This window comes from Zingiber officinale, chromosome 6B (genome assembly GCF_018446385.1).
Source record: "Zingiber officinale cultivar Zhangliang chromosome 6B, Zo_v1.1, whole genome shotgun sequence".
Taxonomy (NCBI): domain Eukaryota; kingdom Viridiplantae; phylum Streptophyta; class Magnoliopsida; order Zingiberales; family Zingiberaceae; genus Zingiber; species Zingiber officinale.
The window spans coordinates 131,474,727-131,535,952 of record NC_055996.1 but is presented as its reverse complement, the minus strand read 5'-3'; the positions used below and the strand labels follow the sequence as shown (position 1 = coordinate 131,535,952).

Genomic DNA, 61,226 nt, shown 5'->3' with positions numbered 1-61,226 from the left:
TAAATTTACGCTACATGTACCTTACGGATGACCTGTAACGAAAAGAACATCAACCGTAGCGACGTTGTCGAACCTTGACTCTATTTGTATCCATGCCGAGCTACTCAAAACAACTCCTTGAGTACAATCTCTTTCGGAAGTTACTAGCCACGAGTGAAGAAGAGGGATCAAGAGAAAGAGGAAAAGGAAGAAAAGCACACAAGAAAGGGATTTCTTTCTTATGGTGATCACGGCAACAAGGGGAAGGGCTTCTTCTTGTTGGCAGCGACAAAGAGAGAGGGGAGAGGGAAAGGAAAAGAGAAATTGGGTTAAAGTTTTCTAAAAATCACTACAAGAAAAAAACTAATAGACAACGCTTTAAAAGCGTTGCCTATGTAGCTGAAAAAACGTTATTAAAAATCTGCTCAAAGACAACGCTTTAAAAGCATTGTCGTTTGTAGCAAAGACAATGCTTTTGCAATGCTCTAAAAGCGTTGTCATTTTTTGCAAAGACAACGCTTAAAAAACATTGTCTTTTTTAAGGACAACACATAAAGTGCGTTGTCTTTTTTAAGGACAACGCATAAAAAAACATTGTCTTTTTTTAGCAAAGATAACATTTTCACAACGCATAAAAAGCATTGTCTTTTTTAGTAAAGATAAGAGGTTTTAAACTATTGTCTTTTAATACTAAAGACAAATAAAAGATAAATGAAAACGAATCTATTTCAATCAACAACATATAATTAAATAAACAACCAAGATAAATATACAAATTATCATCCTTACACTTCTATAACAAACATAATTTCTTGCTTAAAAAAGGAATTTAAATTAGGACACTCAAAACTACTCCTCTCGACTACATCTTATTGCATGAATTTAAATGATCTAAATAGATGGTACTTATCATCTTGACTTGAATGCTCTTTACTCATTGGCTTTAACCATCTTCTCGCTTAAATCCTAAAGCCTTCTTAATAGTTCTTTATCGAAGTACTTCCCAGTCACACCTTTAGGGTTCAGATGCAGTGTCACATAGCATGTAGTTGCTGCTCTTGTAATCATCCATACCTGGGCTATTTAACTGGAGTTTCTGAATACCTCCATTCACTTTCAAAATATCTGAAAAAATTTGGAAGGCCCATAAACTATTAGTCTGTTCCAAGCAATCACTATTAATCATTCTTCCTCTTCAGCTTCCTCTGCAAAAATTGTAAGGTCGTTAAAACATTTATAGAAAGTAAATTTGTTAAATGCAGACAGGAGTTTGAAAAGATTGCAGGATAGACCTTCGATTATATCCATTAAAATGCAGTGTACAATTTAATTCAAGAGAAGGTTGCTTCAACATGGAACCAGCTTACCATCTAATTTGATCTATAACAACAAATTTATTGCTTTCTTTCTTTATCACTCTCATTCATTTCATCTAAATGCTAACAAAGTATGCTACAAAAACTATGCTTTAATTCTGTTATAGTTCTTAATCCCATGATCAGTCTTCTGTGAGTTATTTAACATATATTGCTTATATCAGACTAGCTGTTTAGTTTCCGTCATACAGCTAAAAATTAAAAGGCATAGCTTTGCTTGAGTTCCCATCTACCCTATATTTTTTTTTCAGGTCATGTCGCAGCAGATGTTTCAAAGGAAATCAAATTCTCCTACTAACTACTCAATCATATCTGCACCAGGGCCTACAATTACAGGGGAATGTGTTTTGTTTTAGAATGACAGTAGGAGAATAGCATAATATGCACCCACCTGCATGATCTAGGGACAATGGGGTGCCCTATCAAAACAAATCAACCACCATTCTTCTTTAGGCTATGAATAGGCTCAACTTTTACCTAAATGCAAGCAGTTGATTTCTTGCATATGCTCTCAGGCAGCATAATGGAGGAGACAAATTCACCAAAAGGGACTTTTGGAACATTTTGCTAAAGAAAAATTGTTAGCATCATTATATGGGTCTCAGATGTACGATCAAAGAATGAAAGTTACATGAATGGTCTTCTTGTGATGCATTGTCTTCTTACAGATATATAAAGTTGCCTAGTTTATCACCTTAGCAAGTCGATAGTATGATAATTCACTTATCACGGTATGCAAGCAGTATCAGCTAAAGAAAGGAGCTCAGAAGCAATGAACAAGTGTAGAGGTAGGGATAACAGAGAAAACAATCTTACCAAAATTGTGCCATTTCACTTGAGGGAATTTGTTTCGACAGAGATTCATAGAATATCCTCAATGGTTCCTAACATCAAAGGAACTATTCAGCCAATTGCAAGTAGCAACAAAGGAGAATTGTATGTTTGGAAATCACAAACCTCTTCAGGAGGATCATGCTTCTGGCCGGGTAAAGAATACACTTTCTTCACGGTTTATACCAAGGCATCGACATATTGAAAAGAGGAAGTGCATCCAAGATTTAAATTATCTTTGAAAGAATATAGGACTGAACTCAATTTTCCCAAGTACTATTACTTTCTCTAAGTACTAATTACATAATAGCATTGTTAAACTAAAAAGATGAAAGCATATGTTCAACTTAACAAAACTTCCTAACTGACAATTGCTTACCACAACATTTGTAGTTTCAAACATATTATAACTTGAAATTTGGCTATGGCATGTTCTACAAATTATTGAAATGCTAAAAGCCATTGTTGATGTCGCAGTACGCTTATAAAGCATAAAAGTTCAATGCATCAACTCATATAATTTTTTCCTTCCATTGAAAAAAATGCAAAATCAGCAATAGATAAAAGTTGATAACAACAACCAAAATAGACATATTATCATATATTTTAGGAAAAAGCAAACATAATAAAGAAAGTAAAAAATGAATGAGAACCTATTGGAATTGGGAAAATAGAACACTTCTACATCTAATACAAGCAACAATATTCAAAGACATACAAGTACATTTACAACAGAATAGAAGGGAAAAAAAGAAATCACACACCATTAAATTCAATATTGATATGGGAATAGAATGAGGAAGAGACGTGTGACTCACTAGTCGCACGAGAAGAGCCTTTTCCAACGGCGTCGGTTGTCCTAAACACCTCAAGTCGCTGAAGAGTGGCAGAGGCTAGGTCACGGGACGTGTGGTGCTTTGGCGGAGATGTAGGTTTTTGTGGGGGCTAGGTTTTGGGAGGAGATGGAGGTTTCCGGGAGAAAGAGGCTAGGTTTTGGTGGAGGCTTGGTTTTGGCGGACAGAGGAGATGACCAGAGGTTTTGACGGAGAGATGGGGGCAAGCAAGGTTTTGGCAGAGCAGAGGTTTTCGCTAAGAAGAGCTTTTGGTGGAGAGATGGGGGTGAGCGAGGTTTTGGCCGAGCAGAGGGTTTCGCCGAGAAGGTTTTCGCCTAGGAGGTTTTCGTCCAGAGGAGAGATCGATGGGGGCGAAAAGGTTTTCGTATGTGAGGAGATCTTGTGGAGGAATTAAGCTAAGTTTTAATTTAATAAAGTTGTGGGCACCGTATTTAGTATTGTAGATAAACAAGTTTTATAGACAACGCTTTTTTATAAAAGTGTTGTCTTTCATTAAAAAAAAAAAAAATTATTAGACAACACTTATTTAAAAAAATGTTAGCTTTAATAAAAATTAAAAATTATAAACAACGTTTTTAATAAAAAGTATTATAAAATTAAAAAAAAAGACAACACTTTTTTAAAAAAACATTGTCTTTTAAGTATTGTGTAATCCAGATTTTCTTGTAGTGTTTGGGCGTCCGGGAGATATCCGGTCGCCCTGAGGCGGAATTTTATCCCCAACATCGTTGTGTCACGTGGAGTTCACTGGTTGGCTCGCCTACGTCATGGTCGAGGTGCCCTGAAAGTTCCAGGGGCCCCGAATCTCCTATATTAGGAGGGTCAAGGCTGAAGCTCCAACAACAACTCAGAACTCAAGATCTGCTCTTCTGTGCTCCTGTGACGCTGCGAAAGCTCTCCGACGAGGCACTTTTCCTTTCAGTTCTTGTATTTCGTCGGTATATTTTTCGTTTATTAGCACTCATGTACTTAGTTTATAATACTTATCGAATTGCTAGTAAATTGTCCATCGAAAGTACTCTTATGTGCGGGCCTTGGAGTAGGAGTCGCCAAAGGCTCCAAACCAAGTAAATCGACGTGTTTTCTTTGGCTTGCTTTTTATTTTCCGCTGTGTGTACTGTTGGTGCAACCTTACATCAAGGTTGACCTGGTTGACCTGACTCGAGTTGTATTTTGATGTTTGACGAGAACATAATGGGAGATTGTTGGTGCAACCTTAAGTCAAGGTTGACCTGGTTGACCAGACTCGAGTTGACTTGATTCGAGTTGTATTTTGATGTTTGACGAGAACAAGCTTGGGAGATTGTGGGTGCAACCCGTGGTCAAGGTTGACCTGGTTGACCCGAGGTGAGTTGACCTGACTCGGAAAAGTCCAAGCAGGGAGCTTGGCACGGGAAAAGTCCAAGTATGGAGACTTGGCACGGAGAAGTCCAAGTATGGAAGCTTGGCACATGGGAAGTCGGAGAGGGCTCGGTAGCTCGTTCTCCGGATTGTGGTCAGAGAGGGCTCGGGAGCTCGTTCTCTGGATCGGACGGTGAAAGTCCTGGTGAGTGAAGCCAGGCATACAGTGAAAGTCCTGGTGAGTGAAGCCAGGCAGTGGGAAAGTCCTGGTGAGTGAAGCCAGGCAGTTGGAAAGTCCTGGTGAGTGAAGCCAGGCAGTGGGAAAGTCCTGGTGAGTGAAGCCAGGCAGTTGGAAAGTCCTGGTGAGTGAAGCCGGGCAGATTGGAAATCCTGGTGAGTGAAGCCAGGTGAAAACCCTAGTGAGTGAAGCTAGGTGAAAGTCCTGGTGAGTGAAGCCGGGCAAGGGAAAATCCAGATGGATCAAGGGTGATCGGACATCTGATGTTGAGAAGGTCAAGTAGGTCAAGGGAGTGACCGGATACTTGACACGAAGAGAAAAGTCCAAGTGGTTCAAGGGATTGACCGAACACTTGGTGGGGAGTCTTAGCAGGTCAAGGGAGTGACCGGATGCTAAGCATGATGTACCAACAGGTCAAGGTTGACCGGATGTTGGTTTGGAAGGTTTGGGACTTGGTTTGGGCAAAAACCAAGCTCTGGATCGATCAGTGGATCGATCCAGTGATACACTGGGTATCTGGATCGGTCTGGTGACCGATCAGTAACCAAACAGTAGCCTACTGAGTGTTATCTGATCGGTCTGCAGACCGATCAGGAAACAACGATCAGAAGGCAAGAAGCAAGAAGTTCGGGAGAAAAGCATGCTGATCGGTCCCAGAACCGATCAGAGGAAGCTCTGATCGGTCCCCAGGACCGATCAGGGTCTTCCTGGACCGATCAGGAGATGTTCTGATCGGTCCAGCCCTAGCCGTTGACTCACAACGGCTAGTCTTCTGTCTTCTGTTCTTCGTAGATGAGTGCAGGTTATAAAAGGAGTTCAAGGGCTATAGTGGCAGTTCTCTCTTCTTCTTCCTGGTTCCTTCTGTACTTACTGAGCTTTGTTGAGCTCCTTGTTCTTGAAGCTTCGCGTGAGCTTCCCTGCTGGTTTTCTAGCTGAGCTTGGATCCGAGAAGTTGTTGCTTCATCAGGATTCCAGTCGACAACGAGAAGGCAAGCAAAGGGTTTTACATTTCGATTGTTCTTGTTTGCTTTCTCTTCTGTTGTACTCCTTATTGCTGTTGCAAAGATATTGTGGCGAGGTTTCTCCACCCACAAGGAGTATTTATTAGCCGGTTCTCCGGGGACTCATCCACCGACGGATTGATAGGGCTCGTCCACCTTACGGACACGCCGAGGAGTAGGAGTATCATCTCCGAACCTCGTTACATCTTCGTGTTGAGGTTTGCTTCTCCTTTTTCGTTTCTATTTAGTTATTTTCGCTGCGCTAACCCTAATCGTAGGAAGAAAACGAAAGAATTTGGGGCGGCTATTCACACCCCCCCTCTCTAGCCGCGATCATCGGTCCTAACAAGTGGTATCAGAGCCAGGTCGCTCTTCGCCGGATTAACACCCGAGGGAGCACAAGCTAGAGATGGATCAACTCGGAGAAGACATCACGATTCCACCCTTCTACGATCGCGACGACTTCGCGTTTTGGAAGGTAAGAATGAAGTACTTTCTTATGACTAACCTTGAAAATTGGAGTTGTGTTCAATTAGGGTTCAAGCCTCCGATGGACAAGAAAGGAGAAACCCTAGAAAAGAAGAAGTGGACCAAGGAACAAGTCCACCAATCCCTAGTCAACGATGAGGTATTGAAAATTTTTGAATTTTCTTTACCTAATGATGTTTTGTGTAGGATAGGTGGATATAACGATGCCAAGGAGTTGTGGAACAACTTGGCTAAGTTCCATGAGGGGAACTCCACTTCAAGCCATGAGGAGGAGTCAAGTGAGCCAAGTAGCTCACATCATGGAGGAGAGGAATTAGAAGTTGAGGGCTACTCAACATCTAAGGAAGAAGAGGAGGAGAGTTCTTCTTCAAGAATGGAGCAAGAGGAAGAAGCGTCTACCTCCGGAAGGGATGAAGAAGAAAGTCTTCATCCATCCTCAACCCTAGGTAACTCAAGCATTTCAATTTCAAATAAATTACACATAATGTGCTTTGAGTGTAGGGAGTATGGACATTACAAGAGTAAGTGTCCAAAGAGGGTTAGAAAGACTCCACCGGCGCCAAAGGTCAAGGAAGCCGGAGTCCCAACACGCTAGGGCAAGGAGCACGTGGTGTGCTTCCAATGCAAGCGAAGGGGACACTATAGGAGTCAATGTCCGAGGGGGAGGCAACCTCACAAGGACAAGAAGACGAGCACATCGATAGGGGGAGCCAAGGCAAACCCTAAGGTAATCTCTAAGGCACATTATTGCAATAATAATAAGACACATGCTAGTAGCCTTATTGCTATTGTTAATAATGGTAAGCATGATAACATTAGAAATCGATACACATGCTTAGGTGCCAAACATGTGAGCCTAGATAAGGATAACACTAGGAAAGCCAACACTAGAATTAACCCATCTAAGGTTAAGGAAAACCTAGGTAGGAATCCCAAATCAACTAGACACATGCCTAGGAATACCTCAAAGAAAAATGAAAAATTAAAAATGGAGGTATTAGAGAAGGAGAATCAAGTCTTGAGGTCAAGACTTGATACTTTGGAAAAAGGCTCTTAAGAACTTGGAGAAGTCATCTCTAGGGTTTAAGGGTCAAAAACCAATGTCCAAGGACAAGAAAGGTTTGGGTCACAAACCTAAGTCCCAAGTGATCAAGCCCACTTATCACAATGTTCCATTTGATTATGGAACAAAACCTAGGGCTAGAAAGACCATCACCAAGGTCACAAGGGGAGTCACCCCTAGAGTTGATCTTGTTGAGTCCCGAATGACCAAGGCTTTAAAGCCTAGGAGGGTCATTAGGAGGGTTGCTAGGGAAGTCATCCCTAGTGAATACTTAGTGAACCCAATGAGCTCAAATAGGTATTGGGTTCCTAGGAGCGTGATTCCATCACACTAGATGGTTTAGGGTGTGCCAACCTTACTTGAGTAGGTAGTTAACCTAATCATGGCAAAAGGTGGCACTTGAAGAATTTTCAAGGTCTAATCAAGCCTTGAAAATGAAATTAAGAATTATTCCTAAGGTGATTAGAATGTGCCAATCATATTTGAGGAATTTTCTAGAGTCAATCTAGTTGGCACATAGTGATCTAAAAATCTTTTGTATTTGATTTTAGGTCTATTACACTTAGGAATATAGAATTTATGGCAAAATGATCAAAATTATCAAAAATGGCAACTAAGGCTAGAATTAGGTATTTTCTATACCTTTATATGCTATTTGCCATGTATTGTTTGACATATGTCATGTCATGACATCATATTTATTTTATGATAATTTAAAATGTCATGATAATGCTTAGGTTAGTTAAATGTCATGCTTTATTTAAGTTTCATACTTTATGCCATGACATCATGACATTGGCACATATTTCCATTTATGATACAATTATATGTCATGTCATCATTTTGTGCATTAATGATCAATTAACTTAATTTAAGGATAAGAAACACAATTTGATATGGAGATCAAATTGTTGTTTAGAAAAATGCATGAGAACTTAGAATAAGCTAACCTAAACCCATATCTCACATCAAAATTGACTTGGATGTGTTTGATACACCTTAGATGTGTGTGAGATATTAGGATCATGAGTTAGGAACAAGGTGCATAGTTCTTGTACCTAGATGAGCCTAATTCAAAATTGGGGATCATAGGAAAAGCTTATGTACAAGTCATGTACATTTAGTCCAAAGATTGTGGTCCTAAACTAAATGGTTTAAAATCATTTCAAAATTAATTTGAAAAACCTTTATGAAGCTTTTCTAGTGATAGCATTCATCATTGAGCAAAGTGATACAAAGATGAGTTAACTTTGAGCTATTTCAAAGACTTTTGAACTTTGTATCAAGATTGAAAAATGAAAGTTATTTTCATAGAAAACTATTTTTCCTTGATAGTATATGTTATGAGGAATGTATCCTCAAAATTTCATAATTTTTGGAAATTTCTATAATTTTCTAGAGGTTTCCGAATTTCGGGAGAAGAAAAATTCAGAAATCAGAAATCAGAGTTGTGGACCGATCAGAGGGGATTCTGATCGGTCCAGGGGTGCCTGGATCGGTCACCGTGACCGATCCAGGGAATCCCTGATCGGTCTGGTGACCGATCAGGGCGTGCCAAGTTGCTGAATTTCGACTGTTTGTCTGAAATTGCGGCTATGGAAGTGGTGTTTTGGATTTCTAAAGGGTTGAAACTCTCCAAGACATTGTTGGTGCAATGGTCAAGGGGGAGTTAACCTTTAGGGGGAGTTGACTTTTAAGGGGAGTTTTTACTGCTAAAGACTTTAGTGATATGGGATTATCACTAAGTTAATTGTTGACCGTAGTATCAAGGGGGAAATTAAGAGTTTCAATGAAAGGTATGAGACTTTCATTAGAAAGAAACTCTTGACCTTGATTCACTCTTTTTGATGTGTGTCAAAAAGGGGGAGAGTGTAGGTTTGAGGAGAATAGAGAATGTTCAGGGAAGAACATTGGAAAACCTAAGTTAGGTTATCGGGTTAACCTAACTTGATTATGAGTTTGATTATGGGTTTTGTCAAACATCAAAAAGGGGGAGATTGTTGGTGCAACCTTAGGTCAAGGTTGACCTGGTTGACCTGACTCGAGTTGTATTTTGATGTTTGACGAGAACATGATGGGAGATTGTTGGTGCAACCTTAGGTCAAGGTTGACCTGGTTGACCAGACTCGAGTTGACTTGACTCGAGTTGTATTTTGATGTTTGACGAGAACAAGCTTGGGAGATTGTGGGTGCAACCCGTGGTCAAGGTTGACCTGGTTGACCCGAGGTGAGTTGACCTGACTCGGAAAAGTCCAAGCAGGGAGCTTGGCACGGGAAAAGTCCAAGCAGGGAGTTTGGCGTGGTGAAAAGTCCAAGCAGGGAGCTTGGCACGGGAAAAGTCCAAGTATGGTGACTTGGCACGGAGAAGTCCATGTATGAAAGCTTGGCACATGGGAAGTCGGAGAGGGCTCGGTAGTTCGTTCTCCGGATTGTGGTCAGAGAGGGCTCGGGAGCTCGTTCTCTGGACCGGACGGTGAAAGTCCTGGTGAGTGAAGCCAGGCAGACGGTGAAAGTCCTGGTGAGTGAAGCCAGGCAGTGGGAAAGTCCTGGTGAGTGAAGCCAGGCAGTTGGAAAGTCCTGGTGAGTGAAGCCAGGCAGTTGGAAAGTCCTGGTGAGTGAAGCCGGGCAAGGGAAAATCCAGATGGATCAAGGGTGATCGGACATCTGATGTTGAGAAGGTCAAGTAGGTCAAGGGAGTGACCGGATACTTGACACGAAGAGAAAAGTCCAAGTGGTTCAAGGGATTGACCAAACACTTGGTGGGGAGTCTTAGCAGGTCAAGGGAGTGACCGGATGCTAAGCATGATGTACCAACAGGTCAAGGTTGACCGGATGTTGGTTTGGAAGGTTTGAGACTTGGTTTGGGCAAAAACCAAGCTCTTGATCGATCAGTGGATCGATCCAGTGATACACTGGGCATCTGGATCGGTCTGGTGACCGATCAGTAACCAAACAGTAGCCTACTGAGTGTTATCTGATCGGTCTGCAGACCGATCAGGAAACAACGATCAGAAGGCAAGAAGCAAGAAGTTCGGGAGAAAAGCATGCTGATCGGTCCCTGGACCGATCAGAGGAAGCTCTGATCGGTCCCCAGGACCGATCAGGGTCTTTCTGGACCGATCAGGAGATGTTCTGATCGGTCCAGCCCTAGCCGTTGACTCACAACGGCTAGTCTTCTGTCTTCTGTTCTTCGCAGATGAGTGCAGGTTATAAAAGGAGTTCAAGGGCTACAGTGGCAGTTCTCTCTTCTTCTTCCTGGTTCCTTCTGTACTTACTGAGCTTTGTTGAGCTCCTTGTTCTTGAAGCTTCGCGTGAGCTTCCCTGCTGGTTTTCTAGCTAAGCTTGGATCCGAGAAGTTGCTGCTTCATCAGGATTCCAGTCGACAACGAGAAGGCAAGCAAAGGGTTTTACATTTCGATTGTTCTTGTTTGCTTTCTCTTCTGTTGTACTCCTTATTGCTGTTGCAAAGATATTGTGGCGAGGTTTCTCCACCCACAAGGAGTATTTATTAGCCAGTTCTCCGGGGACTCATCCACCGACGGATTGATAGGGCTCGTCCACCTTATGGACACGCCGAGGAGTAGGAGTATCATCTCCGAACCTCGTTACATCTTCGTGTTGAGGTTTGCTTCTCCTTTTTCGTTTCTATTTAGTTATTTCCGCTGCGCTAACCCTAATCGTAGGAAGAAAACGAAAGAATTTGGGGCGGCTATTCACACCCGCCTCTCTAGCCGCGATCATCGGTCCTAACACGTACTAGCTTTCGATTTTTTATTCGCTATTCACCCCCTCTAGCGAAACTAACGATCCAACACCATCCACGTACACCCTCCATGAGGACTCAGGTTCCGGATTTTGTACTTCCGCAACAAAGTCTGCCAAGGCATGTGCTTTTATGGCAGACCGAGGTTGATACTAGATGTCAAATTTACTGAGCTCAGTGGTCCATTTGATTAGCCGGTCGGAGGCTTCGGGGTTGAGCAGAACTCAGCCCAAGGCGCTGTTGGTCATCACAATTATGGTGTGGGCCAGGAAATAAGGTCGGAGCCTTCGAGCGACTAGGATCAACGCATAAGCGAGCTTTTCGAGACTAGTGTAGCGAGATTCAGCATCTTTCAATATGTGGCTCAAAAAATACACCGGTTGCTGTTCTCCCCCTTCTTGCTTGACTAACGCCGATCCAATCGCATACTCGGTGGATGATAGATAAATCCAAAGCGGCTCCCCGACAGTTGGTTTGGCCAGAATGGACAGGGACCTGAGATATTGTTTGAGCTCCTCGAAGGCCTGATCACACTCATTGTCCCATTGGAACTTGGTCGCTCGTCGTAATATCTTAAAGAATGACAGACTTCGGTCGGACAATCGGGAGATGAACTTTGATAGGGTCGTGATTCTTTCAGTCAGCCTATGTACTTCTTTCAGATTGCAGGGCAGTGGCATGTCCTGGATTGCCTTTACTTTGTCGGGGTTCGCCGCAATTCCTCGCTCGGTGACAATGTAGCCCAAAAAATGCCCGCTCTTAACACTACGTTGGCGAGCCAGGTCGGAAATTGAATCTCCCTGATGTGTCCGGCCACTAGCAGCTTGTCAACTTCGGCGCGGATGATCAAATCCTGCTCGGCGCTGAAGTCGCGCTTCCTTAATTTGCTTGACTGGTCAAGCGTCTGGCCGAACGTGCAGATCATGCAATGCCACGCTCGGGTCGACTCCAGGCAGCTCGTGCGTCGACCAAGCGAATACGTCGTGGTTCCATCGCAAGCAGTCGATCAGCTCCTCCTTTTGCTGATATGGCAGATTGGAGGCTATGAAAGTAATAGCTTCTGATCGACTCCGGTGTATCTGTATTTCCTCCTTGTCGTCGTACACCAGCGTGGGAGGCTTTTCCCCGATGACGTTCACTTCCATCCGTGGGCATTTCTTGGCGACTCTAGCTTCTTCCTTGACCATTTGAACGTAGCAACGCCGGGCCGCCACCTGGTCCCCTCGGACCTCGCCCCATCAGCTTCCCGACAGGGAATTTAATTTTTTGACAGTAGGTTGACACTACCGCCTGAAACTCATTGAGGGTCGATCGACCTAATATCACGTTGTATGCTGAGGGCGCATCTACCACAATGAAATTCGTGGTGTGCGTCCTAACCAGTGGCTCTTCTCCGAGCGAGATGGCTAGCCTTGCTTATCCGATTGACAAGACTTCGTTGCCAGTGAAATCGTATAGCGGAGTCACCATGGGCAAGAGTTTGGCCTGATCAATTTGTAACAAATCAAATGCTTGCTTAAAAATAATATTTACCGAACTTCCTGTGTTGACGAAAGTCCGACGGATGGTGTAGTTGACGATTACTGCCTTGATGATCAGCGCATCATCATGAGAGACCTCCACTCCCTCCAAGTCCTTGAGGCCGAAACTGATTTCTGGCTCTTCTGTCTTCTCCTTGCTGCAGCCCACCGCATATATTGATAATTGTCGTGTGTGACTCTTCCGAGCTCGATTGGAGTCTCCTCCGGTCGAGCCACCTGAGATCATTTCGATTTCTTCACGGGAGGTGTTTCTCCTATTTTCCTCCTCCCGTGTAGGGTGCTTATCCCAATCAGTGGAAATGTGAGTAGGGCTACGGTCTCGCCGATGATGCCCTTGTTGGTCGCACGCCTTCCGACCATCGGTCGTTTGCTTGGTTCTACGTTCGGGATGTTGCTCTGGGGTGGGCGACCGGTGTCGGTATTCCCTCCGCTTTGGTCGGTGCACATTAGGATCACCACGACACTCCCAGGTGTTGTGCGTTCCTGACTGGTGGAATTTACAAAACATTAAGGTCCATTTTTTGCTCTTCTTCTGCAGATTGGCCTCCACATGTACTGCATGCGTCCTAGGCTCGGGATACTGTTGTACTCCCGTGGCCCGGGGTCCACGCGGGGATTGGTGGTTGCTGGGCACCCTTCGTTCGGACGATGCGTGGGGCTCGACGGGTGCTTCTTTTCTGCGGGTCGCCTGTGCTTCTTCTATGTTGATATATTCCGTGACCTTCTTCTGCAAATGGTTGAAATCTCATGGTGGTCTGCGGATGAGTGACCAAAAGAATTCGCCTTCTATGAGTCCCTGGGTGAAAGCGTTCACTAATACCTCCAGGGAGACTGTTGGTATATCCATCGCCACCTGGTTAAAGCACTGGATATAGGTCCTGAGCATTTCTCGAGGACCTTGCTTCAGCGAGAACAAGTTGACGCTCGTCTTCTGATGTCGGCGGTTGCTCGTAAAATGGTGCAGGAAGGCAGCCCGAAAATCCTTGAAGCTACGGATGGACCCGATCGGCAGCCTGGTGAACCATCGCTGAGCAAGCCCCGATAAGGTTGTCAAGAAGACCCTGCACTTCACCCCATCGGTGTATTGGTGCAATGTGGTGGCGTTGTCAAACTTGGCCAAGTGGTCGTCCAGGTCAGCACTCCCATTGTACTCCCCGATCGCCAATGGGGTGTAATGGCGAGGTAAGGTATCCTCCATAATTCCTCGCGAGAATTGATTGATAACCCATTCGGGCGAATCGTCATCTCGTGGGGCTTTCCCCTTCCTGACATCCCTTTCGGGTGCCTCATCTGACGAGGAGCCCCAATCTCGATGGGCTCGGCCTCCTTCCTCCGAGGGTGTCTGGAACAATGCTCGGTGAAAGGGGATCGACGCGTTGGGCGCTGGTCCGAACGTGTCAGACTTTTTGCCGATTTCCTGGTCGGCCATGGGTTCAGTTTCGAGACCCTATTCTCCAGGTTGGCCAGATCCTGAGATGGTTGGCTCTTGTTCCGGTCGTTCGGCCAAAACTCGTTGCTGCTGCTCCATCGCCCTCGCCACCCCGACATGGATAAACTTTTCTAATTCTTCTGTCGTCAGCATCACGATCGTAGGTTGTCCGGTTTCTTCCATCTTCTTCTCCCAGGTTCAGGTTGAATTTCCCACATACGACGCCAATTTGATCCTGCCCCGAAGTCAAGAAGATGGCAATCGGGAACTAACGCTGAGGTGGCTCTTCGTCTACACCGATGATCCTATATCTTGCAACCATAAGTCGTTAGTACCAAGCCGGGAGGGGGTTCCCGACGACGGGCCTCCGATGCTCAAGTCACACACCGGCAAGCAAAGAAAGGAAGTGATGAATAGTGGCTTCAAGAGACGTTTTTTGCGTACCTCCGCGGAAGGCGATCTCCCTTCTTATATAGAGCCTCGACGGGTGGATTGCACACTTCCCGAGTGAACGCGCTTCCCCAAACTTTCCCCAAAAGCTAGCATCAAGAAGGTGTCCCTGACACCTTACCATAACGAGGCGAGCATATCTCTGCATAGGCGGCGGAAGGTTCTCCCGTACGATTCTCTATCTTGCCGGTCGATTTTCTGTCCATCTATACGTCGCTCGTCGGCAGTACTAACTCCCAAAAGGATGTAGGCACGCGCCCCTACTGTTCCTGTTTGTTGGCTACTAGTCTGACCGGGCTCTCTTCGATTAGTTCGGTTGGTGTACCGAGGCTGATCGGCTAGAGTATCATTTGCCTTTGTGTGCTGCAAGCTCGATCGTCTCTCACCGAACCCTATCAGTCGATCGGCGATGGGGAGCTTTCTGATCGGCTGGTCAATGAGTTGACCCCCCTGACCTTGACGCCTACCGAAGCCCTGAGCTTCCTCGGAGGGGGGTTCCCAGTGACGACCCTCCGACGCTCAAGTCACACACCGGCAAACAAAGAAAGGAAGTGATGAATAGTGGCTTCAAGAGACATTTTCTGCGTACCTCCGCGGAAGGCGATCTCCCTTCTTATATAGAGCCTCGACGGGTGGATTGCACACTTCCCGAGTGGACACGCTTCCCCAAACTTTCCCCAAAAGCTAGCAGCGAGAAGGTGTCCCTGACACCTTACCATAACGGGGCGAGCATATCTCTGCATAGGCGGCGGAAGCTTCTCCCGTACAATTCTCTATCTTGCCGGTCGATTTTCTGTCCATCTACGTCGCTCATCGGCAGTACTAACTCCCAAAAGGATGTAGGCACGCACCCCTACTGTTCCTGTTTGTCGGCTACTAGTCTAACCGGGCTCTCCTCGATTGGTTCGGTTGGTGTGCCGAGGCTGATCAGCTAGAGTATCATTTGCCTTTGTGCGCTGCAAGCTCGACCGTCTCTCACCGAACCCTATCGGCTGATCGACGATGGGGAACTTTCCGGTCGGCTGGTCAATGAGTTGACCCCCTTGACCTTGACGCCTACCGAAGCCCCGAGCTTCCTCGGAGATGGGCCCTCCTGAGTCCTTCCTTGGTCATCCCCGGATCATTAATATTTAAATTTTTCTTTCAATTTTAATTTTATTAAGTTAAGATTTTTAATATTTAAGTTTTTATTAGTTTTTAAATTTGAATTCTTTAAAAGTTTATCTCTTAATTTTTTATTAACTGTTAATTTCAAATTTTCTTTAATATTTAATTTTAAATTTTCTTTAATGTTTAATTTTGAATTTATTAAATTCAGTTTTGGTTTTATTTTATTAACTATTAATTTTAAATTTTCTTTAATATTTAATTTTGAATTTTCTTTAGTGTTTAATTTTGAATTTATTAAATTCGATTTTAGTTTTATTGAAATATTTGAATTTATCCTTTTCTTTGTCTTTTAAGTTTATATTATTAGTTAAATTTATTAGATTAGTTTTATCTTTAAAATTTAATCTTTTGTTAATTAAATTATCTTGGTTTTGGATAGAATTTTCTAGATTGATATTGTCTAGGTTATTAAATACTTTATTAAGGTATTTATTGATTTTATCTAAATCTATTTTCTCATTTTTAATTTAAATTCGAATTTATTTTAATGGTTGAATTAATTATTTTTGAATTTTTACTTAATTTTAGATTTTTTGAATTATTTGAATTGATTTGGTCATTGTTCTATTTGACTAAGTGAAGGTTGATGCTGATTTGATCAAGGTCTTGATTGACTTGATCAGAATCTTGCTTATTTTGTGGTTTTGAATTTGAATCATGTAAATTTAGATTATCATGTACCATACTTGAGATAATTTCATACTTATCTAGATTAGCATGTAGATGATCTAAACTACTACTCATAAGGGTGTTTTTGTAAATTATACTAACCTCAAGCGCATCTCCTAATTCGGTAGGCTCTTCCGTTGGATTTGACTCGAGTTTGGATTCGATTTTGACTTGATCGTCTAACTCCAATGGCTCATCGTGAAGGTTGGTCAGGCAGGTCCAAAACTTGTGGGCATCCTTGACCTTTCCTATCCTGCAAGTAACTTTGTCAGGTAATAAATCTGAAACTAACTTTATTACCTTTTGGTTTGCTTCCGAGTTTTGTGTTGATCTTCTCGGTGCCATGCCACCATCGAAGTCGTTCATGAGGATAAAAGTTTCCATCTGCATCTTCCACAGAATGAATTCATGTCTCTTGTACATCTCATATGGAGGTGGTTCGTGAATGCTTCATCCTTCGACTTGAGCCATTTAAGCACTAATGATAGAAAATTAAAAAGAGGTGTCAAAACTTGGTCTTGGATTAGCAGTGCTGGAGAAAAAATATAGTATTTCACTAATTTCAAAAAAAATATTAATAAAAAATATTATTTCAAATTTGGGTAAATGCGATATTTTGCTAATACTAACCAACGGTTAAAAGATAACAATAAATTTTTGAAAAGTAATTTTGGAGGGAAAAAACAAAAGGGATACCTGCTCTGAAAAGTAAACACAAACGATATTTATTTTTCTTTTAAAAAGAACCTCCCTTGCTCGATTGGTGATTGTACTAATTCAGAGCGATACCTGCTCTGATATCACTTGTTGGATTGTATAGTTCGCTAGAGGGGGGGTGAATAGCGATCGTTAAAAAAAATCGTTATTAAACCGAGTACGCAGCGAAAAAATAAAAGGCACAACGCTAACACAAATCAATTTTACTTGGTTTGGATCCTTCGTCGAGTCTACGCTAAGGTCTGCACTCGTCGAGTGTTTTTTTTTGGGCAATCACTAATAATTCGTAAGATATTACAAACTTAAGTACAAGAATAATTAAAACAATACCAACAATACAGAAAAAGAAGTTGAATCGCAGGTTGTCGGAGGAGCCTCGCAGCGTCGCAGGAGCAGAGCGCAATAGAGCAGTCGTAGAAGAAGTTGTTGTGAGTAGCTCTGGAGGAAGGCTCCTTTTACAGGAGTGCTCTAGGCGCCCCGATCCCTTCCGGGTGCTCGGACTGTGACATCGACTGGTCAATCAGCACGCTCCACGTTTGCGATGAGATAGACTTTTGCCTTCCGGGCGCCCGGATCCCTTCCAAGCCCCCGGACCACCATTTTCCATACACTTGTTTTCCTACAAGAAAATGTTAGTCCAAGGCAAAATAAATAATACTACCCTGCAAAACCAAGTGTTAGCACAATTATAGTCAATTAGAGTAGTAATTAGATTCCGTCTCACCGAAACCGGAATCTAGTCACGATCTCAACTTAGATTCCCGAAATGGTTCTAAGTTGGATCGACACCTACTGTTCTCTCGAATGGGGAACGCGTCCTCACCAATTCACTCCCCTCCAGTGATTTACCTTAACTTACCCGCTAGACATCCGGTCAGCCCGTCGACCTGTCTGGATTTTGTGTCAGTTATCCGGTCATCCCGTCAACCTAGATGAACTTCCTTGCAACATTGAGTTAGCACAATAGATAAAATGGTAAGGTAAAATAGTGTTAACAGAATTCAAGTATAACCTAGGATTTATCTCCCCCTAGGGTTACCTAGCTTCACTCACTAGGACTTCCATTACTTAGCTTCACTCACCAGGACTTCCTCCACCTAGCTTTACTCGCTAGGGCCTGGCTTCACTCACCAGAACTTCCTCGATCTAGCTTCATTCGCTAGGGCCCGGCTTCACTCGCTAGGGCCCGACTTCACTCACTAGGATTTCCACCACCTAGCTTCACTCACTAGGGTCTGATTTCATTCACCAGGACTTTCACTACCTAGCTTCACTCACTAAGGCCTGGCTTGACTCACCAGGACTTCCATTTTGCCTAACATCCAGCTAGGACTTCTCTTTGCTAGTTATCTAGCCCTGACTAGACTTCTCTCTTCCAAATATCAAGTCCTGTTTGAATCAACCCTTGGTCAAACTGACCAGACTTAGGTATATTGTCAAACATCGAAACCCTAGAGGTCGATTGTACCAACATGAGTTATCCAACTTTAGGCGCCTGAACCACCCGGATCCCTGGACCGTTGACGTGGTTGCAACTGGGTAAAACTATATCCGATATACTCTATCCATTCCCGAGCACCTGGACCAGCCCCATGCTGGTGTGTGCTTGCCAATCGAAGCATACCAACTCAACTGCATGCGTGGTTGGGTTTGGCTCAACCCACGCTCTTGGACCCACTAGAGGCGCCCACGCCTCTGGGCGCCTGGACCTTTCTGGGGTGCCCAAATCTCCTTTTTCCAATCAACTTTAAGCTTTGATTTCTTTCACCACAGGGTTATGAAAACTGACAATAACATGATAAATAAATGTTTTCATATTCTCAGGACTGCCCAGTCATGACTTTAGATTTCTTTAAAATTCTAGGTCGAACTGAAGCTTATTGTTCCCTTAACCGAAAACGCGTCCTTACTGAATCTCTCCTCAGATTTTTACCTTACTTAACATTGCAGACTTACTCAACCTTGATCTCCTGACTCACTAGGTCTTTCTGTCAGATGCCCCATTTGAACTTCAGCCAATTATCAAGTCCCGCAGACCCAACTATACTTTCTGCTAGATACCAACTTATCTGATCTTCCTGCCAACCTAACTGGACTTTGGCTAGGTGTCAAGTCCCATCAAGTCTTCTAGTTTTGCTCACTTGGTAAACAAGTTAGAAAATATAATCTCTAACTTTAAAATATTTATCATTAATCAAAACTTGAATTTGACTATCAATGCTAATTGCACCAACATCATAATTTATTGTTGTGTGTTTGCATATAATTTTGTAAATATGATGTGAGAGTCTATTTGCTATTGCGGTTTTGCATGTAGTTTTGTAAATATGAGTCATAAGGATGAATTGTGATTTATCATTGCGGTTTAACATAAGATTTTGAGAAATATGATTTGGATCTTGTGTGGATTATAAAGATGACTTATTGAAAATGAATACTTATTAATCATATTTCATGTCATTTTTATACTACATATCCACATTTGATCTATATCGTTAATGATATTAATACTGTAATTACTGTTATGTCTTATTACAGTTATAGTAGTTATAACTTCTTTAGTCATATACTAATTAATTTAATAGACCAGATTGTTTAAAGAGATATTTAACCCATAAAATTTTGACATGTTGAGTTCAACTAAGAGGTTGTGTGGTGTATAAGAGATCAAGTATAGCCCAAATGGTAAATTGAAAGATTAAATCCACATAGGTGGACCCAATCCGATTAAGTCTACATGAGTGGGCTTAATTTCCATAAGATGAGCTTATACTTGATTAATACACATACACAACTAATTATCATTAAAAAACTAAACTCCAATTAAATGATCTAATACTTGTAGCATGAAGGGGGTTTGAATTATTGAATGTGGATTCAATGTATAGATCCGTTAATCTAATTTATTAATATTAATGAGTTGTTAATGATGTATAAACTTTATGTGGATAGTCCCTATAGGATGAACTTAGTATATAAGGTAAGAAGCTTTCCCAATTAAGACATCTTCTTGAATTAAGAGGGTTTGAACTTCTTCTTCCTTTTTCTTCTTGAATTTTATCTCACTAAGACCAAGATAAAATTGTCGTCCATTCCTATAGAAGATCATTTTGTGCTTATAAAAATTCTGACTTTAGACCATTCATTTGCCGTGATTTCACTTTCCCAATTAGGGCATCTTCTTGAATTAAGAGGGTCAATTTTTCTGCCTCTCATTGAATTGCAAGAGTGCTACTGTTCATCAATTCACGCGTTTGTGCTAGAATTCATGTGTACTCAGTCGGAATTATATCTAAACAAGGAAAGAAAAACAACTCACCAACAGATGACATATGGAAGTTCTTGATTTTGATTAATTCTATGGAGAATTTGAAAATTGAAATTTCAATTTTTTTTTAAAAAAAAATCTTATGAGTTCGAGTTGGCTCATGCCCGCGCATGACTTAGATTGGGAGATCGCTAATTTATACTTGAGCTGATACAGCTCGACCCTTTTCCAGTCAAATCAGACTGTACGGATATGGTTGACCTTTGCGTATTTGCCTAAGGCCATTGTTCACTCTTTAGTCTACCGGCTTGATGCTTCGAAGAAATATGGTTCCTTTTATGATGACCCATGACAACCAATCACGAGCCAGGTAAACAATTGAAGTATCGTTCCTCGTGAAGAACGCTCATCCATCCCCTCTTCTGCAGTGTCATTTCGGGATTTGGTTGCCTAATAGAGCGAGCACGAGCCGCTAAAGGAAACAAAAAAGAAAGGGGAGAAGAATTTGGGATCGCCGGATCGGCGGGTAGATCTTAATCTTATTCTCTCTCGCATAGTCTCTCTCTCTCTCTCCGTGAAAAACTGGGATTGTTTCCCGGGGCGAGGAGTAACTGAGGCCTCTGTGGTTTGGAAACATCAGGCGATTCATAGGTTTCTAAATCTGAATCTTTCGTGAAACAACTGGATGAGATTTCTTCGGGGTTTTTTCTTTTTATTTGGAAGAAAAATAACGATTTTGGAATGTTTCTGCTGCATCTGAATAGATTCCTCGTTGCTGTTCGCTGAAATTTTATGCCTTTATTATCGATTAGTTGATTTGCGCCTTAAAAAATTTCTATCTTGGCATTTATTATGTTTATGTGCGTTCTATGGTAAACATGGAAATGATACTTAATGCATATGGATACTGAGACTTTGGCGAACTTGGGGCGAGTTTGTAACATTGCCATAAGAACCAATCGATTGCGTTAGACTGCTAAATACAAATCGTATGTCAACAGGATGAATGTTGTTTTTCTTTTCTCAGTTGTATAAGGTAATTTAAGGCTATTTTACTCCTTCCATAAATGGGAATTTAGGGTTAAGGCACAAGAGAATAGTTGCTTTAACTGCAAATATGTTTGATGATCCAAGCTACTTGGCGCCTCTTGCTAATCAACCTTTAGAGCAAATCAAGATAGATGTTAATGCCATGATCTGGTTATAGTAGATAAGGCACATGAGTTAACAATTTCAATATATCCTTATTTGTTCAACAAAGTCAAAAAAAGTTTGAAATTTATGTACATAAGTAACTGTTGTGGAGTTGAGATGAAAAATAAAGAACTAGCTAATATGCTATTGTAAAAATGGAAATTGGAATTTCGTACTAGGAAAAACAAACTAAGATGGATAGATGAATTGTGAAATCAGAGATCCTTCACATATAGTAGTAGGAAATACATCTTTCCAAGAGTTTTCATCTTACAAATATCTGACGGGATGTTGCATTCTGAAATATTTGAAAACCATAATCTTCAATATTATGTTACATTTTTAGAAGGGGAGCGCAACGGTAAAGTTGTTGCCATGTGACCAAAATGGCACGAGTTCGAATCCTGGAAACAGCCTCTTGCAAAAAGCAGGGTAAGGCTGCGTACAATGGATCCTTCCTTGGGACCCCGTATGGTGGGAGCTTCGTGCACCGGGCTGCCCTTTATGTTGCATTCTGAAATATTTGAAAACCATAATCTTCAATATTTATTTTTAATAGTCCTCTTAGTTGATCTTTCTTTCCTTCTTTATTTAGATGTTTACAACATTAGTGAGCTAGAGATTTTTCCCTTACTAGCAACAGTGTCTTCTGGTGCCATGATTGCTGCTTGATGCTTTTATAAATTAGATGATTGGGGAATAACTCTTTAGTTAATGTATAACTAATCATACATGCTACACTATTTATATTTGTGGTTTATCATAAAAGGAAATACATATGTGTGAACATTCTAAATGGAAACACATTAATGCGAATGGGAAAAAAATATAAAAATGCATCGAGGATTATGAGATAATATCTTTCCTTTAATACCTATTAAACTGAAGGTACTACAACTATCTTTAGTTTGCACCCAACCAAAAGAACATTATCAGATGAGCAAATGTTTCATGATTATTGGTGTCAAATTGAATGGCACACCTAACTTAGGATTATCTGAACCAACTTCAGGACAATGGCATATTGACAATACGTCCATGAATTTTGGTTTACCTCATAACGCCAAATCAAGCAACCCACAAGGTTGACAAATCCATGTTTCTTACAATTGGAAAAATAATAAGATGATTGAAGCGTCCCATAGGATTCTTAAGCTTGAGAGATATGATGATGCAATTAACTTCAGGTTTGTGCTTTATTGTGACTGATCTAGTAAGTCACCTAGAGCTTATTAAGAAAATATGAAAACAAATCAGAGAAAAGTTTGTGGATTGGAGTGATCTGTGGAATTGAGTGTTGGTGAGAATCTTATTCACGAGTATCTTGACTTCAATGTAGTAGGGACTAGAAATGAAGACTCGGAGGATAACGAGGTAGGCAAGGCAACTTGATAAAGAGGTGAAAGCTAGGAGGGAAGAATAATAGGTACAAGAGGGAGGCGAGACCATGCTTGAAATCTTCCCTTGATGCCTACTCTCAAGAGGATTAGACAAGGATCAATGATGGCTCTGATACCGTGTAAAATAAGATGATTGAGGAATAACACTTTAGTCAATGTATAACTTATCATACACGCTACACTATTTTTATAGGGATTTCATCTTATCATGAAAGAAGATGAGTATGTATTAATATTCTAAATGAAAATATATCAATGCGAAAATATCAAAAGCATATTGAGGATTAATCTATGCATATAAGATAATCTTATTCCTTTAACAGTTTTTTTTTTTTTTTTTTTTTTCCTAATCTGTAATTGCTTAGGTACTTGGCTGTATTTTAGAACGTATGATATTTAATATATGTGGTAGGAATTGTGGGACTTATATAAATGTTGGGGATTGTGCAGTTGGCTGTTCCTATCTAACTTCTAACATCAAAAGTACTATGGCAATAGACAATACGTGTCAAGTTTCATCATGTAGTTTACCATGTTCAAATGAAGTACAAGTTTGGCACCAAAAAGGAGATAGAGTGTTTAAGATATGAGTAATTACTGCTTTTGATGTTGTTATATGTTATATGTGCATGTTAGTAAATCACGTTTAGCTCAACTGTTTTGAGTACAAGATCAAATATATCCAATCCTATTGATCAGTGTTCTTGTAAAGCAGGTTTTGAAGGTGTCAACTAATATGCAGTCACATCTAGAAGATACTTCCCTCAGACACAGATCCCCAGAGTTTTCAGACAGGGGTAAAAAAAGGTCACTTCATATGATTGATGGCGATCCAATGTATTCTGGCAATCCTTCTATTGAAGGTCATTCAAAAGAACTGGTTCTTTATGATCCTGGTACAAGTGGTATGAGTAATGACACTCCTGCAGTTACTAATCACATTGAGAATTATACTCCTACCTTTAGGAACTTCTTGGCACCAAATCCTTCCAATCGTACCTATTCAGCAATTGGAACATTCACTGTCCAATGCGCTTCATGTTTCAAATGGAGGATAATTCCAACAAAAGAAAAATATGAACAGATTCGTGAAAAAATATTGGAAGAGTATTTTGTATGCGAACATGCTCGAGAATGGCGCCCTACTATTCGATGTGAAGATCCTGAAGACATATCTCAGGATGGCAGTAGAGTCTGGGCAATTGATAAACCAAACATAGCTCAGCCCCCTTCAGGTTGGGAAAGATTGCTTAGAATCAGAGGCGAAGGGGGCACAAAATTTGCAGATGTGTATGTCTTTGGATTTTTCACTTCTTCCTCTCCTTTGTTTTCTCCAAATAATCCATCAAGGATAAAAAGGACTGGCTGTTCCTTAAACAATACATTTATTTTTCACATCTTGAAAATATCATAGTTGCAGATGGGGCCTTTCTTCTAATCAGTTTGTTATAGTTTTTCAGGCTTAGCTATTTTTTTTACCTTTTCCAAAAGACTTGTACGCAAAATTTTGATTTTAAGAAGTAAAACTGCTCCTGTAATCTTGATTGGTCTGAGATATAGTCATCCAAGTCATGTATTTTAACCAACTTCAAGGTGCCAAATGTTGATTTGCTTTATGGGCTTTCTTTCTGCAGGTATTATACTGCTCCATCTGGAAAAAAGTTGCGGTCCATGGTTGAAGTTCAAAGGTGCAATCTGTGTTCTATGTTCTTTACATGTTTTTCTGATTACTCTCTTTCTTTGTATATGTGCCTGTATGTTGGTTGGTCTATATCTGTGCATGCATCTTCGTTGCTCAAACAAAGAGCTAATAGAAGATTACTAACTAGTATGATTTGCAACTAACATTGATCTTGGTGATTCAGGACTGTTCAGTGTGACGTGCAGTGACAATAGAATTGGATGCCATTGTTTATTTTTGTGATATATGGTGACAGTAGAATTGATGTCATTGTTTATGTCATATGTTGCTTCTTCATGCTTGATTAATTTATTTAATTCTTGGAATTCATAATTCATGAACCTTGTAGGTATTTGCTTGAGCATCCAGAGTATGCTAGACAAGGGGTAACTCTCTCTCAGTTTTCATTTCAGGCCCCAAGGCCTCTCCAGGAGAACTATGTCAGGAAACGCCCTATACGTTTTATGAACCCTTCTGATGGCAGTGATCTTCTGCTTCAAAGGCCCCTTGAAGTTGAAGAAGGTGAGCGAATAGAATTTGTTGTAATCATTGGTGGATTAAGGACTTCTTTTAAGTGGGTACAAGATTGTTTATAAAAACAAGAAATTTTATCACTAGTGTTAGTGGAACATTTGAAAAAAAATAGAAAACTTACCATAAGAAAATTAATACAATATTGATATCCATTTTTAATTACCAAAACAAAAGTCCTTAAGGTTCAACTAAATAATTAATTTGCTCTATTGTATTTGGAAATAGGAGTAAAAATTGAGACTGTTTTCATTTTATTAAATAATACCAATTAAACCCTAACTAGAATATCATATCAAAAAATATAATTGGTTTAAATTTTAGTTTATTTAATCATGGTTTAAATTATCATTCTACATTAGACTATCAGTCCCTAGTGTTATAGATGAACAACTTATTCTTAAACAAGCTCTATATCCGGCTTGATGAGAGCTCATTTTTGATAAACATGCTCAAATGCTAATTTCCTTGACTCATTAATGTTTGTAAACAAAGCTTGTGAATAATTTAACTTATCTAAATTTCAATTAAGATTTTATTATTTGTTTGTTTTTTTTATTTCAAATATATATAAAGATATATACTCTATAAATTTTTACGGTTTCAATTATCTATAATATGTTAAAAATGAGAAGATAATATATAATTCATTTTTAGAGTAATTTTTTAACTAAATTACAAGGACAATAATGTCTTTGGTCAAGTTCAATAAAAATCTAGAGCTATGCTCGAGATTGATAAGATTCTTAACAAATAAGCTTGAACAAGATTAATAAGAAAATGAATATGATTGTATGCAATCACGCTCGACTCACTTACATCCCACTATCGGTCCATTATAGAAACAACTTGTGTTAGCATGTTGGCATATGGTGTTGGTGGGCACTAATCTAGAGGGAGGGAGGAATCAAGGACTTAATTGGTGCTTTATGTTGCCTCCTTGCCTCTTTATGCTAGAATTGAAGCGTCACAAAAGAATCCTCAACTACTATCAGGAGCTTTACATCACCTCATCTCACCTCGATGAAGCTAGAGCATTATAGAAGAAATCTTGCCTTATATTACTTGTGGTTTATTGGATCCTTGTGGAAGAAGACTGCCTCTCGACCCATCTTATGTGTCGGTTAGTCAGGAATTTATATGTTTTGACCATGTAGACAGAATGATTTGCAAACTGTGCATTGAGTAATATAAATAGCCCAATAACACACAAGGCAACTCATTATTGCACAATGAGTGGGTGGTTGCTCCAAGTATTGCACAATGAGAGCTTAAGTTTGTAAACTGAATCCTAATTTATAAGGATGTTCTGATAATTTCTTTTGAGAAATACACGGAATGAAAGTCTTCATCATCTAAAGAGATTGCATATCGAGTATTAATGGTTAAGTCATTTTTATATGTTTAAAGGGGCAATGGTGCATGAAGTTCTATCGAAAGCGGGGTCTCGAGGAAGGGTCAGATCATATTGGGTCTATTGTGCATAGCCTTACCTGCATTGCAAGAGGCTATTTCCGCAACTCGAACCCGTAACCACAAGGTCACACGACAACAACTTTATCGTTGTGCCAAGACTCCCTTCAAGTCATTTTTATATGTTTGGCTCATATAATTTTCTTCCACTTAACTTATTTGCTCTTAAAAATTGAATCAATAATTAAATAATCAATTGAAGAATTTTGAAGAGATAGGCTAGAAAAAAAGATGGCATCAATTGAATTATCTTGACGCATATGATACTCATTGGCATAATAGATATAGATGACACTCCAAAGATTATCCGTGATAATTAGTATTGGGTGTTGTTAATTTCTTGGAATGGAATGATTCAATTGTGTCGTTAAGCATGGCACGAGATTTCAAAACATGAATAATATCTAAGAAAATCTATTACATATATTTGCTTGGACTTATATACAATGCACAATGACACGCCTAATGATACGGCAGTAATTATTATTTTTTGTATATAGTTAGTGCATTATTAAATGTAATTTCTTTGTTATCTTCACCTCTCTTACCTCTTGTCTTTATGTCTTCATGGTCAGCCAACTGGTAGCAGAATATCTTTTTCTCTTCATTAATCACCTTCTCCTTTTACTCATCAACTCTCTTCCCTTGTCTATTTTTTAGTTTGCACATCTCACACCTTTCATTAAATCTGTTTTCTCACCTTTAATTTTAATTTATTCAAGTTACCTGATATGGAACTTGCTATTTTTGCCCACATCCATATTATGCTAACCATTTGTCTGGAGAATTTGACATCTGGAGTTTTACTGGAGAAGCTTATAAAATGTAGGTATTTTAACATTGCAAAAAAGAAAAGCTTAATTATGGTGGTATGTGGTTAGCAGTATCAAAATCCGTATGGAATGAAAAAACCATTTTACAATTCTTTTCAAATCCTATATTATTGAATGTTAGAAGTTTTTATATCATTGTTAATAATTTTTCTTAGCTTTTAATAAATTTGATTTTGCTTGGGCTCTCTATTTACACAATTAACGTCTTGGCTGATTCAAGCATCAACTTTGGTATGGCATGTATGCCTTTTATGCTCTGTACAATATCTTAATTCTATGGATCCTTTTACCTTATAATTTCCAGAATACTTGAGATTGTAATAAGCAATCTCAAATGCTGAATTATTACAACTGATATGGTCTTCTTTCTGCAGTTATTCCTTTGTCTTGTGCTGCTCCATCCCATAAAGAGCAATTAGTTGGTGCACAAGCTTCGCCAAATACTTTTCCTGAAAAAACAATTCCTTCTCCTCCAAATGAATCAACACCAACTGCCATGCCTCCATCTGAACAAATGAAGCTCAACAATGAGCTCACTTCAAATGCACCCTGTAATGCTTCAATCTGTTTTTTCTCCTTGACTTGCATGTCATCCATGATAGGGAGTGTTATCTTTTACATGAGTATGCAAAGTTTTTGTAGTGAAAAAACACTGGCATCAGCATATAAAATTTGAAGCAAGAAAGTGATATAACAAAAAAAGAAATGCTATTCTTCATCATTCCCTTTTCTCTCCATTTACAATGTCAGATGGAAGAGGATTATAGTCATAGTTATGGCTCTTTCTCATGCCCAGCGGCCTAGAAACTACTGTAAGAAATCTCAGAATCTACATTGTAGCACTTTATGGATTGGTCTCTTTCTGCAGTTAATCCCTTGTTCTGGCCTGCTGCTCATACACATAAAGAATCATTAGTAGGTGCACCAGCTTTGCCAAATGCTGCTTCCGAAAAATCTGTTTCTTACCCAAATGATATGAGACCACTTACTGATCTGCCTCCATCAGAAAAGGTGAAGCTTACAAATGAGCATCCTGCACGTGCATCTTCTTGTGAGTATTTATGTTTCAGTCTATTGTTGTTACTATTTTTGTTTTTTGTTATCATACATCACGTGCAATGGGAAGGTCATGTTCATACATATTGAAGGATGCTCTTTAGTTTTTAACAAAGTTCTTGCTACAAAAGCACATCATCAGCAAATATTTCAAGTATGAAAGTGATTAAAATGGAAATAACTATTGTTTATCTTCCCTTCTTTTTCTCCATCTGCATCATTTCAGATCCAAGAGGATGATTAGGATTGTAATGGATGCCTTTTGTGGTTTTCAATCCTCTTGAAATTGTTTAGCAATATCAAATGCTATGTTGTTAAATTGATTTGTTCGGCGTTTTGCAGTTAATCCCTTTTCTTGGGCTACACTTCCTGCAAATAAAGAGCTAAATTTAGGTGGTGCAGCTGTTTCTTCTCTAAATGAATCAATATTGCCAACTTCTATGTCTCCAGAAGAGATGAAGCTTAAAGATGGGCACCCTACAAATCCAACTTGTGAGTTGTAATACTTCACTCTTTCATTCAATTCTTGTGTGCTACGCGCAAAGAAAAAAATCCAATGCAAAAAAAATGATCTAATATATGAAAGTGACAAAAATGAATAAAACTATCCTTTCATAGGATGATTGTCATGTAATGGATGTTTTTTTCTCCTTCTCATTTCAGTGTTATTTTAGTTGTCTTGAGCAAATATCTGATGCTACATTTTTCACACACCTGATTTTGTTCTTTCCTCCTGTAGTTAATCCCTTCTCTTGGGTTGATCTGCCTACATATAAAGAGCAGGCAATAGGTGGACCAGCTTCCAGAAGTACGACTCCTGAAGAACTAGTTTGTTCCCCTCCAAACGAATCAACTCTACCAGCTTCCATGCCGCCACCAGAACAGATGAAGCTTAAAGACAAGCGGCCTGCAGATGCATCTCCTTGTGAATTGTGATGCTTTACCCTGCTGTATCTATTTTGTTTATTTGTACTGTTTGCTCAATGAAAATCGAAAAGATCTGAGTACAGGCACAAGAAGAATGACTTCTCTTGAACTATGATAGGGATACAGAGTTCTTGTAGCAGATCAGCAGGACCTTGTTGTAATCAGGTCCTTAGTTTTACAAAACTCCCAAAGAAGGTCCCAACAAGACCCTAAAACATGCTTTGGAACTCATCTAGACTTACTTTTTCAAAATATGTGAAAAAAAAGGATATTGGCCAATGATCATTAAGGGTACTCTATTTGAGGAACGTGAGGCTAAAATTGAGGTTCTGGAGTTCAATATGCCACCTCAAAGATATACCTTATTGCATTCTTTCCTTTTTCTTTTTCTTTAATTGAGAAAGGAATTACTGGTTTAGATCGAAATATTCCATGTTATTAACGCTACTGAAACATATTCAACATTGATACCCCTAAGCATGAACCAAATTGCTGAAAAATGAAATATAGAGCAAGTTATTTTCTATTGAATCTTGTGTTCATTGCAGACCACAAATACTTCATCATGTTTCACATACTCGCACTACAATTAAGCATCAATTTCATTCTGGGTGGTACTGAACAGTTCACATTTCACCTCATCAGTACAACCAAAAGTTCAACAGGAATGCTATAAACTAGCTTGGTTGATAGCACACATATTAAGCCTATTTTGGAATATCTCCAGCCTCCATGTTTTAGCTCCAATTATTCACTGATGGTGGTTGCACTGGTTTGACGATTGAACACAACTGTAGAAGGGCTATCAACCTGCTAGCTGAAGCATCATCGTTCCTTCATAACATCACTTTTCTCCGGTGCCTACTGCCGCACTGACTGTTGCAATTTGGGCGTTCACTAGTTCTGCTACTGTCTACTCCATGGACCATAAAGCAAAAAATGCCTTGTAGGTAAAACCAAGGATGCAAGAGTCAAAGTACATGTAGATCATCCAGATCATTATATACTAGTACTAGCGGTTGCCTAGCCGAAATTTCAAGCATCAGTGTTATTGGTATCTGATTACAAAAATGATGCAGAATGATAAGGTATAAAATATAACCATTTCGTATTGGCATTTAGATCAGGAATCAAAATGAAATATAAGCCCCTCTTATTGAAGCACTAAAGATGTCTTAACAAAGATTCAAGTGAAAATGGTGCTGAAAACAGTACTGACTACAAATAGTTCGTAGCATAATCAATTACCTTCAGTTCCTCCAAAGAAAGTTTTCTAGGCACATAGCCACATTTGATGCGAGTGTTTTTTCTTGCTGAAAGATCTCCCACTCAGTGTCATCACTTCCCTGAAATTAATACAGGGGAATACAAATTAACAAATGAATAGACGAAGAAAAACAATTCTTGAAAAGAAAAAACGAAAATATGATACAGAACTTTATCAGATTGTAACAACAAATCAAATCATGGACCTAGGAAAACTGAAAGTATGAAAAATTGTGCTCTTGCCTGCCAGGAATCAGATGCAAAAGGCCATAGCAGATGAAGGGATACTTCTGCCCATACTTGTGAGGCCTTGTCAATAATCTTTGCTGGAGACACTACAGGATCAACTTTCTGAGAAGCACTGATCTTTGATTTAGTTGCCATATTACCTATACATACATGGAGCTTGTATAGACAAATTTATATTGCATGTTACAGATAATCACTTTACCTGATCCATCAAAACATGTCTTCCATAGGTACGAAAACATGATCCAAATTGATGAAAAATCTAAAGTTATACCTTAAGCATTCTGTTAATCTTCCCTATGGACTAACTATAATGAGCATCCTTTTGTAGAGCTGTTTAGGTAAAGTATAAATAAAAATCAATGCCCTTTTAATGATGAATAAATGGAAGTGTTCTAACTATTTGAACTCTACAGAAGATGTTATCACTAAAATATGAATACTCTGAAGCACGGGACATGGATTTGGGGACAAAACAATCTTTGACATCATTATTTTCTACTGGATATGAGTTGTGTGCTTTATTGTTTACTATAAATGCTTAAGTCAACATATTTCACTTGCTTCACTTGTAATCAATTCATTTAAACATCAACTTCAATTAGTTGATACTGAAACACATTATCACCTGGTTTAAAAGTACAACAATAAGTTGAACATATAGATACGCAAATAATAAAACCAATAATCCTAAACTCATCCAGTTGATAGTATACTTAAAATGAACCTATTTGGAACATCCCCAGCCTCCATGTCTTAGCTTCATTTCTTAACCGGTGGTTGCACCTGGCTGAAGGTTGAAAACTATGGTAAAGCTGGAAAACCATCATCTCATCACAAGACTCACTATTTCAAACCCCAGAAGCCATGCAACCTTGGCCTCTAGTAGTTTCCTTTTCCAAGTTGGTGGTGCCCCAGCTCTGCTACTGCCTACTCCATGGACCATAAAGTTACCTATGTGTCTGCACTTGGTCCATGATAGCTATGCTATAGATAAAATGAAGGATGCGAGAGTAAGAGTGTATGCAGATCATCCACATCACTAGATATTTAGACTTTCACACTCTGCCGAGAATGTGTGTGAACTAGCAGTTCTCCAGTGGAACTTTGAAGTATCAAAATTATTGATATCTGATTACAAGATTGATAACTAGAACAAGAAGGTATATAATATAACCATTTCATATTGGCATTTACATTGGGAATCGAGAATGAAACAGAAAGTCTCCTTATTAAAGTTCAAGATGTCTTAACAACTGTGCGGCCGGAAAAGATGCTAACTATACTTTACTTTGCCTGTTCATTTGGTTTGGGGATTCTCTTGTACTCGTAACTGTTAATATCAATCTTTTGTTGCAAAGCCTGTATGTTGAATATTAATCAGGATCACCCATGAAAAGTAGTAATAACTACAACTTACAGCTTGTAGCATAATCAATTACCTTGAGTTCCTCCTCCAAAGAAATCTTTTTAGGCACATAGCCATCCTTGGGGCCTAGTCGAGTGAGTGCCTTTTTTGTTTCAATGATCTCCCACTCAATTTCATCTCTTTCCTTTGCCACATCTTTGCTGAAATTAATATGTGATTAAGAGGGGGGAATAAGAAAATTAACAAAATGCATAGAAGGAAAAAAATGCTGAAGAACTTTATGCAATTAGTAACTATAAATCTTTTCATGAACCCAACAAAAAGCAAAAGTATGAAAAGCCAGCTCTTGCCTGCCTTGTAGCAGATGTGAAAGGCCTATGGAGCCCAACACCGTTAGTGAAATGAGAGGAAGGCCATATCCGATAAAGGGATACTTTCTGCACATGCGCTTAAATTGTGATACCTTGTCAAAATTCTTAGCGGAAGAAATCACAGGATCAACTTTCTGAGCAGCACTGGCCTTTGATTCAGATGCCATATTGATTGATAGAGAAACCACAATGCTTTCACAAGCTGGCAGTTCTACACAACCAAAATAAATAAAATGCAGAATCAAACAACAGTGCAAAACAGGCCAATTAGGAACCCTTACAGATTCATGGAGCAATTCTGATGGTGAAACAGTTTATTCATTTGAATTGAAACCATTTCAATTTACACCTTGCGATGTTTAAATTAATCACTGATCTACGGGTTTGCTCCAATAATCATAGCATCAATTTATGCATCACAATGCTACATCCAACAGGCAATTGATTGAATTCATAGGGTTTTCACATGTGATTACGTATTTGTCTAACACATGGTGTTCATAATAATAGAAAACCTCAATCTGTTACGACTAGCAATCATTCCCATCAGCCAAGCTTAACAATGTTATGCCATATTATCCATTAAAAAAAAGTAAACTAAAACATATAAACAGATATCTGCATTAGAATATCTATCAATTAATCTGACATCAAATATTTGTTAATTCCAAAGAAAAGCGACAAAGAAAGTTTTGATCTTGGGAATAGCAACAGAAAATATGGAAATCCTTTGTATAATACCAGACAATCAAGAAGCATATGTCCATACTCCATACTAATAGAGTATGCGGAGCATGGAAACTAATTTTTTGCAATACCTGCTCATTGTTCAATCAGTGTCACTGCAAAGTTTCTTAACTAGAGGAGATTGAAAATAGGCACACGAGTTGAGATAAACATGTCATCAACAAAGTCATAAAAAAAAAACAGCCCAGTGCACGAAGCTCCCACTATATTGGGTCCCGGGGAAGGATCCATTGTACGCAGCCTTACCCTACTTTTTGCAAGAGGCACAAAGCAACAACTTTACCGTTGCGCCAAGACTCCCCTTCATCAACAAAGTCATAGATGAAGAAAAAAATCTTTTGAGCTTAGTCTCGTCGTTGTTCTTCACGGTAATAGTTGGAGAAGTCGTCAATGTGTAGTTATTAAAAACAGAACAAAAATACAATCAGACAAGCTCTGGGTCTCTGGTCCAGTGGTCTGGCCAATAGGTCAAGTGGTAGACCTAGACCCACTGTTAAACCACAAAAATTCATAGCAATCAAAGGAAAATCAACTATATCTTAGAATACTAATCAAGCTATTCTATAACAAATGAAATGTGCAATTTGCAACCAAACTACGAAGAACAAACAAGTGGACAACAATCTAGTAAAATAAATAATTTCAATGGGCAAAATTATAAAGCACTGCAAACACCTACACAAATAATACAATTAAAAAAATTACTCAAGAATCACAAGCAACCATAAAGAACGGCAATTTACTAAAAGGTGTATGTAGATTTCCGAATTTATCAAAAGACGCATGCTTACTTTATTATTTACCAAAGGGCACACCTTTTTATGCTCTTCCCATTCTACCCTCTTGACAAATTTTACTGCTTTTCTTTTTATTTTCTCTATCATTCCTCTCTCTCTCTTCTCTTTCACGTACATATGCAACATTTATTTTCTTTCCTCTTCTCTTTTTTTTTCCTCTCTTTTGCATGTCAATTCTTCTAAAAATATTTTAACACCCCGAGAAGTCAAAATAAATAATGAATAACATATTTGAACTCCTTGCAACCCCAGAAATCTACAGGAACTGAAATGGGTGCAATCAGAGCTCTCTAGGTCCATCAGTGGGTCCACTGATGGATCTAGAGAGCTCCGATTGCACCCATTTCAGTTCCTGTGGATTTCTATGATTACAAGGAGGTCAAATATGCTATCCATTATTTATTTTGACTTCTCGAGGGTGTTAAAAGTATAATAAGAAAGAATTGTCAAAATTCTCCACGTTGGGCCTGATAATAAGACAGAATTGCACAAATTCTTCATGTTGGGCCTCTATCCATTATCAGGTCCAACATTTAAATTTTTAGCAATTCTTCCTTATTATATTTTAACACTCTCGAGAAGTCAAAATAAACAATGGATAGCATATGACCAAAACCCACTAATGGATCTAGAGAGCTCCGATTGCACCCATTTCAGTTTCTATGGATTTGTGGGGTCGCAAGGAGGTCAAATATGCTATCCATTATTTATTTTGGTTTCTCGGGGGTGTTAAAATATTTTTAGAAGAATCGGTGTGCAAAAGAGAGGAAAGAAAAAAGAGAAGAGGAAAGAGAATAGATGTTGCATGCATACGTGAAAGAGAAGAGAGAGGGAAATAACAGAGAAAATAAAAATAAAAACAATAAAATTTGTCAGAGGGTAGAATGGGAAGAGCACTGTAAAAAGGTGCGCCCTTTCGTAAATAAAAAAATAGCATGAGACATTTGGTAAATTCAAAAACCTACATACATCTTTTGGTAAATTGTCGCATAAAGAAATATCACAAGTTTCAATTTCACAAGATACTTAGTGTTTCTAAAAGCAAATTACAAAAGAATATGAGTTAAAAACTCTTAACACAAGCCCCAAATCAAACATCTTATGCATCAAATTGCTAAGAATGATATGCATTCAACTGGAATGACCGACAAAAATAGAAAATTAACAAGAAGTTATACCTTGCATCACTAAAAAAAATAAATTGGATGGATTTCAAATACAAAAGGAAACTCAAAAATCTAACATGCATTACACATCTTAATCAAGAGCTAAGTAGAAAGAGAAAATCCCTTGGTGCAGCAGCCTCTTAAACCAAGAAACAGAAATAACTATAATAAAGCTTTAACAGACCATTGCACATAGAAAGGAAGCTTAGAGATACAATAAAAAGGAACAAGCAAGTCCTTTTATGTGTTTCACTAAATATGTAAATGAGGAATACGATTCTGGAAAAAATCATAAAACAGGGATGGACGTGGACCTAGTAAATTGTAGGTTACGGATGTGAGGACCGGCGGCGGGAGAGGAGGAGGAGTAGGAGGAAGTCTGCGCGTGGACGACTGCACGATCGATGACGTGCAGGATCAGCGGCGTGAGTTAGGTGATGACGACGACGTCAGACGGCGCCGTGGCCGTGCGTAAGGTGAGGTGGAGGAGATCAGACGTTGTCCAATGCCGGTGGGCTCCGTGAGTCGGCGTTCGCCACTTCGCCTGTTCGACCGGAACTCAGTTAGGTGGTTCGGCGGCTAGGGCAATAGTGCAATACTAGAAGATGACTTATAAAAATTGGCAATAATATTAATTAAATTGTATGTTATTTTTCAAATTATTTGTAGGGAAGTGAAAAACCCACTACTTCGGCTCTGTTTACTTCAGAGGATAATTAATAAACGGGCGGATTGCATGAAAATCAAAATAATGACAAAGAATTATAATTAATTAACGAATGAGAAATTTGTTAATCATAATTATAAATACCAGATTAAGGGAAGCCCTTTCATTTCTGTGAAACGGTCGTCGCGAACAACAACGTACGACGCGCCTACCACGACTCGTCCAGCGGCGACGACGACTCGGTCAACTCGCCGGTGGCCACCATCACTCGCTCTCCTATTCTCGGCCTTCCACCGTCTCCTTCGGCGTCACCATCACCTCAAAAAACGCCTCCCCCTCAAAGCTCCCCACCCCTCCTCAAATCTCTCTCGACGAACACCTCCCCAATCAATCGCGTCTCGTTCCCGCTGCTCGCGCGCCCCACTCGGACGGTCGCCGAGCACCATGGATGGTCGGCGGCCGCTCCCGCTCCTCGTTGTCGTCCTCCTCCTCCTCCTCGCCCGACGCTCCCTCACTTCCCCCGACGCAGACGTCCTCTTCGCCTTCAAGGCCACGATCATCGACAACTCCGGCTCCCTCAGCAGCTGGATCCCCGACACCGACCCTTGCTCCGGCCACGTGACCAAGTGGGCCGGCGTCATCTGCGACAATGAAGGCAGCGTCGACGGGCTTCGGCTCGAGAACATGAACCTCGCCGGCGTGATCGACGTCGGTCCCCTCGCGGCCCTGCCTCAGCTCCGCTCCTTCAGCATCATAAACAACGGCTTCGCCGGGACAATGCCGGAGTTCGGGAAGCTCACAAGCCTAAAAGCCGTGTACCTGTCGAGGAACAAGTTCTCCGGCGAGCTTCCCGACGCGTCGTTCGCCGGCATGAGTTGGTTGAAGAAGCTGTACCTGTCCAACAACCAATTCACGGGCGCGATTCCGGCCTCTGTCGCCGCTCTGCCGAGGCTGCTTGAGCTAGGGCTGGACGGCAACCGGTTCGGCGGCGCGATCCCACAGTTCCGGTCGAACGAGTTGAAGATGGTGAACTTGTCCAACAATAACTTGGAGGGAAGCGTCCCGGCGGGCATCAGCAATATGGACGCTAGTCTCTTTTCAGGTTATCCTCTTCTAAAAACCTTAAATTGTACTAGTCTTGAAAATTTCTGTTGTATTTTAATTCTGTGGCGATTTTATCACAGGTAACGAAGGCTTATGCGGCAAACCTCTTCAAGTTTCATGTTCATTGTCGTCGTCATCGTCGTCGTCATCTTCGCCATCATCTCCATCAACCAACCAGCCCCTTCTTCACATGTCGTCGATGGTAGTCCTCAGTCTAGTTCTAGCCATTATCGCCATCATACTCTCGACTCGTCGCCGGCCTCCGGTGAAAAATGTTGCGGTAAAGAACTCCAAGCCCGCGCCAACTAAGGAAGAAATGATGGAGGAGGGAACGACGCGCTCCGGCGGCGGGAGCACCACTAGCAAGAAGTCCACAAAGGAGACCGACCAAGGAAGGTTGATCTTCGTGAAAGAAGGCATAGGGAAGTTCGACCTGCGAGACCTGCTCAAGTCCTCTGCAGAGGTGTTGGCCACCGGCAACTTCGTCACCGCCTACAAGGCCGCCTTGCCGAACGGCACGGCCATGGTGGTCAAAAGGTTTAGGAACATGAACAGAGTAGGGAAGGAGGACTTCGACGAGCATATGAGACGTTTAGGAAGATTGTCCCACCCAAATCTGCTGCCATTGGTAGCTTACTATTACAGGAAAGATGAGAAGCTGTTGGTCACTGGCTATGCCGTCAAACGGAGCTTGGCTGATCTCCTCCACGGTTCTCGACTGAAAGCATCGGTTGACTGGTTTACTCGATTGAAGATTGTGAAAGGAGTAGCCAAAGGGTTAAACTACCTGTACGAAGAGCTGCAGATGCTAAGCGTGCCCCACGGCCACCTCAAGTCCACCAACGTCCTCCTCAATGACTCTCTCCAGCCACTGCTCACCGACTTCGCCCTGATTCCGGTGATGAACCCGGCGCACGCCGCCCAATTCATGGCGGCGTTCAAGTGCCCCGAGTATAAGAAACAAGAGAGGACGTGCAAGAAGAGCGACGTCTGGAGCTTGGGCGTGCTCATACTCGAGATCCTGACAGGGAAAGTGCCCGCCACGGAGAAGGGAGGGACAGACTTGCCGGCCCTGGTGAACTCCGTCCCCAGAGAGGAATGGGCGAGCAAGGTGCTCGACGGAGAGGTAAATCCAACGCCGGAGGCGACGACGAAGGAAGCGCTGATCGAGTTGCTGCAGATCGGATTAGATTGCTGCGAGGAAGATGACGAGAAGCGGTGCGAGCTAGAAGAAGCTCTGGACAGGATTGAAGCGCTGAAGGAAGCATCAAGTGGAGATCACGCAGCCATCGACATCAACTGAGATCGCAATGAAGCTTGGCGAGAGAGATTCACGTAAGGATTAATCGAAGAAGCTCGCAATGCAACAAATTAAAAACACAGCAGTGAATGATCCACAGTGCAATCGGCGTAGCCCCGAAGGTTTTCCTGTGTTCTTGACTACAATGGCAGTGTGGAAAACGGTAAGGTGATAGGGATATTCATGGAAGAGACAGAGATCTCGATGTTCTAGATCCACACTTATTTTTTTTCCTGATGTATTTAGCTGCTTAAGTTTAATGCCCATTTAAATTTGTATGTTGTGAGATACGATAAACATTCGATACCAGTAGCTTGTGAGATTCGTAAACTAAACCCTTCTAAATTATTCCTGTAATTTTCTTTTACAACAATATATATCTATATATATATATAATTATACTTCTTGAATCAATAAACTTTACTGAAGAACCATGTTCTATAGACACCATCAAGTTTAAGTTGTAGTAAAATAGTAATCCTTAGTCAGCAAATGAAGAACAGAAGGTGGAGAAGGTCAGAGACTGACTTAATTACAAGATTATTTTCCAGTAGTCAAAGATTAATCACATGTTTTCAAACCAGAGGAAAATAAACAATTGCAGGAAACACACAGGAGAATCCAATGATTTAAACACCTAAAGCACCTCATTAGTTTTCAAGAGAGAGAGAAAGAGGAGGAGGAGGAGGAGGAGGATGAAACTGATGGAGAAGCTCAAGCGTTTGTCATCTGCACTGCTGTTACTGATGGTATGGCTTCTTTCCGTCTGTAACTTCGGTCAAACAAGGGAGCTGCTGTCGGCCGGAGAAGAATCTGTCGCCGTGAAAGTAGACCGGACAGTGAACCGGGGAAGGCAAGCAAGGGTGAGTTTTAGGAGGATTCCGCCATCAAACTCAAACCCAACACACAACAAGTAAGTGCGGTGTTATGAGTTGAACTTCTTAGCTTGTGGTTTCTTCAATTTGTACTTCATCTGTCTGCACTTCACTGTTTTAGACTTTGCAAATTAAAAAAAAAAAAAAAATTACAGCAAAGCGAAGAGATAGCAAATGTAGTCATTTCATAGAGGTGTAGAGATCTATTTCCCCTCCTTTAACTAAGTCTTGTGTTATTTTATCACTATGTCTTTGGAAAAAAAATTCTTCTTACCCTCTAATAATTTTACAGATAACTATAAATCGATCTCATAATTGCAATCCCAGGCGAGATCCTTTGGTCTCGTCTACCTTGATCCGTCGTTGGATCAAGGGCAGTGATTGAAGATATTCAATGGTAAACGTTAACAGGTGGGGATCATTCAATCCCTCCAATCAGTATAATGGACCAGAGTCTAGTCCGTTAAAAGTGGACCAGAGGATCCCTGCTCATGTAATTTGAAATCAGAAAACCTATGAATATTGAGATTTTCTTGATTCTGGGGTTAACGAATTTTTTTTATCAAAAATATCCTCCGATAAGAAAAAAATATGAACAAAAAAGAAAAACACAGAAAAAAAGAAAAAAAAATTGAAAAACTAAAAACATAAAAAAAAATAAAAAACTTTTAAAAAATTAAAAATATAAAAAAAATAAAAAAAAGTGTTTTGTAATTCAGAATAATACAATAAAATATTAAACTAGGTTATTCATTAACACCTTCAAATAAATAAATTTTTGTTGTATTATTTAAGTTGAAAAAAAATATTTAGTTATATTTTATTTCTTTTAATTTTGATTATATGATTATCTAGTAATTAATAATATAATAAAAATTATACATAATAACTTAAACTAAACGTATCCTTAGAATCTTGTTATACATTATAACTTAGAGATATATACGTGATTGAATATTTGATAAACAATATTATTATTGATTCATATCAATTCATGTGGAAATAAATAAATATTGCTATACATCTGCTTCAAATATATAGGGTTCAATTTATTATTTTTCTAATAAAATTATATATATATATATATATATATATATATATATATATATGGTAAAAAAAATTTTTTAATCTTATGATTTTAATATATAATAAAATTTAGAAGCAAAATTTATCTCAAACATACAAATTCATTTTTTAAATGATAAATTAAATTCATTCCATTGAGTTCACTTAATTCATTATAATTGAATATTTTTTTCATGTATAATTCAGACAAACTTTAACAGTACAAATATAATTTGTTTCTGTCCTATGGGCTCTTATTGTATTTTATTTTTTCTGAAAAAAAATGCCACAATATTTAATAATAATAATAATATAAAATAAAAGCAGTATACCAAGTTAATTCTATTTGCTGACTTTAAAAAATGCTTCGTTTTTGCACTGAACACTAATAGATTTTAGCATCATACTCAAATAATAAAAATATGTTTTAAGACAAAAGGAATGTTTAATGACAAATTAACTAATTTATATTTATTTAATATTTTAAAACAAATTTAACTAAATATTGAGCCAAACAAAAACACAAATAATTCATAAAATTGTATTCATTAACTCAAAAATTTTAATCATGTTTTTTTGAAAATATGACATACACTTTATATGATATATATGATATTCATTTGATATTTAACATTTAAGCTAAATTATAAAAATAACGCTGATACAAAAGACGATCTTCACAAATAACGGTTGGAGCCACTGGCGCAGAATAACTAACAAGCCGATGATCTTCATCTGTGTTCCAACTCATTCCCATTCCACAGTTGCAGGTGGTTTCGATGTTATGTCTTGACACACTCGATTGACGCCACGGACATTGTTGCATATCTTTCGAACCACGTCGATGAGGAATTTATGATCGAAGTAATACCTGACAGGATTTCAAAAAAAAATTGTTTAACAATTGTGCAACAACAAATCACTATTACTTCAAGAATCATCATGTTGTTGAACTAACCAGTCTGCGGTCATTCCATCCTCACTTGTAATTGCCCGAAGTACCACGACATGAGAATGTGTCCTCTGATCTCCTTGAACACCCACTGATTGCACTGGGAGAAAAACAGCAAAAGCTTGCCATATGGAATCATAGAGGCCAGCTTCTTTGATTGACTGGATAAAAATCTCATCCACCTAGAAAATATGCTATAAGAGAGGGCAAACAAAGTTCAGTAAGAAGACATCAATCAAGCAAACCTGCCGAAGAATCTCCAAAGCATTTCCTTCAGTTACATCACCAAGCACACGGACAGCGAGGCCGGGTCCAGGGAATGGGTGTCTCTTTAGAAATGATTCAGGAACATTCAAAATGCGTCCAAGTTTTCGTACCTTACAAGCACTTGGCATGTTAGAATCATTCAGTGTAGCAAAATGTCATGTAACTGGATATCATCATACCTCATCTTTAAACAAGAACTTTAGTGGTTCAATAAGCTTTAGCTTCATGTCCTTCGGAAGCCCTCCGACATTGTGATGGCTCTTGATTGTGTGAGAGTGAGTCATTCCACTTCCGGGAGGTGGACAAGACTCTATTACATCCGGATAGAGAGTCCCCTGGACCAAGAAAGTAGGTTTTTTCCCCAATTTTTTCTCTAGTTCTATAGCAAATTCATCAAAAATGCATATGAACTCGTGACCGATAATTTTTCTCTTCATCTCGGGGTCTTTAACACCTTTTAGCTTATTCAGAAACTGCTCAGAAGCATCTACACAAGTAACTGGTAAATGCAGCTCGCTTTCAAAGGTCGACATGACTCTTTCCCTTTCCTTGTACCTATAGCAGGCAAGGTTTATTGTATCAAACAGATGCAATGACATCAAGCTTTTTCATCCCGCAACATACTAAGAAAGGAGTGTAATTAACCTCAATAATCCATTGTCAACAAAAACGCAATGAAGCCTATCTCCAATTGCCTTGTGAACAAGAGTGGCAGCAACAGTGGAATCAACTCCTCCAGATAATGCACAAATCACATGCTCATCAGGCCCTACCATACCTTTGATAACCTTAACTTCTTCTTCGAGTACGTCTTGCATCTTCCAATCAGCAGATATCCCACAAACGTCCAAGAGAAAATGTCGGAGTGTCTCCATTCCTTGAGGAGAATGTGTGACCTATCAGATCCAAAGAAAATGACAAGAATATATGAATGTTAAACCTCTAAAGGCAGATTATTTATAAATCAACAGAAATTGTCAATTTGGTGGCGAGTAATGGCAGGATCTAAAGTTTGGGTCTTGAAATTGGACGTTTGATAGCACACTAGAATGAATCTCTTTTCACTGAATTATGAGAAGAAGAAGAAAAAAAAAAAGATGCCTTGACAATCGGCAAATAGACCAGACAGGAAAAAAAAATTCAAAGAAACGTTACCTCTGGATGGTACTGGAGACCATAGAGCCTTCTTGATCTGTTCTCAATGGCGGCCACTGATCCCTGCAGACTCCTGGCGACCACCGTGAAACCCTCAGGCAGCTTCACCGCCTCATCTCCGTGGCTCATCCACACAACCTGATGCCAGCCAGCGGCCTCCGCCCCATAAAGCCCGCACTCACCCTCCACGACGATCTCCATCTTCCCATACTCCTGCTTCTCCCCGACGTCGACGACTCCTCCCAGCTTCTGCACGATTAGCTGCATCCCGTAGCAGATGCCGAGCACGAAGACGCCGTTCTCCTCGGCGTACTCGAGGAAGCCGTCGGGAAACGAGGGAGCACCGGGAGAGTGGACGGAATGGGGCCCGCCGGAGAGTATTACGACGCTGGGGTTGAGCTTAGCGATGGAGTCGAGGGAGTTGGTTCCGGAGACGCAGAGGGAGAGGACGGAGAGCTGCCGGATCCGGCGGGTGATGAGGTGGGTGTACTGGGAGCCATAGTCGAGGATGAGGACGAGATTGGAGGTGCCGCGCGCTACGCCGTTGCCGTTGGAGGCGTTGGATTTGACGGCAGGGTCCATGTCTCCGGTGGCGGCTAGAGAGCTAGGGTTTAAGGAAGGAATGTAGCATATAAGATGACGTGTAGTTTCTCCTATAAATTCAAATATGAATGTGTATCATAGGATAATGGGAATAAGTATGAATTTGATTATTATCTTTAAAAATAATATTTGGCTAGTTGAATATTTTTAATCAAATTTAACCTAAATTTTTTTTTATTCTTGGAGGAAAATAAGAGAAAAAATTAGATGTAAGAGAAAGTTGGATGTAAGAAAAATATATGATGAAAGAAAAAGTGTGACGAGAGAAAAAGTATGATGGAAAAAAATGAAGAGAAGAAAAGTGTGATGAGAGAAAATGAGGAGAGAGAGCGTGATAGAAGATATTGAAAAGAGAAAACATATGATGAGAGAGAAAGAATAATGAGAAAAAATGAAGAGAGAAAGTGTGATAAGAAAAAATGATAAATTGAGGAGAGAAAGTATCATAAGAAAATGTGATGAAAGAGAAATTATGATGGAAAAAAATAAAGAGTAAGAAAGTGTGATGGGAGAAAATGAGAAAAGAGAGTGTGTAATGGAAAAGAATTAAGAAAGAGAAGTGTGATAAAAGAAAATATAGAGAGAAGTATGGTGAGAGAGATTGAGGAGAGAGAAAATATGATAAAAAATAGAAAAGAATAAATAAAGAGAAAAAAATGAGAGAAGGTGTGTGATAAGAGAGAATACATAGAGAAAATGATAGAGAATATATGATGAGAGAGAATGTGATGAAAAAGAATGAAGAGAGAGAAAATATGATGAAATAAAATATAGAGAGAGAGTATGGTAAGAGAAATTGAGGAGAGAGAGAGTATGATAAAAAAATGAGGAGAGAATGAAAAGAGAGAAAGTAATGAGAGAGTGTGTGTGATAAGAGATAATACAGAGAAAATGATAGAGAATGTCTGATGAGAGAGAATGAGAAGAGAGAAAATATGTTGAGAGAGAAAATATGATGATAGAATGAGGAAAGAGAAAGTGTGGTGAGAGAGAACAAGGAAAGAGTAAAATGAAAGAAAAATTAACAAATATACTAAGAATATTTTTGTCCAAAATTTAATTTTTATTTCCATTCCATTAAAACCCAAGGGAGAGGGTGAGTTTCATCCACACCTAAATTTTTAGGTTTAATTCCAAAATCTTAATTCTATTCCCATCAACCAAACATAAAGCTTGGGAATGAATTCATTCCCTCATTCCCAAACCTCTAAATCAAACGTCACTTAAATCTATAAAATCTTATAGTTGTTAGAGCATCTGCAACGCCTTTAATGTGCAAATGCGTTAATACATTTTTTTTATGAATCAGTAGCACTAACACGTTCAAAGATTTGAACGCGTTAATACCACAGTGCCAAAAAAGCTATCCACGTCGGCGTTAATGTCTCAGGCATTAACATCGTTGTGGATGCCCTTAATCATCTAAATTTGAAAATTCTAAAAATTCTATAAGATTTTTAAAAACTATATTTTTTTACAAGTACATGAAGTTGAGATTTAGCAAAAAAAAAAAAAAAATCATATTTTCAAAAAATACCGCTGAGTTAAAATTTGATTTAAAAACTAATAATAATTAACATATAATGCTGTATCAATTTCATGAGTCTTAGGATAATAATAATGTAATGATTAAGCTATTTAAACGGTTACCTAGATATTTAAGAATTGAATCTATTATGTATTATATTTTTTATAGTGAAAAGATATTTATAGTAATACTGATCACTTAGATAGACCTCCATAGGTCGTCGATGAAAAATTTTATTGGTATTGGATCGAATTGTTTATCTTTAAAACTAATTGATTTGAATAGTTAAATACTTTATTAAAAATATATATATCAATCTTATAACTATGGGAAATTTATTTTTTTCACTTGATTTATCATAAAATAAATCTCATGAAAACACATGTATTTCATGTATAAAGAAATAATCTTACCCGTGACACCAATAGCTAAGGGTGTATTTGGTTTACTAATTTTCTATTTTTATTTTTTAGAAAATTATGTATTTTCTAAAAAATAGAAAATGATTTTGAGATATTCTTTATTTTTTTAAAAAAATACTATCTATATTTAAAAAAAAAATCAAAAATATAAACCAAACACTATTTTTCATAAATATATTTTTTTCAAAAAATAATAATAGAAAACGCACTCAAGCTTTTTCCAAAGCATTGAAAAGCTAGTTTTTTTTTTATTAAGGTGAAGTTTTATTAAAGCAAAGCTAGCTTGATTACATAATATAAAAATATTTTCAAATATGATTTGGTAAAATATGTACATAGTAATTTTACATCATTTGGACTATTTCTCTATATTTTAAATATTATTTGTTCTCATTATAGCTAATATTACATTAAAGCATACTCTTAATAGACTTAAAAAGATATTTCAAATTAGAATTTCTATATTTCAAAGATATAATTATGGGTGATGAAAAGTCAATTAAATTAACTAAATGAATCAAGTTGAATTTGATTAATTTAAAAATTAATGCTTTTATAAATATTGATTATTTCAATCAAATAAATTCGGTCTAGGTTTAAAAAATTGAATTCGATTAAACGGATTAAAACGAATTCAACCATGATCAAATTAGAATCTCTAATTTCATAATTCGTGACTTATATGTAAGTACCCGCATAATTTTGATGTGGTAAACTAAGCTCAATTAGGTACTATTGTATTTAATACTTGTGTTTAAGTAGGTAGAAATTTAAGAACACAAAAAGTCGAGCGGAAAATGTAACTAGCGAGAAAGATGTCATGGGGAAAGAATTGATGGGTTTGGTACATCTAAGCAACAAGGTACTGCGGAAGAATATACTGGTGGACAAGAAGAACGTGCGCAACGTTTGAGGGATGAGAAACTGGAGAGGAAGCCTGCTCGAGAAGAAAGTCAAAAAATGAGTTCAGGTGAATCCTATTTCGGATGGTCGAAATCATCCAAGTGAGCGGAGCAGTGGAAGAACCAAATGAGAAGTTTGGAGCTCGGTAGCAGCTGCTGAAGGCGCTTTTAATGACATTGAAGGCGCCCTTGGGCCTTTCAGGAAGAAGACGCCTTCAACCTTTGAAGGCGCCTTCGAGCTTCTATGGAATGCGCCTTCAACCCCTTAAAGGCGCCTTCAAACAGTAACCATTGTGAAGATGAACTTTATCTTCGCACGTATAGGATTTGTCACGCTGGAGGCGCCTTCCACTCTATTGAAGACACATTTCAGTCTCGGAGAAATTTTTTCAGGGGCTATAAAAAGGCCCCTATACCTAGAAAAAAATACAACTCCTGTATTAACTTTCTGAGCTTTTCAAAGAGTATAAGCGACTTCTCCGCCTTCATCAAAGGAGACGCATTTAGTAGAATTTTGCAACCGCCTTGGATTAACAACCATCTAAATTGTAACCAAGTAACAATCTTAGTCTCTTACTTATTTTTTTCTTTTAAGTTGTTATTTCATTTATTGTTGTTGCTTAATTAGAATTGTGCTAAAAGAATGGGAAGGAGTTTTATTTTGTTTTTATAAGTAATTCACCCTCCTCTTATCGACCGTTGTACCAACATTATCTTTACTTCCAACTCGAGTTATAATTTGATTGAAAGTTCGATTATTTGATTTTTGATTGATTTAATTTATATTTTATCAGCTGTTTGTTCGATTTGTTAGGAAAGGTTGATCAATTTAATTAGATAAAAAAATTAATTTATTAAATTTTGATTTAACCCATGATTTAATTATTAATCAATTGCTCACAAGGACTAACCTTGTAATCTTAGAACTCTCATAAATTTAGCACTTGTTTTTTTTAAAGCATTGTAAGTTCATCAAAGTTAGGATCATTTCATCTTAAAGAAACAGGTTGTGCTTTACCGTTATTTCATCTTTACCTAATTAATTGAATAGAATTTTTAACTTTGATTAACTCACTTCTGGAGTTATAAAATAATTGATACATAGTGTAATATGGTTAAAGTATTATGTATAATAAAGAAAATTATGTATATATATAATAATAATAAACTTGTAAAAGAAAAGGAAATCTAATGGGAGCCCAATAAAAAAAATGATTTATCTTAGTTATAATTATAAGAGGATAATGACTCTTTATTTGATCAATTAATTCCTACAATACTAAAAAAAAAAAAAGCAAATGCTAAATTTAAGAGTGCTATAGTATTGTAATGGTTGTTGTCTCACTCGTAAAAGTGGAATAAATTTCCCCTTAATATATTGAATGTTGAATTTTGTTAATCTGATCTCAAAATATGTCATATCGAATTATTGTAATCAAGAAAAAACATCAAAAAAACATAAGAGATGTTTTTTTTTAGAAAATCAAAAAGACGACAGAAATGGTGGCGTGATTTATTGCTTGTCTCTCACTCCGATTCCGACACCATTCGAATCATCAGCCCAGGTGCGCGATCTCCAACACAACATGGAATATTAACCCTAAAAAGGCCAAGGGCAAAGCGCACGCAACGACAGGAGGTGCGCCGGAGAAACGGAGCGGCAGCGGTGGGAGGAGGCCGTCCGTTGATTGGATTTGCCCCCTAATCCCGTCGCGCCGTCTAGGATCGGGGGCAATCGTCTACTTCTTCTTTGATTTCGTGTTCTTAACTCTTTTGATCTCCAGGGTGCGGCGCATCGATCCTGGATTTATACGATTTGTTGATCCGGTTTGCCACACTTTTTTGTGGTTTCCGATTTCAGTGAGCCCGGGATGCCTCTTCTCGTATAGATCAAGCTTCGATTTTGCTTTTAGATTGATGTATTCTTGTCGCCTATTGGAATCTCTTGCCGACATATTAAAGGTCTCTGTAGCTTTGTAAGATTCCTTGGTGGTTTATTCTTGTTAGCGATCTTGCGGTATCATCTGATTCGAAGATTCGATCGTTGTCACATAATTCTTCTTCTGGAATGTGGGCATCGGCATGTTAAAGAGAGAAGCTCTGCGGTCGTGCTTTTCTCTGTTTGGATTCCTTCGAAGTGATCGTTCTCCTTCGATGGCTTTGAATAAGCCTCTCCTGTGTGCTCATTCCTGTGGGTTCAGCCAGATGAGGGTAGCTAAGGAGACAAGAAAACACGAAGGGAAGTTTTTGGTTCGCATGGACATTGGTTCCACCGGTTGTCCCTGCAATGGATTGAGCTTGATCAGCAGCTTGGAGCACCACAGTGGTGTTCCTAGGAGAGCAGATGATAAAAATTTGAAGTGGAATGTTTTGGCACCCCATCGCCAAGTTAATCGTGATTCTGAAGCCATTCTATCAGAGGATTTGAGGTTGAAGTTGGTGAATGGAGATGGATCATGTAAACATGTAAATCATTTTGGATTTCTGGGCCTTTCAGGTGGTGAGAAGATGATTGTCGCTGTTGATGTTGATGAAGGTATTCTTAGTAAACTTATTATTATCTGTGTTAGGATTGCTATGATACTTATATTGCACGAGGGTCCCCAGATTTGAGAAGCCTAATCCATTAGTGTTAGTCCATTGTCATTTGAATGTCTGGTGAACACACCAAGAATATTCATCCTTGTCCTATTGTTAACTGTACCTACTAACTAGATCCTATCCACTATTGTTTGGAAGGAATTGGATTTAATTTGCTTTGTGATCTATAGTCTAAGGATTGTTAGATCCTCTAGGAAAATAATCAGTTCAAATTAAATAATATTTTTGGAGCAACTGCTCTTTCTTATGCATGACCTTGGCTAATAATACTAGCACAATCTTTATCTAAAACAAATTGTCACTGTTAAAATTGAATGTCTCTGTTGTCGCAGTTTTATCTGCCATGTTGCTTTTTGTTATATGCAATCTTGCTCTGTTGATATTGACACAGCCCATCGCATAATTCTAAGCTAAATCTACTCACTTGACTTCTTACCTATTTTTATGATTTTCAGTCTTGGGAAGCTTTCTTTCAGTTTTGAACAAATTTATTGCGGATCGCTACTCCTCAAATCATTCCGTTGCAGAGTACCATGTCTACGAGTTTTTCAAGGTATCATATGTTGAATTGAAATTGGTTTAATTTAAGCTCAATTTTTTACATGCAAAAGGACCTAGAAATTGGTTTTCCCTTATAATTTAGTTCTCACTGACATTAGTCATCTACGATATCAACAGGTCTGGAAATGTTCTCGAGCTGAAGGTAGCTGGTCTATATTCTTTATTTTTTTTTCTATTTTATCGACTTGGAGCTGTTTCTTTTCATTTTGAGATGCGTCATGTTCCCCTCCCTTTTGTTTTTTAGCTGATATCCGTGTCCATGAGTTCTTCAAAACTTCTTACTTCAAATCTGGCATTCGTCCAATCCCTGGTGCACAGCATGCTCTCCATAATCTGTCTACTTTTTGCAACCTATCTGTGGTAACGTGAGTCTTTTTGATTCTTATTTCTGGTTTAGGTCTTTATAAGGGAATTGTGGTCATCTGTATCATAAATGATTTTTTTTTTCAATAGTTCTCGTCAGAATGCTATTAAGGATCACACAGTTGAATGGATAGAAGAGCATTATCCAGGCTTGTTTCAGGAAATTTACTTTGGCAATCATTTTGCTCTAGATGGAGTATCAAGGCCAAAGTCTGATATTTGCAGGTTATTTTTATTCTTATTATTGTTTCTAGTGTTCATCATCAGACTTATTTTATTCAGACATGGAATTGAGCTAAGTTTAGATTTCTTGCGTAAGGTGAAGATGTCTATTTAGAGCATGCCTTATCTGCCAAGAAAGAATTAAGGCATATCATTAGAATACATTGGGATTTAGTCTTAAACAGGCTGATATAGCTAGGGGAAAAAACTCATAGGAAAAGGGCTAAACTGAAAGAAAAAAGAATACTGTCTGGGTTTGGTTTCCCTGGAGGGAGAAAGAGGTAGTGTAGAGTTATCTGTTCAGCTGATTTCTTGGAGGAAAGGAGAAAAGGGAAATTTCAAAAACTTTTTTTGTTAAAAACATAAAGAGAATCACAAATTAAAATAGATTTTGAAGTTAAAATATTTTAAATTTTTTAAGCCTGGATTTGAGTTTCATTGCATCCAAAAATGTAAAAGTGTTAGGGAAATCTTGTCACCTTGTTTTTGTCCGAGTTTCCGTCCCTCCTAGGAAACACACTAAGAAAAGAAGAATGGAATTTGATTGGGCAAGGCATGGAAGATGCAGTCAACTAACATGAACTTCAATATATAGTTCCATCCGTAGTGATTGGGGAGAGTCTGTAAGGCGAAGGCCTGCTTATATTATATTATTCTAGGAATGCAACTTTTATACTTGGATTCCATCCAAATTGCGAATTTGATGAAAGTTTCAGAAAAATCTTTGTGTTTCTCAGATCCGACTTCAGACACGTTTTATCATGAAAATCTTTTGAGCTTTTTTACACGCCCAAAGTCTTATCTTTATAGCGTTTTGTATGTTTATTATTCTTCGAGTATCTGCCATTGAAGCCCATAGAGTTGCTCTTTGCAGATCTCTGGGAGCACATGTCCTCATCGACGACAATCCAAAATATGCTATCGAATGTGCAGAAATTGGCATGAGAGTACTACTCTTTGATTACGACAACTCGTATCCTTGGTGCAAGTCAGATTCAGCAATCTCACATCCTTTAGTGACAAAGGTTCACAATTGGCAGGAGGTAGAGTTGCAGCTGCTCTCGTGGGTACCAAGATAGGAAATTGAATCTCAAAACTTTTACGGCCAACACAGCCCTCCCAGTTTGTCGGAAGCTTTTTCTTTCCTTCCACATTTCACTATATTTTGGAAGTAAAAGAAAATTCGATCAATTCTCTTCTCGATGCAATAATAGATGCATCTAGAGCACCTTGAAATGGAAGAATTGTGAATACTTGGATATACCTCCTTGATCGATGGCAAGTTTCTGAAATTTTCCCCATTTTGTGGGAATTCTCAATCTTTGTTATGACACTGACAACTGAGCAATTTCAGTTCTCAAATATTCTTCGTTCTCGGTTGTTACTTCATGTAATATATCGAACTTCTATTCATGCCATGTAATTTATGAGAACCAAATTAAACGCAAACAATTAATGATCTAAGCGATGAATTTAGAGAGCTCATGGGAGGAGATTGGCGATGGCAATGGCGACGCTACAGAGCTTGAAGAAGTACTCGCTCCTCTCCGCGAAGGGCGACTGCAGCCCGGGCTTGTCGGCGTAGGCGCTCTCGCAAGTGTCGGAGTAGGTCATGGCGCTGGAGACGAGGTCGTTTACGTCGTAGTAGGCTCCGCGGCGAAGTGCGGCGGAGGACTGCCGGAGCACGTCCACGGCCTCCTTGTACTCCTCGACGCAGTCTCTCAGGCACCAGGCGGCGTAGGTGTGGCCTTCCCCGCCGCTGGCGTCGTGGCGCCTGGAGAGGTTCTTGGCGAGGGCGACGGTGACCTTGGCGTGTGCGAGGCTGACTTCGAGGGCGATGGCGGCGAGTCCCTGAAGGTCAGCGCGGCGGCTTCTGGGGCGGGAGGAGAGGGAGGCGACACAGACGTCGTAGTAGAGCGTGCGGTTGCAGGTGGAGGCGATGAGGCTGCCGGCGGCGAGGGAAGGTGCGTCGCGGTGGGAATGGACCACGACAGCAAATGAAGATGCGGCGGCGAATGCGAAGAACAAGAAGAGAGGCAGCGGCGGTGAAGGAGGAGGAAGAGAAGCCGCCATGGCGAGGCGAATCTGACGCTGTTCCCGATTTGTGATCGTCGAGCCGCGAGGAAATGAATATGAACTAGATGGCTAATTTTCAAAATGACCCACTAAATCTTCTTTGTTAAAACACCTCTCAAATTTTCATAAATGTTTAGACATCGAACTCAAGAAGTCGAGAGCTTTTTCCACATTTCCTAAATCTCGATGGCATGTTCATAATTTTCCAATCGAACGGAAGATATCGTCGTTGTCATCTTTAGTTGGTTGGAGTTGCGAGCGTTTGTTAGTTCGTCGTCGCAGCAAGAAACGCACGAAAAGGGCTACTATTTGTTTGCCTCACGCTAATAGATTAATTATTTGTTAATTTTTTATGCAGTAAATTCGTTAGGTTTTCATCTAATACATAAAAAATTAGTTATTCGTGATAAATTAAGTTTGGAAAGTACATAAATATGTTAAAAGTGATCAAATAAGTAGTTACTTGACACATTTAGCCGTCAATCCTACCTTTATTTAAATATTTGGATATTTTATATTTATATTATAAAACTAAAACGACAAATTAATTAAGTTAAAGTTTTTCAATATCTAAATCTATCAACCTAAATTTTAAAATTATCAAATCACGATATACCCATTTTAACTCGTTTTATTGTTCCCAATATAGATTTATCAATGAATTCTATAAATCATTTTACCACTCTAAACTCTAAATCATAAAATCTTATTCCATTTCAACAAATCACTATTTTTAATATAATGCATTAAATTAATATTTAAAAATATAAATATAATAAAAAAAATTAGACGAACACTAATACCTGATTCTATATTATTTCGAACTCTTTAAGTCAATAAGTCGGTTTCAGTTAAAATATGTTAATGGACCTAAATAATTCAAAATGACATAGAATTAGGTCTTTTGTGTTTGTCTAATTCTCTTAATTATCTATGTATTCAAATATTAATTTGATACACTTATGTGAATAGTGATTTTTAAAAAAAGTATCATATTTTTTTAACCGATTGTTATATTGCAATAATCAATTCGGTAAAGTTATATGATTATGATTAGTAATTTTAATTGATTGATACATCGTAGTAATCGATTAATTTTTATTTTTTTAATAACTGATTCGTATTCAAAAAATACTGCTCTTAATATATTATATCAAATTAATATTTGAGAACGTAGATATAATCAGAAGAATTAGACGAATATATAAGACCTAATTTGATATCATTACGAACTCTCTATATCTATTAGTCAAGCTCGAAATAATATTGAATAAAATCATACGTGTTTATGTATGTTTTATAATTATATTTATGTTCTTAAATATTAATTTGATATAATATATTGATAGTAATAATTTTTTAAATATAAATCGATTGTTTTTTAAAATACATATATTTAATTGATTGATTGACTGTAGTAATCACTGGGAGACTTACCTGTACTAATAAATCAATCATATCCTGATTGAAATAAATGTTGAGGGGGGTAAAATAGGTATTAGAAGATTTGATAATTTTAAATTTGAATAGGTGATTTAAATATTTCAAAACATCATGGAGAAACTAAAATATAAATACTTTTTTTTTGTTTTTTCTAAGATAGATGAGTCAAAAGATCTTCAACATAAGCCTGCATAAAACCCACTATAAATACCGCAATCAGATTAATTAGAAGTAGCTTTCACGGGCGAATCTTCCATTCCATCTCGCAATAAATTGCACGCTTTTTATATATATATATATATATATATAAAAGATTGATATGCTGCGCGGCTGCACAGTGCGCGACTGTGCGCGCGCAGCATATCAATCGGTATTTTTTATTTTTTTTTCTTAGTTTTTAAATTAAAAAAATAATTAAAAATTTTTTTTATGAGTTTATTTCTAGGGTTCAGGCTTTGGTTGTAGTGTTAAAACTATTTTTTTTTTTAGATTTTACCTATGGGGTTTAGGCTTTCCAATTAGATTATAGTATTTGATTTAAAAAAAACATTAAAATAAAATTAATTTAAGTATTTATTGAGTATTGTAATATGTTAAGGGGATATATTAAGGTATTAAAAATTTATATAAGGAAATATTTAATTTTTTAATTGATTTTTTAAATTTAAAATATTAAAAAAAACGAAAAAAAAAAAAAAACCCAGAAGATCACTCCTATATATATATATATATATATATATATATATATATAGAAAAAAATTATGCTGCGGTGCCTTATGTGCGATTTTGCTGTGGTACTTACCACGTCAGCGAGAAAATATAAAAAAAAAAAATCAACGCTGGTAGAAGAGAATCTAGGCCTGGACCGATCAGGCTCCAACCTGATCGGTCTGGGAGTCTTCTGATCGGTCTGACCGATCGGAAGAAAACATATTTTTTTTATGTTTTCTCGCTGACGTGGTAAGTACCACAGTAAAACCGCACATAAGGCATCGCAGCATAATATTTCTCTCTCTCTCTCTCTCTATATATATATATATATATATATATATATATATATATATATATATATATATATATATATATATATTGAGAAAAATATTAAAAAGACGTTTCAAATTGTATCTACGCTACAACTATAGCTAATTATTATATTTGTTTAAAAGTGATTTTGACCAATCTAATATAATCTCAATAAAGTTTAAGTAATTTTGACCAAATATAAATATGAAAATATTTTGTAACAATTTTAATTAAAGTAAAAGGGTTGATTTTTTACCAAGTCAATAGTGCTATGATAACTGCTATAATAACACTAGAATAAAGAGTATTTTAGACCTAAAATAAGTCGCCCTTCTAATGATTTACAAAATTGAGGCCGCTTTAATTTTTATCCCTTTTTTATCTATCCTAATTTGATGTTCTCATTATGTGATTTTTTAATAATACAATTAAACTCTTATATTAAAAATAAATAGAAAATATTATGAATTTATAAAATACAAAATATATACATTAGTATGAGTCCTTTGAATATAACTCAAAAATAAATTTATGAATACTTAGATTTAAAATGAATAATATATTGATCAGTCATGCGAGTGGAATAATAATTTTGAAAGAAGGAGGTGAGGATTCTTAGAGGAGTGAACTCTAAACGAAAAAAATTAAACAGGTCATGGTGATCCGGTGGTAAGGCCGGGGGACCCTCATGAGGGTAAAGTCAATGCCACGTGGAAGTCAAAGGGTTAGGTGGCCGACCGGACAAGGATGGACCGACCGGACAACCTTGAAAAGGTTGGATACGGGAACCGACCGGACACGCTCGGTCGAAGACATAAGGTAGCATACTACGAACAGTCCCCACAGAGCACATTACCGAGGATCTCCTAAGCATACCAGTACATATGGATGGCCGGACGTGATGTGAGTGCCGGCCGGCCGGACGTGAGGTGAGTGTCGGCCGGCCGGACACCCCGGCATGGAGTAAGGAGAGAAAGACAAGGAACATCTTCTGACAGCTGTCATGCTCTATGACTAGGCCATACTCCAAATCTGGCGACAAGGGGTTCTGTTGTCCCATCGAAGACATGCTTGAACTGTGGCAGTATGGTGTCAGATAAGCCTTCTGACAAGCCCTTACTGAGGTACGGGCTGGGGACACGTATTTGCCTCGGCATGTGTGCATGAGCTCCTTCCCAACTCTATATAAGGGGCCTTGCACTTCACCGAGGTACGCGTTCTTTGATACTTGGAGCCACTTCTTCGTTGTCCGCTTACCTGACTTGAGCGTCGGAGGGTCGTCGCCGGGAACCCGTTCCCGGCCCGACTTCTTTGCAGGTTCGCCGGAGCTCCACACGATCAGTCGAAGATCTACGTCAGCAACCGGAGAGCGCCACGTGCCCAGCGTCCGTTGATTCAGCTTTCGGATAGGATCATCAAGGATAACCAAATGTTTGAGAGGAGGTCCGGAATAAGTCAAGGATGATTGAATTACTCATTGATTGATCAAAAAATAATTTAATTAGAAATAAAAAAAATACATTCTAAGAATTTAGAACAAATTTTTGCTCTCTTACATATGTGGTATTTTTATGTAGGATATAGTGTGATCCTATCTTCTATTTCTGATAGATGGGATATGAGACACAAGGATTCAAACCTCCAAGTAACGAGACCAAAATTTGCTGCTTTATCGCTTGACCACACCCCTTTTTTATCCGGATTATTGGAAATACAATCAAAATTCTACATTAAAAATTCATGCAAAAGATTATAAGTTTATAAGATGGAATATATCTCTATTGGTATAAGATATTTTGGGTAGAGCTCAAAAATAAATCCATGAGAGTTTAGGTTTAAAGTGGACAATATCATAATATTATGGAGATATATAAATTATTTTGGTCCTAACAATTTTTTTAATCTAGATATTTAATTTTTCGAATCGACTAATCATGGAGGTAAACGGTCTGATCCTATGAAAGTTTTCCACTGATGACTAGAGTAAATTTGGAGATACGAATGGAACGTCGATATGCAACCAACATCTCAAGGTTGTCTTCCTATAGGAGGAAATTAATTTGTAGTACACCACAACTAAAATAGAGATAGATTCATATTAGGTCATCTTGGCTATATCCCACCTAATTTTTTTAATTATTATTATCTGTATAAATTTTAATAAGGATTTATTTATTTTTAACAAAATAAATAAATAAATAAATAAATAAATAAATTGATTCATCACAAGTGAAGCTGCTGATTTAAAATTGGATTGGGGTCAAATAAAAATTTATCGAGTAAGTGTGAAGATAAAGAATATGTTCGTTTAAATCAGGATTGATTTGGTTTTAATTTTATTAAGTTATGACTAAACTAAATTTAATAGATTAAATTGATTCAATCTATTTAAAATGCATTAGGAAATTTTTAAGAAAAACCTATCTCTCTTTTTTTTTTCCCCATTATTTTCCACATACACAACCTCGCCAATACTCCACAAGTCGGCTTCTTTTTCTTTTGATCTTCTCCTTTCTTCTCTCTATTTTTTCTGTTTTTCTCTTCCCCTTCTTCAATATCAATTTTCTTTTATTCTTCCTTTTCTCAAGAGCAATGACCCTCCTTCTTAATAGCAACCCTAGTATAATATAATGTAATGTCTTTTTTTATTATATATATAATTTACTATATTTTTTTAATAAGGAAAGTTTTGATGTAATAGTAAAGTTATTATCATGTGACCCAGAAGTCACTAGCTCGAGTTTTGAAAACAGCCTCATGCAAATCATAGTAAAATTGCATACAAAATCCTTCCCTGGGGCCTCGTATTGACGGGAGACTCATTCATCAAGCTATTACATTAAGTTTAGGTCCATCCAAATTACAATTCCTAGATTCGTCCCTAGCTAGGAATTGACCCATGAGTGCTTAGTTAACTGTGAAAGCTGCTTGTCGTTGCACCGTAGTCCAAGAGGTCTCATTATGTGTTTTTGTTTTTTGTAATCCAAGTATCCCATTTTTACAATCTGACTAATCAAGTGATCAATCCAATCCAATGAAAGTTTTTCACCTGCCACTAGGGTAAATGGGAAAGTAGATAGATCCTAGCGGACAACTTAGCATCATAAATTTTTCAAACTCTCCAAGTATAATGTGCCTAAGTGAGATTTTAACTCTTATTGCTTAGGGTGCCCGCCCTACCTCTTACCATCGCACCATAGTCCCGTAGTCTCATTATGTCTTTTTTTTTTATAATATATATGGTATCTAGATTTTACAACCATACTAATCCTGGGATAGAGGATCCAACCCCATATTCTGTCCACTAAGTAAATTCAAGAGCGTTGACTTCTGACGTGGTGTCCCAACTTCACTTGTAGTTCAATTGCCGTAGATGTTCCTTGCGTGGAAATTAAACTTTGGTTCTTTGGAAAATGCATCCTTCTTCATACCACCACACTAATCTCAATATGTTTTTATTTTAGTTGACATCATGTATTCAACTTACCTGACTAATTCAAGTGGTGGCTCATCCGATTTTACAGAAGTTTCTCATCGACCATTAAGATAAATTAGAAAATGATGATAATCTATCAGTCTAGTGTTATTTCCATCTTTTAAGGAAAATTGATCGGATAATTTATTGAAGTTGAAATTTAATTCTTAAATGTCTGATAAATAAAAAAAATGCTATGTCTGTTTGTTGCACCATTGCTCCAAGAGAGCTTGATATTCCATCACGCGAAATCAATAGAGGCAGTTTTGGGATCAGTGGAAGTTAAGTTGTTGAGTCATGCATCGATAGTGACAATAAAAATGTAACCGAAGAAATTTGTATCGAGACTATTCCCAATGAACCAAACAAGAGGAAAAAAGAAGACTGAGAGGAGCGATAAGGACATCCTCAAAGAAAGATAAGATTATAAGCAATGGCGGAGAAGAAAATAAGAGTGAAAGTCTCATTGAATGACATGCTATGTATAGGATGGATAGAGGATAGAAGGGAGGGAGGGCGACCGATAAGGACATCCTCAAGGGAAGATAAGATAACAAGCAATGGCGAAGTAGAAAATGAGACCGACATGCATAAAATGGATAGAGGATTGAAGGAAGACACAAATATGACCCAAAACAAACTAGACCCTGTTCATCAAAACAACATATTGAATATATAAATCTTATACTTTAAATAATTAAGTTGAATAGCAAAGATTACACAATTATTTTTAATCACTGAGTAGGTATATCCTTAACTTGTAACCCTTTATATTTGTGAGGGTGGATTACAGTGAGGCTGATAAAGATTCCATTTGATCACAATGAATAATATAATATGGCATGAGAGTTCAAAGTATCTACCTCATTTCTCACAGAGACTCAAGTACTTGAGTTCCTCAGCCATCCTTTTTCTAAGTGTGCCATGAGGACTACTACCCCACTTCACTGCAGCCATTAGTGAACTAGTAGAAGTCAACCACAATTCCCACACAATTCACGTTAAATGAATCAAAGCTTGCAACCACTTAACACATCCAATGAATCCATGCAACTTTTTTACATCAAGTCTTTTGGAGAGGATATCAATCCATGGCACAAGTACTTTCCTTTCCATTTCAACTACTATTGCTATTATAATTATCACAAAAAAATAATGGTAAAGAAAATTTGTTCTAGCAATAGCTCAATCCATGTTTAGTGGTTTGAATTTGGTAGCGCGTGCTCTTAAAGGTTACCTAATGTTTTTTGTTGTATAGCAGTGGCTCTAGGGCTGCAAACGAATCGAGTCAGCTCGTGAGCTTTTCGAGCCAGCTCGAAAAATATTCGATTCGTATTCGAATTTATCGAATTCGAGCCGAATTCGAACATGTTCGAACTTTTTTTCGAGCCGAATTCGAGTTCAAATTATATTGTTCGAGCCACTCGCGAGCTGCTCGCGAGTCTTAATATTTATTAATATAAGTTAAATATATATTAAATAAATAAACTTTGAGCCTTTCGAATCTATTTTCGACCAATAATTCGAATAGTTCACGAACATGTTCGAATATTTCGAGCCGAACTCGAACCCGAACCTTAATTCGAACCGAATTCTAACCAAACATTTTGAATTGTTCGAGCTTCGAATCGAAACTTAAATTTTTCTACATATTCGATTCGATTCGGTTGATTTACACCCCTAACCAGTGCATTCATGCATGTAACATTTACAATAATTTAAATATTTATCCTACTAAATAGGTTAACAACCTGAATCGTTTAATCCTTTAATAACAGTTATTGGACTCGATGATTCATATTTAAATATTTTTTATTTTATTATTATTAATAATTAATATATTTTTTTATTTTTTTTCAATTAATTTACATATTTATAATAATCTCACATAAATATTTATTAATTATCTATATTTATATCATCTTAAATGTATTTTTTTTAAAAAAATTTCTCACTACGTGAGATATTGGTTTTCTCTTTAATATTTTTATTTTTTTTATCTGTCCAAATTTGCACGTTCACTTTGATAATGACTCTTAGCTCTATTTAACTGAAGGAGTAGATGATGGATAGATTAAATAAATTTAGGGGCATGAAAAGAGAATAGAAAAGAAAAGAAATTTCTTTCTTTGAATATTTGTTTACCTTTATTGAAGAAGGTGAATACGTGTAGTATAATTTTTGTAATTAAAAAAAAGATGTATGCATCATATTTTGGATATATAGTACAATTTTGTTAGTTAAAAAGGATGTAAGCATCATTTTTATGGTACATAGTATAATTTTATAAATGAAAATAGTATATATATCTTTTTTTTTCATCTATTATTTTCTGTCTAATTTTGAGATGATTAATTTTGACTTTAAAAACTATCCACTAATGTATTGTATTTTTTTTTTCTAAAATTTTTTAATGAAGTAAACTTGAAAACTTTTTTACTACCGAAATTTTCCATTAATTTTACTTTCCCCTTTCCAAAATAAACATAGTATTAATGTAACTTGAGTGGAACTTACTTTTTTACTCATTTTATTCTCTCTAAAAAACTAAGAGGCTAACAATAAGTAAATGCATGCTTTCAAAGGAGAGTTTCAGAATTTTTTAAAAAGGACAATGAAGTTTCATTTTTTTCAAAGGGGGTAATTTTTTTTTAAAAAAACACCCTTTTATTAAAATAAATTTATGCGGCCACTTGACCACTTGTGTGACTGCACGATGAAGCCTCCAAGCAAGAAGTCGCGCTAGACCAAGCAGTCAGTTGGGTCAGACGACCTCCTAACCAGGAGGTCTCAGCGACTAGGCCTCTAGACAACGCATGCATCCAAGAGGCATGGTTGGACAACTGCACACACAAGTATTCACACGGTCATGTAGGGTCACACGACCATGTTCTCCTTCTCCTTTGGATGTGTTGCACGGCTGTATAGGGCCACACGACCAGTGTCGGTTAGCCTTCTGCTTTGCTCTCTGATACGATGACGATCACCGCTTTTGCTCCAAAAGTCATCCCTATGAACACAAATGCACATAAAGAGCATATCTCTGAAATAGAAGAGTAGTTATGCTGTAAACATGATAAAGAGTGTAAGAATGCATAAATCCATCATGAATAAAATACGTGAATGTGCGTCGAAACATGCATAAAAGATTATAAGATTTATGCACATCAGTGAGTCGGTGAGCCAATTACACGTTGTATCCAAGATCTTCTGAAGGACCTCTATGCGATCGGACAAAAAGTGGAGAATCGTGGTGTCATCAGGTACGCATTAAATACTTTTCCGAGGAATACCTTGTCGGCATCAATGGTAGATGCTTATAAAGTATCCAATGATCTTTCTTTAATTAGACTAGATGAGCTATTTTTAGAATTTGAATTGCC

General features: G+C 38.2%; 6 protein-coding genes and 2 long non-coding RNA genes across 10 annotated transcripts; 3 read left to right on the top strand and 5 right to left on the bottom strand.

Moving 5' to 3' along the window:
* Positions 1-705: 705 nt before the first annotated feature.
* LOC121989551 lies at positions 706-3,453 on the bottom strand. 2 transcript variants are annotated; one of them, XR_006114280.1, is made up of 4 exons: positions 3,005-3,451; positions 2,313-2,422; positions 2,172-2,239; positions 706-1,184 (listed from the first exon to the last, which is right to left on the bottom strand). It is a non-coding gene; the product is annotated as an uncharacterized LOC121989551 (long non-coding RNA). The 2 variants fall into 2 exon arrangements; XR_006114279.1 differs by having other exon boundaries at positions 2,313-3,453.
* Positions 3,454-20,565: 17,112 nt separating this feature from the next.
* Positions 20,566-29,457, top strand: LOC121989548. Of its 2 annotated transcripts, none has more exons than XM_042543651.1 (8): positions 20,566-20,705; positions 23,489-24,063; positions 24,408-24,461; positions 24,804-24,976; positions 27,666-27,842; positions 28,160-28,342; positions 28,690-28,839; positions 29,087-29,457. In XM_042543651.1, exons 2-8 carry the CDS (start codon positions 23,510-23,512, stop codon positions 29,281-29,283), a joined length of 1,488 nt encoding a protein of 495 aa, XP_042399585.1. In that variant the 5' UTR covers positions 20,566-20,705; positions 23,489-23,509; the 3' UTR covers positions 29,284-29,457. The 2 variants fall into 2 exon arrangements, with proteins under 2 accessions (XP_042399585.1, XP_042399584.1); XM_042543650.1 differs by having other exon boundaries at positions 20,609-20,830.
* Positions 29,458-29,767: 310 nt separating this feature from the next.
* LOC121989550 lies at positions 29,768-30,623 on the bottom strand. Its single transcript, XR_006114278.1, has 2 exons — positions 30,523-30,623; positions 29,768-30,332 (listed from the first exon to the last, which is right to left on the bottom strand). It is a non-coding gene; the product is annotated as an uncharacterized LOC121989550 (long non-coding RNA).
* A 1,243-nt stretch (positions 30,624-31,866) lies between these two features.
* Positions 31,867-35,849, bottom strand: LOC121989549. The gene is made up of 4 exons (XM_042543653.1): positions 35,554-35,849; positions 32,509-32,740; positions 32,232-32,358; positions 31,867-32,151 (listed from the first exon to the last, which is right to left on the bottom strand). Exons 2-4 carry the CDS (start codon positions 32,694-32,696, stop codon positions 32,077-32,079), a joined length of 390 nt encoding a protein of 129 aa, XP_042399587.1. The 5' UTR covers positions 32,697-32,740; positions 35,554-35,849; the 3' UTR covers positions 31,867-32,076.
* Positions 35,850-36,148: 299 nt separating this feature from the next.
* On the top strand, positions 36,149-38,614 carry LOC121990675 (pollen receptor-like kinase 4). Its single transcript, XM_042544772.1, has 2 exons — positions 36,149-37,008; positions 37,091-38,614. The coding sequence occupies exons 1-2, from the start codon at positions 36,351-36,353 to the stop codon at positions 38,311-38,313; spliced, it is 1,881 nt and encodes a 626-aa protein (XP_042400706.1). The 5' UTR covers positions 36,149-36,350; the 3' UTR covers positions 38,314-38,614.
* A 2,163-nt stretch (positions 38,615-40,777) lies between these two features.
* LOC121989544 (GMP synthase [glutamine-hydrolyzing]-like) lies at positions 40,778-43,270 on the bottom strand. The gene is made up of 6 exons (XM_042543647.1): positions 42,625-43,270; positions 42,115-42,365; positions 41,649-42,024; positions 41,448-41,579; positions 41,209-41,384; positions 40,778-41,121 (listed from the first exon to the last, which is right to left on the bottom strand). The coding sequence occupies exons 1-6, from the start codon at positions 43,204-43,206 to the stop codon at positions 40,998-41,000; spliced, it is 1,641 nt and encodes a 546-aa protein (XP_042399581.1). The 5' UTR covers positions 43,207-43,270; the 3' UTR covers positions 40,778-40,997.
* A 4,312-nt stretch (positions 43,271-47,582) lies between these two features.
* Positions 47,583-51,145, top strand: LOC121989545. The gene is made up of 6 exons (XM_042543648.1): positions 47,583-48,615; positions 49,136-49,233; positions 49,359-49,383; positions 49,486-49,606; positions 49,695-49,829; positions 50,701-51,145. The coding sequence occupies exons 1-6, from the start codon at positions 48,162-48,164 to the stop codon at positions 50,903-50,905; spliced, it is 1,038 nt and encodes a 345-aa protein (XP_042399582.1). The 5' UTR covers positions 47,583-48,161; the 3' UTR covers positions 50,906-51,145.
* Positions 51,146-51,211: 66 nt separating this feature from the next.
* On the bottom strand, positions 51,212-51,968 carry LOC121989547 (pectinesterase inhibitor 28-like). The gene has a single exon (XM_042543649.1). It carries the CDS (start codon positions 51,897-51,899, stop codon positions 51,309-51,311), a length of 591 nt encoding a protein of 196 aa, XP_042399583.1. The 5' UTR covers positions 51,900-51,968; the 3' UTR covers positions 51,212-51,308.
* Positions 51,969-61,226: the final 9,258 nt, after the last annotated feature.

What these genes read in the sequence shown, in the direction of transcription:
- LOC121989544 (XM_042543647.1), bottom strand. Translation starts at nt 43,206, where the DNA reads ATGGACCCTGCCGTCAAATCCAACGCCTCCAACGGCAACGGCGTAGCG. An exon ending in GTCTCCAGTACCATCCAGAG is followed by an intron (nt 42,366 to 42,624) that starts GTAACGTTTCTT and finishes TGGATCTGATAG; the next exon opens with GTCACACATTCTCCTCAAGG. An exon ending in CTTTGGAGATTCTTCGGCAG is followed by an intron (nt 41,385 to 41,447) that starts GTTTGCTTGATT and finishes CATATTTTCTAG; the next exon opens with GTGGATGAGATTTTTATCCA.
- LOC121989548 (XM_042543651.1), top strand. Translation starts at nt 23,510, where the DNA reads ATGCAGTCACATCTAGAAGATACTTCCCTCAGACACAGATCCCCAGAG. An exon ending in GGCACAAAATTTGCAGATGT is followed by an intron (nt 24,064 to 24,407) that starts GTATGTCTTTGG and finishes TTCTTTCTGCAG; the next exon opens with GTATTATACTGCTCCATCTG. An exon ending in TCCTGCACGTGCATCTTCTT is followed by an intron (nt 28,343 to 28,689) that starts GTGAGTATTTAT and finishes GGCGTTTTGCAG; the next exon opens with TTAATCCCTTTTCTTGGGCT.
- LOC121989545 (XM_042543648.1), top strand. Translation starts at nt 48,162, where the DNA reads ATGTTAAAGAGAGAAGCTCTGCGGTCGTGCTTTTCTCTGTTTGGATTC. An exon ending in CGCTGTTGATGTTGATGAAG is followed by an intron (nt 48,616 to 49,135) that starts GTATTCTTAGTA and finishes TATGATTTTCAG; the next exon opens with TCTTGGGAAGCTTTCTTTCA. An exon ending in GAAATGTTCTCGAGCTGAAG is followed by an intron (nt 49,384 to 49,485) that starts GTAGCTGGTCTA and finishes TTTGTTTTTTAG; the next exon opens with CTGATATCCGTGTCCATGAG.
- LOC121989547 (XM_042543649.1), bottom strand. Translation starts at nt 51,899, where the DNA reads ATGGCGGCTTCTCTTCCTCCTCCTTCACCGCCGCTGCCTCTCTTCTTG.
- LOC121990675 (XM_042544772.1), top strand. Translation starts at nt 36,351, where the DNA reads ATGGATGGTCGGCGGCCGCTCCCGCTCCTCGTTGTCGTCCTCCTCCTC. An exon ending in GGACGCTAGTCTCTTTTCAG is followed by an intron (nt 37,009 to 37,090) that starts GTTATCCTCTTC and finishes ATTTTATCACAG; the next exon opens with GTAACGAAGGCTTATGCGGC.
- LOC121989549 (XM_042543653.1), bottom strand. Translation starts at nt 32,696, where the DNA reads ATGGCATCTGAATCAAAGGCCAGTGCTGCTCAGAAAGTTGATCCTGTG. An exon ending in TCACATCTGCTACAAGGCAG is followed by an intron (nt 32,359 to 32,508) that starts GCAAGAGCTGGC and finishes TATTAATTTCAG; the next exon opens with CAAAGATGTGGCAAAGGAAA. An exon ending in CTTTGGAGGAGGAACTCAAG is followed by an intron (nt 32,152 to 32,231) that starts GTAATTGATTAT and finishes TTCAACATACAG; the next exon opens with GCTTTGCAACAAAAGATTGA.